The sequence below is a fragment of the Centrocercus urophasianus genome, unplaced genomic scaffold (genome assembly GCF_019232065.1).
Source record: "Centrocercus urophasianus isolate 14NV4802_14NV808 unplaced genomic scaffold, USGS_Curo_1.0 seq_10, whole genome shotgun sequence".
NCBI classification, from domain to species: domain Eukaryota; kingdom Metazoa; phylum Chordata; class Aves; order Galliformes; family Phasianidae; genus Centrocercus; species Centrocercus urophasianus.
In genome coordinates, this window is record NW_024884142.1 from 100,929,146 (window position 1) to 100,985,900 (window position 56,755).

Genomic DNA, 56,755 nt, shown 5'->3' on the forward strand with positions numbered 1-56,755 from the left:
ACACCATTAGAGAAACACAAGGAATATTTAGAAGAATCATTTTTCCCCCACTTGCAACGTTTGCCATGCCGAGAAGTGTAAGACCTAAGATGAGAGAAAAAAAAGTACATTAAAAACAGCTTTGGAATTAATAAGCATCCTCAAATGCCAGTTAAACAGTCAGAAAAAATTTGGCCAATTATAAACAAAAATAATGACAATGGTTTGCAATAAAGAGAAATAAAAAAACGCTTTTCTCCAAAGGATTAGAATGAGAAGAAAAAAAGAAATATCAGAGATACGGTCAGGTAAGAAGGAGGCCAGAAATAGGCAAGATTGTAATTAGAAAAAAGCATGCTGCAATCAATTTTTTGACACTGGAAAACATACAAGAGATGCATCCTTTTGGTAAAAGCACACAAGAAATTCTGAAAACATCATCTATATAAACCTTAGTGAGATGCAGCTGATTTTGAAATCAAGAGAAGCAGCAATTACAGGGTGTGCCTTCATAAGGGAATGGAACCAATTGTTTGAACTAAGTTTAGTTACTGCTTACTGCAATGGTCTGCATTTTCATGATGCAAATCTTAGTTTGCAGTAACGGGCGAGATATGTTGCATGTGTGTTTCTTTTAGAAAGTAGTTGTTTGACAGCACAGCGAGGCGCTGCTAACTTTGGTGCTGATGCCTCACAGGGATATATTACTCCTCAGTCTTCCAGGTGCCTTCCCACACGCCTTGCCTTTTCATAAAACCATCTGGTTTCCTTATGAGATCTACCGTCGTGATTAGAGCCCTGCTATCTTTTGTGCTTGTGGGGCTCCTTAGATTCAGATACCAAGAGCCTGACACCCAAACATCCTGACCTAAGTTGAGACCTTGGCTTGTTAGCATTTATCTTTTTTGACTTGTTACACAACACACATCTTAATGACATATGGGTTAGACATGAGTAAAGGCTTTATATTTTTTTTTCCTCTCCCTAATCAGGCATGCAAAAGTGGTGACTGCAAAGGATTCTGGTTAGAGTCAGTTTTACTCTGCATATCTGGAGTAACGTGCTCCTAACCTATCAAAACATCACCCATCTTGTCACAACGTATTACCTTATCTTTTTGAGCTCCCTGTCCCAACTTCCAAGTGCCAAACCTACTCACTTGTGATGTATACTTCCGCTATATTCAGCACTAGTGAGGCCGCACCTCAAGTACTGTGTCCAGTTTGGGGCCCCTCACTGCAAGAAAGATATTGAGGCACTGGAACGTGTTCAAAGGAGGGCAACAAAGCTGGTGAGGTGTCTGGAACACAGGGCTGATGAGGAGAGGCTGAAGGAGCTGGGAATGTTCAGCCTGGAGAAGAGGAGGCTCAGGGGAGACCTCATTGCTCTCTGTAACTTCCTGAAGGGAGGTTGTAGTGAGCTGGGGGTCGGCCTCTTCTCTCGTGTCATCAGTGATAGGAGCAGGGGGAATGGCTTCAAGCTACGGCAGGGGACATTCAGGCTGGATGTTAGGAAGTATTACTTTTCAGAAAGGGTGGTCAGGCACTGGAATGGATGCCCAGGGAGGTGGTGGAGTCACCGAGCCTGGGGGTGTTCAAGGAAAGACTGGATGCTGTGTTGAGGGACATGGTTTAGTGGGAGCTGTTGGTAAGAGGTGAACGGTTGGAGTGGATGATCTTTTAGGTCTTTTCCAACCTTGGTGATTCTATGATTCTATGATTCTATGTATTCAGTGGTGAATGAATCAAAAGCCTGTCAAAAGTAAATAAATAAATAGATAAATAAGTATACCACTATTACCTTCAGGAGTAAATAGCACCTATTGCTTAGTGACTCAGTCAGCGTCCCATCATTTCACATAGATTCACCTTCACATTCTGCCACTCAAAATACTTCTCTTTCCCATCAAAGATCTCCTTTGGCATCCTGGATTTACAAACGAAAACTCTCCCACCAAAAGGGCTTACTGGGTGTATGGCAAGGAGCTAAACAGTTTGGGAAGTTCAGTCTGAACCACTGTCATGTTACAGATTGGGATACAGCACAGAACACCCCATGAGGCCTTTTGGAGGCCTTTTCCAAGTGAAAAGTATTGCTTTTCATCTGTATGAAAGCTTTCGAGACATATTTTTCTCGTATAAAATTATTCTGGCACAAAAACACATGCAAACAGCAAGAAGCCGATAATATTAATACCAAACATGTTGAACTGTATTTGTTTCACAGAAAACCATGTGCATTTCTGCAGGGAATGTAGAATTGAATTTTAAGTACAGGAAGCGCTCTATTACTTCTCTGGCATTACAAAGCAATGTTGCTTTGTTTGCTCTAAAATAGTAAGCCAAGCCAAAGCGTCAGGAAGGAGTTCTGATCTGTAGCAGCAAACTTTACCTTTCTGTTCCCCTGTCAGCCTTCCTAAACAAGCACTTTTTCCACTTTATCACACTGAACACAAATTGCCAGTATTAAGACTCCCAGCAGAGTCTCAAGTGCTGTTTCCAGCCTCCCCCCAACCCTTCTCCTCCATCCATCTCTCTTCATAGCCTAAAGTCCTGCCAAGATTTCTGCTAGAGTGCAAAAGCAGGGATTAGCTTCACCCCATGAGTCTCAAAGCCCTGCTTGCCAACCCATAATGGTAATATGCAAAACAGCAGCAGACCGTAAAACCTTGCAGAGCGCCAGCTACTACAGCCAAATCATTGTTAATGTCTTAAGAACGGATACTGAGCTCGGAGTAACCTTGCATGTGAGAGTACTCCAGTATTAGGACCCAGCTAAGAAAACAGCTTGAGCACCCCTGGGGGGAATGGAAGGAATGAGTTATAAACGTGGTCTTAATACAGTCAAAGCCTCTTCCTATTGGGAATAACGGTCCCAAAGACTGTCCAGTGAGCTTTTCTTCCTACATGCAATGGAAAACAAAAACTAGCAGCAGACCTCTGATCTCCTCAGCTCAAAAGGAGGGCGACTTTCAGTCTTGTGCTCTTAAGAAAGTGCAACTGTGAGTAGAAACAAGAGAAGGCTACAGCAAAAAGCTTACACATCTAGAACTTCACACTGCCCGATTTGTGCTGTTACACTTGCACAAAACCACAGATTCATGCATTCAACTTACTTTCTTGTCTTTATTTTCTACAAAATCTGAATACCCTGCTTGCCCACTCCTTTGTAAAAGCAATGATTATGTACAGTAGATTTATACACTTGTCATACTACCGAAGTTTTATAAGCCTAAAGAAGCATGAATAAGACAAGCATTGGGTAAAAAAAGCCCTACATAATCACAGTATAGGTCTCAGCTTTCAGTCCTACTATGAAACAACCCATGATAGAATACTGTAACCTACAGCTACAGACAGAACCATTTGACAGAGAACATTCCATAGGAGCACAGTTTCCAAACTGTTTTTTGATGTTTCACTACTGAAGCACGATTAAAAAAATCCCATATCCTGAATATACAGCCCACAAATCTAAACTACTTAATAGACAACTTATGGGACCTTCACAAAACCCAGCTATGAAAATTTACACAAAGCTTAATGAAAACCATGGATGCACTGGAATTCAGCACGCAGTCTATCCTCCAACTCGGAACACGAGCGACTCTGCTTGTGCTACTGTCATTTCGTCTGCTTTGCAAGCTGTGAAAGGCTCCACTACATCTTCCAGCACTGCTTTAATGTCAGTACATTCATTGAAGCATTACTCAGCAGCTCCTAGCCATGTATGGCAGCCTCATATCTCCCCTGTTCTTCTAGTATAAGCCTCATTAGGTGACACCTTAGCAGAAAATGAAAGGGATATTGGGCAACAGTGAAATAGCAACATGACAGCACATTGTTATTATTCACCGTGCTGTTTGTGGTGACATTTTTTTTCCAAGGATGCCAGAATCAAGTAATTTTTTTCTCAATTGCCCTTATTTGTATTGGAGAGAGAGATATGATCTGCTCTCATGAGTAAACTTTGCCAGTGCAGAATAGCAATGCAGCTTCCCAGCTTGCAAATTCAGAGGCCTAACATTAATACTACAATAAGCTGAATGAGGAACACTGGTTTTATCTTATAGAACTTGTTACAAGTCAGATATTGGAAGGACTGTACAAATTAGATTAGTAAATCAGAAGTTCTACACATCTGAAAACAGAGTAAAAAGCGCAGACTGTGTACAAAACACTTCCATCTGTATCTCCACTGAAGTATTTCTGAAGTATCTCTCAATTTTTCTGTTTCAGAAGTATAAAGCAGAGAGTGTTACTGTAAAGATCTCTAACTCATTGTCTTTGTTTGGTTTTTTGGATCAACAGTATGATGTGATTGGCCACAGATCTTGGGGACAACATGCGAATAATAAGAATCAGAAATGCAAACTGTGCTTCAGTTCTTCCCACAGCCCCCAGGACCAGCACTTCTGTCTGTGTGGTGCTAAATGCCTTCTTGAGAGCCAAGCCCTGCAGTAAGGCTAAATGGCTCAAGACAAATCAGCCAATGGTCCTTAACCACTGCCTCTAAGATTCTTCACACTATGCAGACAAGGTAACTTCAAGGCTGGGCAGCATTCAGATTTACTGTGAAATTTCACTCTCCTTCTATTCTTAGGTAACACTTCAGTGCTCCTAATATTGAGTAGCCTTTTCCTTAGGGAGGCTCTGAAAAGAAATTAAAGTGCACCTTTCCTAAGTGTAAGGAACTGAAGAGGAAATGACAATTGATGTAAAGGAAGTCATTCTGCTTAGCTTGTGTGACAGTTGGCTGAAGATGTTACAGAGCTGGGACTTGTACAGAATGTTTCTCAGTCTCAAAAGCAGACACGATATTACCCAAAAATCCACATGACTCCTAAGGCTACACTTTTTCCATTTTTAAAAATTATTTTTATAATTATTATTGTTAAAGACTTGTGGTGATCGCGTTCTCTGAGCTTTTCCTGCTATTATCCTGCAAGAAAAATGCCCTGGCAGCTGGCAATGTATTAACACATTCTTTATAACTGAACTTAGGAGAGAGTGAGAGTTCGATCAACTTGGATCAATATATCTTCTCTTAAGGCATTAATGAGAATAAGGTTCATAGCTAGGAAAAAAGTAAAAAATAGGGTCATATCCCTCAGCTTTGAGGGAGTTTAAATATTACTGTGTTGTCAGTAAGATTCACAGCTCAGACTCTGACCAAAATGAAAGCTGTATTTGTTACATATTCAGTACAATAGAATGAAATCAGTAGATGCTGAGAGTACCATACAATAAGTTCAAGAATTGTAGCTGAGAGTAGCTTTAGGCTGGTCCTCTAAACCAACTCACACACGGTTCAAAGCCACCCCATGGAATTGCCATTGTTTGGGAACTTTTTAGGAAGTGGAGGCTATTTGGCGCTCAGCTGTGACAAACTGCTGGCTACCTAAACCAGGCTGGAAATTAACTTCAAACTACATCAATCCCTTACACAGAAGGAACTTAGACAACACACAAGACGCGCTCATGTGCATCATACAAGTATCAGAGAAGAGCAATACAGAAGTGTGTCCTTTTCCCCACCAGAGTGGAAAAAAAAACCCCACAATACATTTTCACCATTAAAAGAATTCTGGAATATACTAAACAGGAGACAGGGACCTGACCTGACAAGGCACAGTCCTACAGAACTCAAGCACAACAGTTTAGTTTGATACTTCAGGCAAAAACTGTAGTCTGGACAAGATGTTAAAGTGTTCTAAAGTGTTACGTTCAGACCTTAAGGTTATAAGGTGAAGGTTATAAGGCTATCTACAGCTTTGCAGTACGCTAAACTAGGCAGTCAAAATTTCTTAATCATCAGAACGTGACAAATTGCTGTTTTGTGTATCTTTGTGTGTATAAATACATATTATGTATACACACTGTGCTATATCCAGAGACTGTTGAACTCTATGCTGATCTTCAGCAAAAAAAATTCCTTCCAAAACTGAGTCAAATCATCAATCACAGTGGAGAAATGATGCCATGAATAATTTGTATCACTGTTTTTACATAATCTCAGGATTTTCATTTTAATTTTTCATTAAAAGCAGCAAAATAGTTTGAATTTGCTGGAACAGTATCATCTTGCTTCCACTGGATTTGGGACCTGTGACTTTTCAGGTCCTGAATTCTAAGAGGCAATTCTTACTGAATGCCTCTTTCTGCTGGAATTCTGACTACCCATTCTATGGCAGAGAAAAACAGGTTCTCTCCCCCAGACAGACAAGTTCTTGCTGACAGGAACACATCCTACGAGAAGAAAAGCACCCTACTTGAAATTTAAAATGTTGAAGTCACAGATAGCATTCATGCTTAGGATTTATTTTCAGCTCACAAGGAAAATGACAGAACTCCGGTCAGAGCGATCTTCAGAGCCCTTGACCCATTACACAGTAATCAACCTTAATCTAATTATACTGATCATGCGAAATTGCTGCTGAGACTGAAACACAGTATTATCTTACAGAGAAGTTCTACACTATTTTACAGCAGCTCAAAGCATGGAGAGAAATAGTAAATGTCACGAGTTCCTTCAGTACCCCTAGATACACTGCTGCATGTTATGAACCTGTACCGACCACATTAAAGTGGGTGCAGAAGATGCCTCTGCTCGTGTGACACAAAGGTGTGGCTCAGGCCATGCAGCTTTGTTGCTGAGGTAGAAACCTTCATGCAATCAGCAACAACCTGCTGACAGACAATTCTGACCTCCTCTTCTACCTGTGGACTAACTGAGGGTCGTGCCTTTCTCTGTAATTAAAAATGGTGAGTTGTGCTGAAACACTTCCTGGCTTTGTGAATGTCTGACTGAAACGAGTTGTTGGCTGAAAAATTAGACCAAGAATAACCTGTGCACAAAAGAATCACTCATGAGAAGAGTTAAACACTTCAAAACACTCAGAACTATTACCACAATGAGCTTCAACACAGTGTTTTTCTGGAATTTAGATTTAGACTTGGCCAAGATTTCACACATAGTGAAATATTTAGACTGGAATATGGCAACAGTATAAAGCAATGAAAGAACAGCTGGGAATTTTGTCTGATTTATATAACAGCCCTGTGTCACAACTGCAGGGTCAATGATTCACTCTTCGGTTCCATTCTTGGCTCCTGGTTGTAATTGCACATGTGCCAGCTTCCACACCTTTCTCCCTGCACTCTCATCACTGCCTGCTTCCATCGGAAGAAGTCTTTGACAGTTTAGAGAACCATTTCTTAATCTTTCATTGAAACAGATAGAAGATAATTCATTTGAACCCCACACCTTCAGCAAAGTGGATTCTGGTTTGGGATGGGGATTTTTATTAAGATAGGTGAAAGATACTATCTTATTGGTAACAACATAGTCCAGAGCTGCAGGAAAACAGCTTTCCTAATTTAGTGCAGGGGGTTTGAACAGCCATGTCTCAGAACTGTGGGACTGTTGACTGTGTTTGGTTGGGTCCTTCCAATTGGCTTCCCTGACTTGCTTACCTTGTATAAACAAGTATCAGCTGAAGTGAGGACCGAACTTTAGTCTGTCACCTTGAAGGTCCTCGAATTCTTCTGAGCAATTTTAAAACATGAGTCTATAGCAATATAGCGACCTTTTTAAAGAGTTATATTTCTTAGGTCTTCCTTTTCCAGCACTGGTCCATGTCAGAAGTTTGTGCATGTATGCGTGTGCCAGGTTTTGTCACTTGCACAATTTCCCAAGCCAGGTATTTTGCCCTTTTGTCTTACAGTATAGATTTTCTGGGAAGGAAGAAGAAATGGAGAAGGGAGAGGTCATGAGAGAAACGGCTTGTTTTGTTCTATCATTCACATGTCAATAAGTAATTGCAAATAAAAAAGCTCCAATTAGAGTTTTATCTTTTCACCTTCTATTCAAAAGCCAAATTTAACGCTACCTATCAGACTGAAGAATATTACTGGAAAGAAGATGAGAATGCTTATGTGTTAAATTGGGTGCCAAAGGCATCTATTGTACAAACATACTGATATTGGCAAACAGCTTAATTAAACACTTAATGTAGGGACAAAGCACTTTCCTAAGTGCATGTTAAATGATGCACACAAAACCCCCCACATCTGCTAGAACATACTCTTTCTTCCTGGTGCAAAATACGAAAGAATAAAGAATAGAAAACCAGACATTTTTACTATTTTTTGCCTATGTTCCTGGGTAGAAAACAAATAAACAAACAAAACCACACAACAACCTGAGAGTGAAAAAATACGTGCCAGGAACATGAGACCTATATATGTAGCCTCAAGTTGTGCCAGGGGAGATTCAAGTTGGATGTCGGGAAATACTGCTTCCCTGAAAGAGCGGTCAGGCGCTGGAATGGGCTGCTCAGGGAGGTGGCGGAGTCGTCGACCCTGGAGGTGTTCAAGGAATGTTTAGATGTTGTGCTGAGGGACAATGAGAGCTGCTGGTGACAGGTGGACAGTTGGACTGGATGACCTCAAAGGTCTCTTCCAACCTTGGGGATTCTATGAGTCTATGACTCATAGAAAAAAGCTAAAGGAACTTTAGCTCTGACTATAATGTTTGCCCAGTGAACCAAAATACACGTGAGTATACAGTGCTTGGTAGATAGCCTTTTCATTATTTTATACAAGAATGGACTCTTGGAAACAGTCTTGCTGTCTTAAGACAGACTGCCATGCCTCTTCTCTATGCACTGTAAGTATTTTGCAGCTGGTTGGTCAAGAAGCAGGTCTTGATTGAGTTCTCAGACAATAGAAATGCGCTACTCTTAAATCCTCTGGCTACTGACTTCAGGCTGCTTCTCTCTGGAGAAGTCACATAGAAGGTAAAGAACATGCAAGCATGGCATCTGAGTGAGCAAGCTAACAGTCATACAGCATTACAAACTAATGCTTCAGAGCTGCCTCACTGTCACCACAAGCTCTGCTCCATCTTCTCTGGAGTAAAAACAACAGCTTAAATATTTTGAACCGCACAAACATAGAAGCCTCAAGAAGTTGCAGTTTGAGCTTGAGTTTCCATGTAGAAATTTAAAAAGTAACACAGGAGAACATCATAGTATTTTCTGTATTTTAAATGTATTAAATGTAATGCAAAGAGACAGACAGCAGCAGATATGTCAAGATTCAATCAAAACTGCTAACCGAACTGATTTTCTCTTGGACTTACAGGCTTTATTCAAGGCCATTTTTTTTTCCAGAGGAAAATATTTATTAGGTACAAGTAGTGCTACTGCATTTTTTTATTTTTATTTTTTAATGCAAGAGAGGAGTTAGCTGAGCCACTGAATGCAGGCTTCAGTTATACCCACAAGATGCCATCTAATAACATTTCCATGGGTAGACAGACTATGTTCAGATTTGGACTATATTCTGACTTTAACTATTTACTATTTCTGTTCCAAAGACACAAAACAATTGTTGATAAGCTTACAGGGTAAGAAATAACTTCAAGGAGCCATTAATAAAGTAATAGAATTTGCATATTCTTCACCAATATGCATGAGAAAAATAAATAAAAACACGCAAGAATTCTTCCACTAAAGAGACTGAAGAAAAGATGTTTTGGGCATTCTGTGATTCACTGCATTGTGCATAGGAGTGGAACCTATTGAAGGTGAAAAGAATTGGGTGACATAAAGAATTCAGTGGAATGCAGAGACTGGAAAGGCTTGTCACATTTGTTCACCAGTGTATATATAACGCAATGACCCGAGAGTATGTCGAAATGTCTTCCAAAGCAATGCGTGCAGAGGGGACAGATAATTAAGCAGTAACTGCTGTTTTGTGAAGCAGACAGGACAGCATTTCCTCCTCTACCTTTCATGCTATCACCAACAAAAAAACCCCAAAATAGAGTGCTCCTCTGAGATCTGAAAGCAGAACGTCACATTTGGCAGCTTCACGTGAAGTGCGAGAATGGTTTTGATTACAGCGGTCAGAATTCCCTCATCCTCATTACACAGCAATTTCCAGAAGTGCTTTAAATGTTATGCAACAAATTAAAAGTGAAAAATAAGACTACCTGTGCTGAAAGTATAAGCATTTTTTTCCCACTGTCAGAACTGTGTATTGGAAACATTTCAGCTGATACAAGTAGAGGCAAGCATACTGTTAACAGAAGCAAGAAAACACATGTTTTTGGCACGTCATAAAATTCACCCACGTGCACTGATATGTGCACAGCTCTGGGATGCACACAGTGTATTTGTTTGTGCCTTCTGACATCTCTATTACAATTCATGTCAGTATCAGTAGCTTTTTGAGAAATTATGAGACTCGCAAGATTTCGAGTTAATTCTGATAAATGAGATAGACTTTGTGAGCTCTCTGATATGATGGGCAATTCACTAAGTGTCTTGAAATATACGCTGCACTTTTTGCAAAGTCACATCTGAGTGCTAGATAATGTTGAGTTTCCAAGTGTACATTTATGTTATGGGTTCTTATCTACATCATTTGAAGGAAGAGAAATACATAAAATTCCAGGCTATTATGGTCTGAGCCCCACACTATTCAATTTTGCCAGTTTTGTTTCATGTTGGATGTTCACTGCCTCTGCCTTGCAAACATCGTCATCAAGCATCAAGCAAGGACTTGTCAGCACCATGTGGGTGCTGAGAAAGGCTTTCAAGAGCTGAGCTGGGGATGTGGTGTCACATTGTCCGTTACCTGACACTGGAAGGGCCACCTTCATCACGACCTTGGTGGGGATGCTAAGGGAAGAAATCATTGCAGTGAAGGTGCAACACACTCCTCATAAAGCAACTTAATTTCTAGAGACATTAGTTGCTCAGCACTGCAAGACGCGGAAAGGGCTTTAGCAAAACGCACAAAAGACTGTAGAAAAATGACAATGCTCTCTACCGGTGTAAATAGAGCTAACATAAGTTGGTCTAACACAGGTGACTGCTGGCAGCTACTGAGCAAACTTAAAACGATGCTACTCCTATACAGCGGGCTGCGTGTGCAAGAAGTGAACATACTGTACAACCATGTAAGTCTGAATTAGTAATCAAACCATGCCAACCATCAAATCTGAAGTGGGTGTCCTACAGGAGGCAAGCTGTACCTTTATGTTACACATGGCATCAGACCACAGAACCGACTGCAGAGATGGGAGCACTGGTGGGCTATCATAAAGGAGCTTTGTGCACCACATCAGGTAGTGAGGACAGCATAGAATTGTTCTCTCTCTGAGATGATAATAAATTAATTGGCACGCAGCACTGTATCTACGTGCGGGTAAAATCTCATCAATGTCTACAAGAGATATTCTTAATTAAGAACAAGAATAGCGCCTGAGGCAACCAGGATGGTGACAGTACTTGAGCAAAAAGCAAAAGCGACAGATAAATACACTTAAAATAGGCGTTTGGGTTTTAAAAACAAATCTCTCGCGTGTAAGAAAACATCCCAACTTATCAGTTACGCAGAAGCAGCAAAGCATCGGGAGGGGAACACATTTAAACCCTAAGGAGGGCACTCCAGCCTTTCAGCCGCGCTGCGGGGGAGGACAGTGGCTGAAATTAAATTAATGTCGCTTAAAGAAAAAAAAGCGGGCTCAGAGCTGGGGGCTGAGGCGGCGGGGGGCTGAGGCGGCTGGGGAGCGCGCCCGCCTTCCCGCCCTGCCGTCCCTCCCCTCAGCCCCGCTGCACGCGCAGTCTCTTCAGCGATCGCGGCGCCGCTTGGCGGCGACCTCACTGCAGGCCTCGTTTCCACTCTATCTTTTAATGCCGCCGCATTTGCGGCTGCTGACCGCCCCTCCCCTAAAGCCATGATCTGATTACGGCTGTAGGTCCTTAGGGCAGCCCTCTGCCCTCCACCCTCCCCACGCGCCCAGCCCCGCTCCCCTCCGCGCGAGCGCGCGGTGGTGCCGTGACGCCAGTTGCCGTGGTGAGGCGTGCGCGCACCACCCGCCCGACCCCCATCCCCAAACCCGGCGCCGCTCTGGGTGGCCCGGCCATGGCGGCGGAGGAGGAGGAGGCCGACGTGGAGTGGGTGGTAGACAGCATCGCCGGGTTCCTCCGCGGGCCCGCCTGGTCCGTCCCCGTGTTGGAGTTCATGGAGCAGAAATGCGAGGGTGAGCGGCGGGGCGCTGAGGCCCTTCCTGGCGGAGGAGCCGGGTTGGCGGGCGGGCGGGACGGGCGACCCCGCTTCAGTGCGGGTTGGTGAGGTAGGCCGGCACGGGACCCCAGCGCTGAGGGGCTGAAGGCATCGCTCTGTGGTACGAGGAATAAAATGTGGTCCTTCCGGGTCGCACCCGAGGAGCTGCTGTGCTTAAGCTGCGGCTCGCTCCAGTCAGCTGTATCTAAGAACGGGGCGTTTTTAACCAGGAGAACGATATGAAGGAAAACTAACACATATTAAGAGGTTGGGAAAGCTGTTGGAGGTTTGGGTGAATGGGCCGTTCTTTGTCACCCCAAAGCCTCAGCGTCCTGGGTGGGATGGGGAGGGCTGGGTGAAATACCTGCTCAAGCAGGTGTCAGATGAGTGTGGAAAACCCCCAGTGATGGTGAAGGTATGTTATAAAATAAAAACCCGGTTACAGTCACCTATCCTGAGTTACTCAGCGTGCGATAAAAGGAATGCTTTGATTGAGGAGAATCCTTTAAGCCATCATCGATGCATTTTAACACTGAAACACTGATATTATGACACAAAGGCTTCCCGGCGCTGTCACCTTGTGCTGTGCAGCAGCTCGTGTCGAGGGCTGCTATGAATCTGTAAATTGTTTCCACCCTTCATGACCTCTGAAGATCACTGTGGGCGCTCACACCTTTCCCTGATACGCTGGTAAATGAGAAGGTCGGGTAAAGTTACCAGTCTGTCACATGGAAGCAACAGAGAAAGCGTGGCTAGAGCTTTTGCCTCAGTGTCTGCTCAGACTTCTTGCCATTCAGGTGTTTTGATTGCCATGGAAGTGGGATAGGTAGGAGCTGCCTCTCTTGTTTTAGGAATCAGGGTGTGCGTTATCCCTCTCTGTAGCAGTGATCTCTCCTTAGAAGGTTGAGTGGAATTTACTGGCAGTAAGAAGATTTATGGAACCTCTGTAAATTTCCATGAAGCGGGCTTATATAATGGCCCCCTGCCAGTTTGTTGCTGTGTAAGAAATTAGAGGAGCAAAGTAGAGAAATGGGAGCAAGTGGTCTTCCAGGGTTTCTTTGGACAACTCCCAGCAGCTATTGAGAAAAAAGAAAAGGCTGAGGAAGTGTTGCTGCAGTGTTAGGGTTGCTAAGAAGCACAGTTGAAGAAATGCAAACTTCTAATTGCAGTTCAGCGCTTGTTTGCTTTTCCTTTCAATAAATGTGCTAATTCTACCACTGTTACTGAAGTGTTTTGTTGGGGCAGAATTCTTTTTGTTCTCAAAATGTCCAAAGCCTTTGGACTGAAGGAAAAAAAAAAAGGCATCATTTCAATAAAGTGTCAATTTCTGATTAGTCAAAACTAGAGTTCAAGCTTTAGTAATGGGTGTGCAATTATTTTGCATATTTAGTTGCATATTACTAAATTTTGCATGTTTATTTAACATTGCATTTAGTAGGAGTGATCCTAGTGTTGTTATATCTGTTGCTAATTGCTTGTTTTCTCTTTCCCTCTTTCTGGGGACTTGACTAATTTCTCATGGCTTCATTAATTTCCATTTCTGTGGCTTCAGAACTCAACTCAAGCTCAGCCTGTGGGCATGCCTTAAAGGGTGGGGACTTTCCTGTTTTACTCAGATATTCTAAGGTATAAAATGAAATATTGCTTTGTGAATAGATGAGCTTGACAATGATGTTGAAGACTGGAGGGTAAAGACAGGGTACAAAAAGCAGCAGCAGGTGACTGTGACTCCCGATTGGGGGTGGGACTGGGGGTAGGAACAGAAGAGCTCCTGTACTTACTGGGTCTGTGACTGCAGATGAGTCAGCTCAGTCCCAGCAGGGAGGACTCAAACTTCACGTAGCTGTCATCGTGTTTGAGGAATTTGCTAGCAGTGGTTTTCAATTTTAGCAGGAAAATGCTGAGTTTGTCTCCCAAGGACATCTGGGTCTCCCATCTTGTCCTGGTGTATTGGGTTCTTCAGGTCTTTCCTGTTCGGTGACCAAAGACTCAGAGCCAAAACCTAGAGGAAAAAGATCACAACATGATTTAGAAGACATAACTTGAGAAAATCCAGGATCCCCATTCAGACACAGTGTTCCTTAATGCAGTTTAACACAGGAGGATGTTGACCTCACTTGGTTTATTTGACGTTTCACTTCATCCTTTTTGTTCAGACTGAAAGCAGCAGTTTGTGGAAGCTTTCCATTCTGCTTTCCATGTTGTCCTGGAACTGTGCAAGGAGGAGGACCTGGAGTCCCTTTGGTCCTTTTGCCAGCCCTCCCGGGGTATTCAGAGGGGTAAGGAGCAGGAGGGGGTAGAAGAGCAGGGAGACATAAAGACAAAGGTTAGGGCCTGCATAGGCTATCACAGAGATCCCCAGGGGGAAGGAGATGCAGAAGACAATAGAGTTAGTTAAGAATCTTCACCATCTTGGGTTTGTAATGTGGTGGTTAACATAGAAGCTGTTTTGTTTTAAGAGTAGGATTTATAGTACTATTTTTGTGAAACAAGCATTTTCTACCGTTTGTATGTATTGCTGTATACTTCTAAAACTTTTTTTTTTTTTTTTGTAATGAAATGATATGGAAAAAAACATTTTCCTAGGTGGAGAAATGAAACAAAAGCAATTGCTGGCTTTCCAAATTCTATCTATTGAAAAGCAAGCTTCCTTGTGTTATTTAGAGGGCCAGAACTGTTTGATTAGATGTTTATATTTGCTGCAGGTTGTAACGAATTGATGCTAGCTGTTAGGAACGACCATCTTACAGTCTGGGTTCTGACTGATTGCCTCAGTGTTGTTGCAGCTGGAAAATGATCTTTCCAAGAGTTTCTTTGCTGGGAGAGTTGCGCTAGTTCTGTCACACAAATGCCGTCACCACTGCGGATGGCACATGAAAAAAAAATCTCACCCGCTCACCAGTTTGTGAGCAGAATTCCTGTTCTTCAGATGACTTCAAAGCATGCAAATGGGCAGTGACTCGTCCAAGGTGGAGTGGCTAATCTTGAGGGGAACTGACGATGTCTTACTAATAAGCCTCTGCTTTAATTGCTGGGTTTTACATGGCTTCTGTTCGTTGCTGACATGATAAAAATGCAAATTGTAAATGTAAGTGTAAAACCCCCAGTCTTCCATTTCTCTTGCTTTCTGCTGCTTCTATTCTGTGCTACAGAAATCATTAGCTTGGTATTTCCAGTCAAGGGTTGTTAATGTGAGTCTGCATTGATAATAATGGCACCTGCTGCATGGATTCCCGTTTTGTCTGGACCATGGTAGATAAAATGTTAGCAAGTAACAGTAAATGACCAGCACCAGATCTTCTCTTTGGGACTCTCTCTCAATTGTTTTGCAAGCACGATCTCTCTTTCCTGCATCACACTGGCTTCTTGCTAGTGAACATCATTTAAAATAAAAATTCAAGTCATTAGCACAGCCTTCATTTAAATGTATGCAGAGACAAATGACCTGGTTCAGTGTCATCTTCCGTATTAGAACAACCTCATGCAAGTTCACATGGTAGTTCTTACATTAAATCTTACTTCTTAATGCATCTATCTGCCAAATCCTCGGCTTGCTTAGGAATCTCTTCTGTTGTGAAAATGTATTTTTCTAGTATTAAATTAGCAGTGTTACGATAAATTGCCACAAGTACGTGGATAGCCTGAATGTGTGAAAAAATAGGTTGTTATTACTGATCATGTCTTGTCACATGATGAAAAGTATTAACTTGTAAAGGTTGGCCTTACTCTAAATGGAAAATTAATTTGTGGCACTGGCATTGGAAGTACAGGTACGTGAAACACTGACTCAGAGATGTGTGTTTTCCAGTTTTTGATGATGAAGAGGAAAGCAAGTTGTCTTACACAGAAATTTATCAGGAATACCAAGCACTGGTGAGTGTTATTCACTGCTGGGGTGGAATTCTAAGAAATAATGTGCACTGTTGAAGTAGTATGTGGATAAACTTCTAGTTGTGCTGTATTTGTTATTCGGAATTTACTAATGCTGCATGCCATGAGTGTTATTTAGGTATTCTTTGAGTCATGCTCATCTGTGCATTTTCAGGCATAAGCACAGATATACAGAAATGTTATTTTTTCTTACGCAGACTTACCTATTTGTCCTTAATGTGAGTGCTGTGGCTAGCTAGAATGTGTTATGGGCTGGAGAGCCTTCACATGTTGTGGAAAGTTTCTAACATTGTGCTGATTGTCATTAAACTTGTTTCCTTATGAGATCGATAAACCTACTGAATTATTTCAAGTATCAGAATAAAATACAGAATGTTTTTGGAGTGTGCTGAAAATACTTACAATCAATGCACACAGTTTTCTAAAACGTTTCCTTATAACAAGGCTTGGTAGTTCTTGATGTCAAGAACCACGAGTGGAGTGAGTATAGGCCAGCAGTGATTTCTGCTGTGATCCTGAAGATGGATCCTTGGATGCACAGACTGGCCAAAAAATCCTTTTACTTAATAAGTACAAATGGTGAGGAATATCAGCTGGGAGTCTGGAGAGAAGGTAGAGAGGTGAGGTCCCTGGAGGCTGGAGAGGTGCAGTTAAGCAGTGACCAGTTTCAGCAAAAAAAATCGGCACTGATTTAGAACGGCTTATAAAAGCAAATGAGCCAGAAGCATCAGAGAAAGCAGTGATGTTATTGCAGGGATTTCTCTGGGAGTTTTAAAAAAACACAACAGCAGCAAGAAAGAAGATAGAGCTATGGGCAAAAAACACCATGATTCTTAGGGGAAAATCTCCTAGAAAGTAAGGCTTGTATTTCTTACAGGTCGAAAAATTATTAGAAGGCTATCTTACAGAAGTTGGCATTACTGAAGAGAAATTTCAGGAAGCTTTTTCATCTCCTCTTGCAAAGACTCACACTTCGCAGGTATATTTTCCTTTGCTAAGGAATGCATAGATTTAATGTTTTAGCTTTGTCTTTCCACAGATGCACGTTTGAACATGCAAACATACATGTTGGAAAAGCTTTCTTTTTAAAACTTTAACGTTCTAAAACCTAATGTGCCTGTTTATATTGTGAACTTTGAGCAGCAAAACGTGCATCTTTAAAACAGCAGCGGGCATTTGTGTGCTGTCACTCTTTTGAGATTTCTCTTCCATGCTTTATACTTTCTAAACCAAACCTCTAAGCTTAAAGGCATGTCTGCCACCTACCTTTATGTGCAGATTTGTCAGCTTTATGGTGGCATTCAGTCCATTTGTAGTAGCAGAAAAACTTGAAAATTAAGAAGAACAGACACAAAAGCAAAAGGTGTTTTCCCCCAATTTTGTAATAAAACAGTAAAATCTGTAAGACAGAGATTGCCCTGGGGAGACAAGGCTTGATTCTGTACTGCTTCATCTGCTGGAAGTTATCTTTAGGAATTGTCTCAGGTATGTGGGGCAGAGAAGTGGGAGCTCCTCCTGCCAGTAAAGTGCTTTGTTGAAATGTCTCCTCCAGCAAGGTTTGTCAGGGCGCACATTCCTTTCTCAAATCCAACAAATTGTGATTGTAAACTTACACTGGGAAACCATCCAGGCTTTATGATAATATGTAGCCATGATGATCCAAGGGCAATAAACCATCAAATTCTTTTCTTGCCCACCAGCTCAACTTATATAGCTAGAAAAAGCAGACAGATAAAAGGATGAAATAGAGTTATTAACAACAAGCTCCACAGAATGTAAATTTTAATATAATTTCAAGCAAACTGAAAAGGTTTTGATTTCTGTATTTTAATTAGTTTGCATATACCTTCCTCCCACAGGCCATTTTGCAGACAGTGCTGGCAGCAGAAGATTTTAGACTATTTAAAAAAATGATGGTACAGAAAAATATGGAAATGCAATTGCAAGCCATAAGAGTCATGAAAGAAAGAAATGGTAAGAAGTAGAAAAGAAAACAAAAAATTTACTTTTTTTTTAAGACTGTGTAATCCAGTTATAAATGAAAACAGAGTGCTGGAGTTGAAGTTAAGGGAAAACACTGAGCTAGTTTTACTGAGACCAGGATTTTAGTTCTTGGATTATATTCTCAGACATAGCAGTTTATTTTCCTTTTCAAGTAACAGATGGTGAATTCTATAAGATTTTGGGTGAAACTTGATCTGTTTTTTTGCTAGAGAATTTTGCTGAGTGTTAATTGCATCAGTTCATCAGTAGTGATAGTGCTCTGTTGCAGAGCTCGGTGCAGTCTGTCATGCCTGCCCTACAGTTCACACTGCATTTGCACATGAAAAAATCTATGGACAGAGCAGAAGTTTGCCCTTCATCATTGTAATAGATAAGTGCTGTTAAAGAAGAGCTTTACACCCAACTCTACTGCTCTGCTGATGTTCCTAGAAGTTTTTTTTATCTTCTCCCTCTTTTCATCCATGTCTCCTGTGTTATTCCTTTGTTTTGTCTCACTGGGTGCGTGTTTTTTTCCAGAGAATACTTCTTAAGTTTAACGCAACACCTAGATTAGAAAATGGTTTAATTAACCATGGTTGGTTTGTAGTCTGCAGGAAATAGCATATAACCATCAGTGCAGACTGTGCTGTATGTTCTGCCCTCAGATAGCAAAGCCTTTTTTATGTCAGAGACTTTTGCCTTTTTGCTACTTGCAACAAGGATCTAGAATCATTTTGTAAACAATTTACAGTAAGGAAGGATTAGGTATATTTTTTCTTTCTCTCCTTTATCTCAACAAGATTTATTTCTCATCTTTGAACACTGATGCCAGTGGAGTTCGAAATAACTTTCTTTAGAGTAAAGCATGCTTTTTGCATACTTTTATTTTTTGGTAGGTGTGTTGCCTGACTGTTTGACAGAGGGTTCCGATGTATTCAGTGAAATTGAACAAGAAGAAATGAAAATACTCAGGGAGGTTCTAAGGTAAAATAAGAAATCAGTCCTACTTTCCACCTTCCTTTAAAATGAAAGGATATAGGACCTATATAGCCTTTATAATGAAGGATATAGAGCTTCTAGCCTTTTCTGGGAAACTGCTTTCAGATGGCACGAGAAAAATGAATTGTGCTAGACAGTGGATGTGATCAAGGCTATCTAAAGACATAAGAATTACCACTCTGCCATGGTGGAACCATCTTGGTGATTCATGAAATGATGTGCAGCTTTAAAAGCCCCACGGGTTCCATTGTCCTCTGAATCTCAAGACAGAGCTGTGTCCAGTGACTTTGGACAAAGGAATCTGTAAGCTGTTCTGTGAGCACTCTTAACCCAGGAGTGGAGATATACGATCAACACTGCTTAAAGCAGCTTTGTTACTCCTTAACGAGGATACCATACTTTGTTCTGTGTCCTTCAAAGCCTTGGAAAGGCAAATTCTGCTTCTGCAGTAGTCCTTACTCATTTCCACAGCCTCCTCCTTAGTTGTGTTCAGCGTGTCCTGCTGTCATCTAAGATGCATGTGACTGATACAACTTCCATAGATTCTCCTCCACTCCCAGTTCACCCATATAGAAAGAATCATAAACAAATAATAACATATTAATCCATTTGGGTTATATTATTACATTTACCCTCTGTGTTTCTACCTTTAGCAAATCAGTCAGTGGATAGATAGATAAGCCCTGGAAATTCATATACAATTATTTTAGCTCAGGGAATGACAGAGGACTGAGTTCTGCGTGTCTATCATGATTTTCTCTTTCAAGAATGCATTTTCATTTAAGTCATGAAATATGTAGGGTGCTCTGGAAGAAATGCCTGCTGTGTTATGATGCTGGCCTACAACTTCACAGGCAGATGGTGGTAGTACAGCAGTAGAGGTTGAACCTTCCCAGCAATATCCAGTTATATTTTGTTGCTGAGTGACAGATGGCAGCAGAGGGGCACTCTGGCAAGATGGCATTTGATACAGAAGCACATATGAAGCCAAGGTGCATCCTTGGATTCCTTTATGCAGGAAAAAAAAATTGCTTCCACTGAAATTTGTAGATGCTGGCTGAATGTGTATGGAGACCAGGCACTAGATATTAGCACAGTGAGCTGCTTGATGATCAGCAGTGGTGACAGCAGGGTGGAAGGCAAGCCATGTTCTGGACAGTCATGAAGACTTCGAGGAGCACTGAACACAAGCTCTTTTTCATTGCTGCTGAAAATGCTTGCTTAGTGGTGATTGCATTGAAAAATAACGTTTTGTAGCTGAGAATTTACCAAATTGTGCTGTTGTGCTGCGTTGTATCTGCTGTCATTTCTGTGGAAATAAATAGGAGACACTGCCTTTGTATTTTGGACATTTGCTCACATATCCAACAATTGATTTGATAGTCCCCAGCTATTTAAGCAATGCTGAATTTACGTAGAAATCATTGGTAGCAAAAAAGTCTCGACTTATGTCTTGTGTTACAGGAAATCTAAGGAAGAATATGAAATAGAGCAAGAAAGGAGACGGATGGAAGAAGTGAGTATCTTATCTTTCTAGATGGTTTATGCTGAGGTTTGAGAAATGCTTTGAATATTCTTGTCCCAGGCACCAACTGTATCACTCCAAGGCAGCACATGCCACCCTAAGCAAATAAAAACTCTGTCAATAAGGTCTTCATTTTGAAGGGGCTGTTCTGTTGTCTACATTTTTCTTGATGGTATCGTTGACATTAATGCCATGTATAATACCAGTGTTCACCAGTCATCTGGTGCAGCTCATAAGCATATTCCTTTAGTACCTGAATTGTAAGATTCTGGCAATGGGTGTCAGCCTTTCAGATTTAGAGAACATCTGAATTACCAATTCTGTCAAGATCAAAGAAACTTCAAAGCATAAGCTTCTTAGTGACTGCAGCATTCCTAATCTCTCAGGAATGTTAAGGATTGCTTCGTAGACACTGTAGTTACTCATTAAGTCAGCCCAGCGCTGCCAGAACCTAATCACCAGGAACTAGAAATCCCTTCTAAGCGAAACCATCGCTCAGGTAACTGAATGTAAGTGGGGACTGGCTGAACTGCCAGTCATTAAGCAACTGAGAAGCAGATTGAAGTCTGAGGAAGGCTTCTCTGAGGAGGCAGCAGCAGCTACAATGACTGTAGTTTCTACAGTGAAAATGTGTCAGTAAATCTCTTCAACAGGAAAATACATTTCAAGTATACAAAAAAGCTCAAATTGTAGGCTGTTTAAAAAGGGAGCAAAATGGCTTCTCTGTTCTTTTCCATCATAGGAAATTGAGCCTAGTAAATTTGAAAAGAGAAAGCATTGTGTGTTTCTTCAGCCTGATCGACAGAGGAAACTACCTGGAGGCCAAATATAACTACTGCAGAGGTCTCCACTTTATTTCCAAGCTTGTTCCTTAGATCAGACCATGACACATGCAGATGATAGTCATGTTACTGAAATTCTACCAAAGTAACCTCTGCTGTCCTCTGACACTGCAGAAAAAGGGTGAAAAAACATTGTTTCCTATGTTACAATGATGCATTCCAGGAAATGAGTCACCTGTTCTACGGAACCTAGAAGCTCTCTGTCTCATTTTAACAAATGATATTCTAAGGTACAGGCTTATCCAAATCCTTACAGACCAGCCAAGAATATCAGTATTCTTGATAAACGTGCCAGATTACAGCAGTGTCTCATTTTTCAGCCTAGCCACTGAACTGTTTCTTCTTGGAATAGAAATGCATGCATGGAGCTGTACCTCATGAACTGCACTTGAGAGTTTACAATATCTAATTCCATTTAGTGTTTTTTTTTTTTGAAGACATGTAATTCTGTCAGCCAAACTACTTACTTATTGGAAGACTCTTCTGCATATTTCATAAAGATAAAACTTGGTACTTCAGCTCTATTTGCTCTAAGATGGAATTCTTAAACCTTCTTATCCATAGGAAACTGTAGGAAAGAGCACGTGGAAAATACTATTTCAGCTTACCTTAGCATGACTGATCCCATTGGGATGCCTTCTGCCAATTCCTTTCAGTCACAGGACCAGACCATAAGAGTTTAATTATACAGAACTTATTTGGAAGGCATTGGCAGGAAGTCTGGCTACAGAATTAATAGAAATTCACTCAATTTAACTCAACAGAAAAGCATGAATCAGAGGGCTGATGAATAGTAGAAACATTTTCTGGGCAATTTCCAGCTTTTTCAGGGATGGATTGCATTGTCAAGATTTCTCAGATAAGCATAGAGGTAAAGCAGCATCAGAAATCATCCAACCTGTTACTTCCATTCAGGTGATTATTTGTTTATTTCTAACTTCAGCACATGCTCCTAAGTCCTCTTACTATACAACATGTTTTTATGGTGGGTGGAGGTCTGTTGGAAAGTCACAAGCAAAGCACAGTATAAAAAACCTCTAAGTCACCCATTTGTAGCTGGGAAACAAAAATGTCAATTTATCTAATGTTTTCAATTTGACTGTTGGTAAGAGAGTAAGTTTTGAACTAAAATAAACAGAGAAGCTCATAACTATAAGCCAGTACAAACATTCCTACCAGTAAAACAAAATAAGCAGTTTGCTTTGTTCACTTTGACAATGCAATATAGATAGTGTAAACAACACCATTTTAATTAGGAGTTTTCAAGAGTTTCCTTTGTATTGGAAGTTTAATGCCTGGGGTACAGTGGTGGGAATTGTAATGCTTGGTTTTGTTTGCTGTTTTAATTTAAGGCACGTGCTAAATGCAAATCACCAGCTGTGACCAATTCTCCAGGAGATTCAAGAGAAACTGTAAAAGTTAAGGAGTCTACTGAGGGAGCTGATGGTTCTGGAGATACTCCAAAGTTATCATTAGGTAATTTTATGAGAAAGCTCAATACTAGATGTGCAAAACACACACACACACACACACACACACACACACACACACACAGGTGATCCTCAAGAACAAGCATTGTATCTCAGTGGAATTTATTCTTAAGGAGAGTTTGTGAAAAATTTGTAGCTTGATATTCTGAGATCACTTTTAATAATACAGTTCCAACTTCAGCACGTCTGCACTGTTCTTAGTTATTTTTCCATGGGTCCATTATTCATCTTTGTATGCATTCACACTAAGCTCTCATATCACAAACACTTGAGCTGGATACTCTTAGCCTTTTTAGTACCTGTGGGGCATCCTTGGGCACTTCCTGTTTTGTGGCCATTAATACATGAAGCGGTTGTAGGACCCTCAGTTCTTTAGAACTGACTTAGTGTCCTTCATGTTAGGAAATACAAAAGAAAAGTGTGTCACCTTATAAAATATCTTTTTCCCTCATCTTTTCTGCCTTCTTGGAAAGTTTTGTTACGGTTGTTTAAACTCTGATTCTCTGCTTTCCACTCTTGGAAGAATGCAGGAGGCTTGCAGGTGTACTTGTATTCTTCTCTTAGCCTGATTTGATTCCTCTTATTTTTGCATAGTTATGCCACCTTTCAACAGCACCATTAGATTACTCATCTGCAGAACTTAATCTGTATGAGAGGCAGGGGATCTTGGAGCCTGGGATCAGAACTTGTTTGCTGTTCTTGTGCCTGTTCAGCTGAAGCTGAGCATTTCTATGCTCCTTAAACACCAGAGAAGTCGACAGACTGCTCTTTGAGAATCTTCTTGCTTTGTAGGGCTGGCATCATGCAACACATACCTGTTCCAAAAGGCTACTAAAAAGCTTGTCTCAGCTTATCCTCCAGTATAACCTTAGAAAAGTGGTTTCAGTTGGTAGTGAGGGCTAAAATAAAATCAAGGAGTGCACATACTGTGAATCTTCTTCCAGACTACTCTCATACAGAGACTGCTTTTTAGTCTCTTAATACCTCACTCCAGAGCATGGGCTCCCATCTAAAGCTCCATCTTGGATAATGGGGTCATAACCGCAGCTTGAGTCTCTTCTGCATAGTACCACATGCAACGCTGGGAAGGAGCACAGCACTCTGTGCCTCTGTCTTTCTTCTCTGTGTGGTTTGGTCCCAGACCCTTGCTGCCCACCACACCTGTTCTCAGATCCTGGCTGTATTCTCACTTGAAGAGTCACCTTAGCACAGCACAGAGTAGCTTGCCTTTCTTACCTGAGAAGAGGAAGTATCCCATACCAAGGGAGTATCAACTTGGCAATGTGACCCCTTACACAAAACAGTCCTCAGTCAGGGAAATACAGCACCCCCACCTTTTGTCAGGCACGTGTTTCTTTTCTTTCAGCCACATGCCTTTTCATCATCTTTTGCAGTTTCACTTTAAGATCCCAAACTTCATTTGGTGGACCTCTAAAAGTTTTCTACTATATAATGAATTTGAAGCTAATGGCAATTGCTTCAGTTTTCTTAGTTTCACTTTGGTGAACCCTGTTAGTGGTTCACAAATGAGATTGCAAAACCATTCATCCTGTGCACTGACCACCCAACTTCTTGCACCGCTAGGAGATAGGAAGGAGAGTTTCATAGTAACAGTCACACACAGCACCTTGGAGTGCAGGTGACCTTTCTAGCATTCCTCAGAAACACCCCCCTTCCTCGATACCTGCCAGTTGTGTTTGCACCCAGCACAGATAAGGATGCAGCACCTGCTAGAGTGGCCCTGGGTTGCTTTTGAGAAGACTGAAGTATTTGCCCACATCAAAAAGCGTTGCTTAGCTTAGTCACCCACAGTATGAGTGTACATACAGACAAATTCTCAGAGGAAAAAACAGGTTATATGCCAGTGCCATTACAGTGCTTTGAGACATTGTCTCCTTGTACATCTGCCATCGATCCTCCTTCCCTTGTCTCCTTAGTGTCTTTTCAGGTTCGTGGGTTAAGTGAAACTGAGGGTCCTATGATCACATCCTACAGGTACTGCTAGGCCACAAACATCTCCAGCTCGAGTGTTTGCAATATGGACAGCAACAGTGTAAATGCACACACACAGCACATTTCAAAGGACTACTTCCTGGTAAGTGGTTTCCCTTGTTCATAGTGTTGGTTCTGGTGTTCGGCATGCACTGTGTGTTCTTTAGGTCTTTTTTTCCTCTGCTTTTTAAAGAAGGCAGCCCTGGTGTGAAGATTTTTTCCTAGCACTTTTAGCTCTCGTAGTACCTCTAAGCAATTTATCAAAAGAGATGGACATATTTCACTGAAACACAAATTCTTCATCTTTATTCTACATTTCTTTGTTTTCTGCGCTTTGAGCATTCTCTCTCCTTTGCTTTTCCCATTGCTTTTTTCAGTTGTCATTTTCTGTACTGAAGAAAGCAGCAGCATTGAACTGAACTATTCCATGCTTTAACTTAAAACAACAGCAGCCTCCTGCAACAAAAAACCCACGAACAACTGAATGAACAACAGCTTGCTCTGCACTCAGTGTCAGTGAAGCTAGGCTATGCCATCTCTTACTGTGCTTTGCTAGGGGCCAAGGAAACTGCTCATACTTTAATACTAACACCACTTGTTTCTAAATATTACTGAGAAAAACCCACAGTGCATCACTGCAGAATTATAATTCGCTACATTCAGTTGCACATCTTAACTCAGGGATCACAGATACACTCAAAAAGACTGCATGCACTAAAATTCTTATTGTACTCAGTGTTTTTGCATTGATACCAGTATTTTCAGGTTTATTTAAACAGTTCTAAGACTCTCCATTTTTAATAAAAATATAGCAGGGGCAGCAGCTTACTGTACTCAGAAATAGTTGTAGGTCACTTTGGGAGAAGTCTTGGTGAAGTTCTAGAGACATAGGCTGCTCTGCAGCTTGGTGACTGGAAAACTTTGACTCTAGCCTCAGCAACACACAGTGGAGTTCTGTGGGATTGCAAGGCAAAATTATCCTTTGTATCTGCAGATATGAAAAGCACAGCTGGAATCAGCTGAGGGTTTGTTTGTCAACACAGGCAGCACTCGTCCAAGAAAAAGCAGCCAGAGTTAAGCAGGGTGGCAGAGTAGCTGCTTTGGGCAAGGTGAGGGAGCTGATTGAGGAAGGAAGGCACTGAGGTCACCTGAACCTTGTTTGAACTTCCCTGCCCAGAGCTCCCCTGGTAGCCCCCAGCCAGCCCACCTGAGCCTCTGAGCTCTGCTGATGTCAGGCACAAAGCCAACTTCTGGTGCATCCTCTCCTAGAGAGGAGACCAGTTCTGAAAATGAGCTCTTGAGCTGTGGGTCTGAATAGGTGACCTTCCAGTTCTGGGGCCTGCATAACGCTTTGCACCTTGAGTTTCTGCTTCCTTCCCTCTTCCCTACAAGTTCACTTAAATACTGTTGTCTGATTCTGTTCTTCGAAGCTGAAAGCTGAAGCAGCACCCTTGTATTTGGAGTTGGCTGAAGCATGCTGTGTGGGCTGCTGATTACTAACTCCTAATTAACACAGAGAATGAGGGCATAATCTTAATGTAAACCACCCACTGGAATATTGCATATGAAATTACATTCCAAGCTGTAGCAATAGGGCAGAACAATAGGATGGGAGAATTGGCATGATAGAAAGGTGCTGTAAGAGAAGGGAAAAAAAATTGCTTACCCATATCTGAAGGCTCCAGGTCCACAGGGGAAAGCTTCACCAGAAAGGGACTTAGAGAGAGAAATCCTTCTCCCGGGGGAGGGGTCAGCCCTTCAGTGGGGTCTAAGAGAGGTGCAGCCAGGCTCCACCCTTCTGGTCACACAGCTGAATTGCCTTCACCTGTGCTCCCAGGGCTGACCGTCCTTTCCCCAGGTGGAAAGTGGGTCAGGCTGGGACTCAGCAGTTCCCATACACAAGCATTGCACAGTAATTCATCATAGCAGCAGCGGTGCTTTAATGTAAAGCGTTACTTAGTCGTGTAAATATGGTACTTACCAGTGGATTTTGATGGTAAGTTTTATGAAAAGAATATAAAATCTCATTTCTCCCCTTTTTATTAAATCTTCCACTTCTTCAGAGGAGAGATCTGGATGTTAGAGGAAACCCTCCATTTATTTTTTATATGATGTGTTACTGTTTTGCTTTTTTTTACGTGACGTTGCTGTTTAGAGGAAGCTCGGCAATCTGCAAGGGCAGACTTAAAGCCAGTCCGCCCATCACAGAAAGGCCCAGAGTGCTCACCTCAGCCCACCAAAGGGAAGGAGGACACGAAGAAGAGAGCGTCTGCAAAACGTGCAGAAAGTGCAGCACAGAAAGCTGCGCCAGAAGGACACGTAAGTTTAAAACAACCAGCAATGCCTTCTGCCCCCGAAACAGAAACTGGAATGACAGAAAATAGTGTTACGTTTATAATCACGGTTTTTATTATCGTGATGCATTTCTTTTAACCAGCATGCTGCTTGTGGTATTTAGCACTTTGATTTGCATGGAGTTCAGATCACCACTCCGTTTTTAAGAGTAGAATTCTAGAACTTAGCATTCAGCCTTTAACCCTGTGATAAGTTCTTAGTAAGACAGCTGTGGCTTGAAGTTCTCGCTTGGCTTCTGAAAACAAGCAATTAAGTTGAGAGGCAAAGTTGATGTAAAGGCTTTTATTTCATGAATACATAACTTAATTTTGTTATGTGTATTATTTCCAAATGTACTTCAAAAACATCCAGAATGCACCAGAACTTGACGAGCAGCAGCTGAGACAACGGGAGGAGTATCTTAAGAAAAAACGAGATATGCTGGTAGCTGCAAAGAAAGAGTCAAGAAATAATATAATACCACCCACAAACACGGACCAGAAGGAGGAGGAACCATCTCCTAAAGAGGTAGAGGGTTTGAAATCATCCTGAAGGGTTTAAAATCATCCTGATGGCTTTATAACAGGCAGGCAGTTTCAGTGAAGGTATGGCTGAGTGTGGTAGCAGTATTAAAGGACAAGTGGTGGGAGTAGTGGAACTATTGTCAGGTCACTGGTTTTGCAGAAGAGTACAGGCTAAAAGTGTTAATGATTAAGTTAGCATTTCACCTCTGTATTGACAAATCCTCTTGATTAAGTTTACGAACTGGCTTTCTTTTAATCCTTTGACCAACTCTTGGGCTTCCTTAAATCCCTGTTTTTGTTTTTTTTTTTTTTCCAGCTAAGACAGGGAAAAAATATTTTGCAAAGTCCAATTTTACATAGAAAAGCTTGCTTAGTTCTCTTGATCTCAGAGGGTTTTGCTCCTTTTTCAAATAAATAAATCCCTGGTTAACAAATCAGCCACTGGAGTAGAAGTGATGAGATAAAGCAATTTAGAAAGACAAGGCACTCTGAGGAATAGATGCTGCTATCATCTATCTGGTTGCCTCCAATACAAGAAAATACTTGCAGAAGAATTAGAATTATAAGAAAGGGAATGGTAAATTTGTAGAGATACAAGAGATATTCCATTCTTCATGGTGTCTTTGTCCCACATACAGTCGTGAACGGTCTCCTACCCATGTTGGTCAGTAGCTACAAACGTGTTCTCTGTTCAGCCATGTATCAAGGGCAGGGAGAGCTCTGTGGGATAGTTCTGCACCTCAGAAAGAAGATTGAATTGTGACTGTAGTAACAAGAGATCCTCATCCCATTATTCTAGTTGGTAGACACTGCAATGCAGCAGCAGTGGTTGGCTTGCGGCGTGTTGCTGCTGTTTCAGCTGGTCATCCTGTCACCATCTTGGTTCCATCTGCAATAATGACTGAAGCATTTGTCACAGTCTGACTTTACAACTTGGACAGTCAGCAGATCTCTCTTACAGAGGGCTTTGTCCTTGCATGTGTAGTGCAAGGAGGTGAAGCCTGTGATGGTAACAGCAAGTGCTCAGTGCAAGGAAAGTCTGTGAAACAGAACCACTCTTGTATCAAATCCTGCTTCCTTAAGGCACAGTAGGAAAAAAAAAAAAAAAGAAAAAAAAGGCTTCTGCTACTTTTCAATCTGTTAGGCAAATGCCATGTATAAAACACACAGTATTCTGGGCAGGGCAGGGAGATGAACTCAAGGACTGACATGTCAGTCAGTGAGTTAACCGATACGCTCCTTAGCATGCAGGAGGTGCTGCAGTCACAGAAATCCTTGTGATGGAAAATCACATCTGGGAACAACAGTCAGCTGCACCAAGGAAAGCAGGCACAGCCATAAAGACTGGCATCCTATGGCAGGACAAAACTGTGAGTGTAGGTCAGACTTCAGGAGAAAAGAGCCGTCTGCTAATCATTATTATGGTAATATGATGTGTTTGTTACAAATAACAGGTCTAATAAACATCTATGTGAAAAGAAATGCTTAAACTCTCAATGTGGATAAGGGGGATAGTAGAAAACCTTAGAAAAGAACGCTATTAAAAAGCAAATCGCTGCTCCTTAGCAAAGAGAACCCACTTAAGATAAGAAGCTTTGTTGTCACACGAGTGCTTTGTAATTGCTGAGCATTTTAATGTGCTCAGGATGTGCCCTTGGGTGGATGGGTGAACTCCTGAGCAGCACGGTAAAGTGAAGACACTGCTTGACCCACTTCCCAAGAAATGAAGAAACTTTTTGCATCATTTGGGGTTGCAAGCGAGTTTGAAGGGGTGGCCGTGCAGCATCAGGTTTGAAAGTGATGCTCTTTGGCTGCTCCTTGTTAGGAAGAAAAGTCTCTGCCAGCACTGCCTGCCATGGCTCACCTGCCTGGGTAGCAGTTAGCATTAGAAGCTGCAGTACGCATTAGGAAGTCATGCAGTTTATTTATTGCAGTGTTTTTTTTTTCCCCCCCATTTTGTTTGTAGGAAGTTTCAGAAGAGAAGCAAAAACTACTGCAGAAGAGGAAAGTGCTCGCAGAAAAACTAAAAGAAGAAGTTATTAATAAGCGGTAATTGTGAGAAGCTCATTGCAGACCTCAAGAACATAGGCATCTTTTAGAATAAATTATAACCAATAATGGAACGGGTTTGTTTTCAAGTATCTCACACTTGTTTTTATAGAGCTTTCGGACAACTCATTCTGTACTTTGTATAAAATGTTTGAAGTTGTGCTGAAATACATTGGAAACGGATTTTCCAGAATGCTGGAAGCTCACGGATTTTCACTGGAATGTGCTCAGCACTGGGGCAGTTTCACAGCCTCACCCACTCAAATGTACAACAAATATTCATCTGTTAAAATAATAGCTAAAAAATGTGAACAAACAGATTTGATTAACCTTACCTTTTTCTAAAGATTATAGAACTTGGTTCATTAGAATATCAGAAATAAACTACTATTTCGGGCTGTAATGAGTCTGAGTTCACATGGAAGTGCTAATGTGACCATCTTGTAGTTGAAGGAGCAGCTCATGCAGCATGAAGTGAGGAGAGCTGGAGGTGACGCTGCTGTACACACCTTCCAGGCAGCTCACCCATACCTTAGATCCAAGTTTGCTATGAGTAATTTAAAGAACAAAGCAAAAGTAAGAACTAGGAACATCACCAGAGCAATTTGGTTCCAAAGTCAAGTCTTTAAACAAATCATTTACTGGTTTGCCTTTGGCAGACTTAAAATGAAGCAGGGGAGAGGGTGTCCTTAGCACACTGTTGACTGTAACTCTAACTGGCGTTAAAAGAAACAGCCCAACCACTTCCAAGTTCCGTGTAGCTTTTTATTAAAATAGCATTTATAACTGATACATGTTGGCAGATGTTCTTTACTTTTCCAAAAGGAGTGGTAGTGGAAGGGCCCCGGCAGGATCCGTGCAGGGGAAGCAGCTGTGGGCGACCCCTGGGGGCCGAGATGCGGGGTGACAGCCCCAGCCGTGAGCTGCTCCGTGTGCTGCCTGCCGCTTTCTGCAGGAACCTGGAGAGGAATGCGAGCAGCACAGCTTAATGCCCCTTTGTACATTTTTTTAGTAGCTGTAAAAGTTGGTGATGTTCTTGTTTTTGCTGTTGGAGAAAGACTCGTGTTGGTCTGAAGCATTTTTTAAGCTCCTGACAGCACTTGAGGAGAGAGCTGATGGACGTGGTGAGGAGCACTGAGCGAGCACTGAAACGCTTCAGTCAGAGCCTGAGGAGCTGCCTTGGGTAGCTGTTCAAAGAGCATCAGGACAGCCTGGGTCCACGGGCCAGCTAACAGTTTTTCAGCCTTAGGTTAGTAAAGGCACACGGTGCAACTGCTGCTTGAGTAGCACTGGAGGTGGTTTATCATCTTTACTGATGGAGAAAAGACTCGAGAAGAAAAAGACGGCGGTCAGCGGGAGAGCAAGCACGCAGCAGCAGTACTGCAGGCAGCTCTGCTTGGAGCAGTGAGGGAAATTCAGATCCTCCACGTCCAGAGCTGAGGGCTCAGCACCGCCATCCCCAGGTCCACACGAGTGCCATCCAGCTGCACCTGGCTCAGAGGTGGGAAGAGCTCGTGTCCCCATGTAGCAGTCACTAACACAACGGCACAACAGCTGTTCTGAACGAGTGTTGGAAGATGACCGCGCTTAAAATCCTGAGTGAACTTACCGTGTACAACAAACCAAACAAAAGCAGTAATTATGGAATTACAGGGTCACATTTTAATTCCTGAATTGTACAGTTCAGCATTAATATCACCACGTGTATACAAATGGTGTAAAACAAGTACAGTGGTATTTTTAATACAAAATAAACTTCTGTTTTATGGAAAAACTATACTTCATATCTACACAGACAGCCCATCTTTTTCCAAACGATAGCTAAAATTAAAATTAACTACAAAATCTCCAAAACAGAGAAACTGCTTCAGTTCAGACTATTCCAGGAGAAATGGACCCATAACACATTACAAGAGTGATCTACGTGGTGGACTGCAGCTGGTTTCGTAGCTCATTCTTTTTTTTAACACTTCTGACATCACGTGCTGGAAAGTTTCCTCTCCCTTCTTCGCGATCTCAGAACACATATGGGCAAACTAACATTAAAATATTTACAGTTCGCTTCCTGTTCTTGAAATAAAACCCTGGACCTGGCCTCTCTCAGCTCACCTAGCTTGGCTGCGCTTCATTTACCTACGTGGAATGTACTTTTATTTTCTATCTTTGAAAAGCAGCTTTCGTCTCGCACCCAGACCGAGGTGCTGCCTGCTGATTCCGCCCCAAAGAACTTCTGCTCCTAGAATTCCACCTTGGTCCACACAGACTTTGCTGTTAAACGCCACTAAACCCGTCGCTAAGAAAAACCCGTTAGTGTTTCTTAATACCACCTCAGCTACGCAATTTCAAGTTGCAAACAGGGAGATCTGCTCTGAGGAGCTGCAGCTCGTTTCTACCAAGCACAAAATGATTCCGATTCCGCGTCTTCCACAGCGTGAAGCCCGCAGCTGTGCGCGTGCTGTGAGCACAGCAGTCCCTGCAGATGTTTGGGAAGCAGTCAGTCCTTGGCTTAGTTATTACGGGATATCTAATGGGGGGCTGGGGGGAACAAAAAGAAAAACAACAACCAACCAAGCAGAACCATCTATTCTGCATCCAGCTTCCGTTTTATCCTCTTGGAAAATAGAAATTAAAACTGATTTTCAATCGTTTAAAAAAACCAAAACCAAACCAACTCAGCATGCACTAAAAATGCAGTGTCCCTCCCTCCGACCGCGAGAAGTTTCATTTGTAATAAATGGTCCCAGAAATCTAGATTGTTCTTATGCAAATACAGTTAGTTTTCCCTTATTATTTTTTTTTTTAATTTTTTCAGTTTTTTTCTTAAAGAGGCATTGCTAAAAGAACACAATGTGACAGCACCATTACAAAATTAAGATTACCGGGTTCAAAATTTAAGCTTGATTTGTTTTTCCGAGTTCTGTTAAACACTGGGGAAACCCTGCAATAGTTTTTTTTTTTTAGAAATCGTTCCCTTCCCCCCCACGCCCTCCCAACACCTGAGACTTTCCTTGCTGAGAAGCCATCATCCAGGTTCTGTGAATACCAACCCACTTTTTCTTTTTTTTTCTTTTCTTTTTTTTTCTTGACAGCCTGAATGGCAGACTGACTCCTTACTTACTAGAAAGACATTCAGTTCCTTGGAAGCCTTGTGTTTACAGAACTAACCCTTTCTAGCTCACAGACCGAGTTTCTTTTGCTACTCCTTGCGTTATCTCATGTACTCGTGGGAGAAAGCTTTCTCAATCAGATTCTTTTTAGCTCTTAAAACAGTTGCAGCATTTGAAACCCCGTAATAAAAAGTTTTTATTCCAAAGTTTTGGTTTCCTTTATGAACCCAGACGAGATCTTTTCCTTGGAGATGTCTCTTCCTCTTCGTCGTCGTCTTCATCGTCAGGATAATCCACCAGGCCAACTAGACTTCCCTGCCAAGCCAAAGAAAAAGAACAAATCTCACATTGAAAAAGCACCCAGCGGAGTGACATTTTTAGAGCATGCCTCCCCCAAAGCTCATCCAGGACACACGAGCCTGCAGAACGCCAGGCTTTTCTTAGGATGGCGCTCAGATCTACCAGTGCTTTACAACTGTCTGTGAAGTTCAGTAATTCTCCTCTAAGGAGTTACAAACACCGAGTGCTATTTGCAAGCTGGGGATTGCCTATCTCCTTGGTGATGCCTTTTCCATTCACAGACCCATTTGTCTTCAGAGCATCTTTCAATCTCAAGGGCAAAAGAAAATACTGAAGCATCCCTGCTCCTCTGCATCCAGCCTCGGAATTATTTCAGATCTCTGTAAGCTCAAACTGCTGCTGCAAAACCTAATGTGTACACGCACATCTTCCTGGTAAGGCTCAGGAGTGTGCAATAAACATTTTAGCACACTCATCTCCAACCTCTCCTGAGCTTTCAGGCTGACAATGCAAACAAAGCACGGACAAGACATACCAGGTGCATCTGCTAACTTCCGAATTTCATCTGCTTAAAAGCACTGAGGCTCTTGACAGTGCAGTCCACTGACGTAATAGAGGGGGAAAAAGTAAGTCACCCACACAAAGCAGGAATGGACTCGGAAAAGCTGAGGGCTGGGAGCAGCGGAGTTATGCAAAAGATGAGATGACAGCCCGGTGCATGAGCAGCAGGTTCCCATCCCCACTCACTACTTCCAACCTTCCCCAAAGCAGCAGGCAGCAGACAAATGCACACTGCAGTAAGGCACCAACCCAGAGACCAGCGCCGACCTGCAGCTCCGCTGCCCTGCGTGAGGGCAGCTGCTCTCACACACATCTCCCACCTTTGTGGCTGTCACTGCTGTGGTCAGGGTGGCGTTCTTGGAAGAGGAGCCATTGGAGCTTGCTGGTGATGTCTGAGCTGCCACAGATTTGCTGTTTGCACCGTTTGCACCATTGGCTGCGCTGGCTGAGTGGGAAAAAGTGAACTTGAATCCCCCAGCTGAAGTCCTTTTGGGAAGATTCTCTTTATCTTCACTTTCCTTAGCTGAGGGACAGAATTTTCACGCGTAAGTATCAGCCATGCCCCACGCAGCACAATCCACATCACTGCATCATGGGGCAGAAGCAGCCTCTTCCTAAAATTCTGGTTTAAACAAGCAGCTTGCTCGCTGACCTCATGCAAACAAAGCGTGCCAGCACTACAAGTGAGAACGGCACCGCTTTGGCACAGGGGTGCTCACCCAGCACACACACAGACATTTGGTTTTGGATGCCAGTTAAAGCAGGTGCACGTGAGGAGCAATCGTGCTTGTTTTAATCCTCACCTGCCTCGCAAAGACACACTGGCGGTTCATCCCTCACTGTGGAACACCTTTCCTCCTGCTTGTGACTCAAACCCCAGGTGTGAGCACACAACACTCCGCATGTCTTGCACAGAGTAAATATGGTGGCAATGAGATGAAATACCTTTTTTAGTTTCCATAAACTTTTCGTAGCTGTCTGGAAAATCATCCTCTGGTTTAGACTTCTCAACTGGAGGTACAACAGCTTCACCTTCCTCCTCTTCATCTTCATTGAACCACATTTCTTCATCCTCCTCTAAGGCTCTTGCATCTCTGCGAAATCTATTGCTACGCAATATAGATGGAACACTGTAAGAGACACACAACGTGTGGTTCAAGTGTCAGGATCCCACAGGACAAGAAATGGCTTCTGATGCCTTAAGGTAAACCGTTCTGCCACCAACAGTTTGACCAACACCACAAGTGGCAAGAAGGCAGACTGAGGCCCAACTTGGAATGAAACCGATTCTGCTTTTAAGCGGAATGTCTTCTGGCTAACATTTAGCGCGCTGACAAACTGCACTGTACAACAACAGGCCAATGATGAAAGCCAGACGTAGGTTTACTCTTAATGCATATAAAAATACAAAGAAGCTCACACCTCAACCACAGCTTCCTGCTTTTTCTGACATTTATGAAAGAATTAAAAAAAAAACAACAGCAGTAAGCTGATACTACGTGACACTAACAGTAGCATTGCAAACTATAGTTATTACCTGTTCAGTTTCTGGTTTTGCCGGTCTTTCTCTTGCTCATATTTTGTCTTCAACCCCTTGAATGTCTGAACGTATTCGATAGATTCAAGTGCATTATAAAAGTTTTCAACTATATGTGCAATAAGCGACTTAATATCTTCCTGCATAAGAACAAAGCAATATTTAAGTCTGCAGAAGTTCAGAAAGCTTTACAATTAATTTTAGAAGTAACTGATGAGTTGTCCTAAGTGAATTACAAATTATGTGGCCAGCAGGGTCAGGGGAGGGTGGAGCGTCCACCTCTGCTCTGCCCTTGTAAACTTCATCTGCAGCACTGCATCCAGGCCAGCACAGGAGGGATGTGGAGCTGCTGGAGAGGGTCCAGAGGAAGGCCACAAAGATGCCCAGAGAATGGAGCACCTCTCCTATGAAGAAAGGCTGAGGGTGCTGGGGAGACCTCAGAACAGCCTTCCAGTACCTAAAGGGGGCCTACAGGAAAGCTGGAGAGGGACTTTTTGCAATTGCATGTAGCGGTAGGACAAGAGGGAATGGCTTTAAACTAAAGGAGTGGAGATTTACGTTAGGAGTTACAAAGGAATTCTTCACTCAAAGAGCAGTGAGGCACTGGCACTGCTGCCTGGAGAGCTGTGGAGGCCCAAGGCCAGGTTGGATGGACCCTGGGCAGCCTGAGCTGGTGGGAGGCAGGAGGGTGGGTAACTGTGGGTGGGGGGCAGAGGGGGGAAGGGACACTTTAAGGTTCCTTCCAACCCAAGCCATTCTGTGACCACGATTCTTGTAAAAAGCATAAAAATCAATTGCTGTTTTTCACAGTATTTCTCAGATTAATAGACAACGCTCTGTATTTTACCAACCCTATTTGTTATATTTTGATTAAACCATGATACTCACTATCCCAGACTCGGCTTAACTGAGGAAAAAAAAAGTTTCATTAGGCCCTGCTCTCCCCCTAAGTTTTACTTCTCTTTAGTTCTAAATAGCTGCATCTGCACATGTGGAACATGGCACCTTTTGTTCAGCCGCCCAACCATAAGCCTAATTGTGTTGGGTAAGCCTTAACACTCAGACCAAAGGGCAAAAGACATCTGAAAATACAACACACTTCCCCTTTTTCTGGGGATGACAGCAACTACAACACCCTACATCTAAAAAGTGCCTTCATTTTCACAGGCCACAAAGACTTCTGAGAAGACTCCCACGCCACCATGCTCACAGCACACAGCTCAGCACCTGCTCTAAACCCTCGTTTCCTACCCCACAGTACAACAAGTGGTGCTCCTGCTCGTACTGCCTGTCCTGTCCGTGTGCTGCCGGTGGAAGAGCCATTGTTTCAGAGCTGACACCATCTCAGAAAGGACAATGATCTTTCCAATTTACACTCAAATCGGTCTCGTTTTCCTCACTTCCAAGTCTGCTTTCGAACAACTCAGCCACTTACAAGAATTTTGTCTCCAGGATGCCATCTTCTACACAGACACGGGTATAAATAAGGCTTCTACATTTATCTGCACAGAATGATGGAGTAAAACGAGCACGCAGCAGCGTACTGGCTCCTTTCCATTTTTAATCTCTCTCTGGGATTTTAATTTGTGACTTTAATTACTATTAAATATTTAATTCCTGTGAAGTACGTGCATTTTGTTCTGCCTGGGGTGACTGGTGTGCATATATATACACACACACAAGAGCTGCAGAAGCTGCTTAACCACGTACCACTCTGATGAATTCAAACAGTTCGATCACAGCAGAGTTGAGCAGATTGTATCTGGTTCCATTATCCAGCAGAGCATTTATAACCGGCTCAAAGAGATTCCCCTTGGTGATGTAACGGTTGTAAAATTCATCTTTCAGGCCAATTATCCTCCTCATGAAGCGAAGAGCACCTAAAAAGAAAGAAATGAAAGAGTAACCACACATCCAGCCTCCAATCCGCCCCTCCTGGCAAGAACTGAAAAGACAAATTCAAAACAAACATCTGCAGACAGTTAACTTGCTCTCCTCCTCCATTCTCTGACTTTCCTCTGTATCTGAATGCCATCAGGATCCATCAGGTTCTTTTTGAAGTAGTGCAATAACAAACCTCAGTGAATGAAGAATTAAATTAGTTCATTCCCATGCTTCTGCGTGCACCTTCCAGAACCACGTATCATCCAGTCCGTTTGCTCCCCAGGTGCAGCACCAGATTTAGGAAGTTACTTAGAAAAGACAGGACTTCCACTTAACACACAAGATCATAACAGATCCCTGCTACCACATCACCAGCTGCAGTCATTCTCCCTCCACCACTCCAGTTAACTCCACTAACAGATATCTGCCACTTCTTTTTTTCAGACTCACTAAACAGCAAGCCTGTAAAAACAGAGATTTACCCCAATTCTGTACTTAGGCTTATCCTTTTATTTACAACCTATCCCATGCAGTACAAAAAACATCCTGAGGAAGGAAACTGTGGCAGCTCCATACTCACACAAGGCCAGAAAAGTGTGTTTTGAGTTCATCAAAACCAGCACCCTTCTTAGCAAATCCTTGTTCATAATGTAGTTCTTGATGTGATACGTGTGGTGCTCCACACAGAAAGTGAGCAGCTCCAGGATTAAGGCGAGCAGCTGTGCTGTCTGGTAATTATCTGCAAGAAAAATGTAGACATGAACAGACACTGAGGAGGAGGATCTTTCAGAAGCAAGAGAGACCGGAAAGGGGAGAATTAAAAACACAGCTCCTCAGAAAGAGATGAAAATGTTCTTCCAGCTTCTTGCTAGCTCAAATGAAACCCAGCACCCACAGCTCTTTAACAGTAAGTATTGAAGCAACAAGATGAACTTTCTTCTTTAAATGAAGATGTGCATGATACAGAACAAGGTTCAGAACTCAAGGTCAGTTAAAACTTACCAGGACAAATTGTGTTACTCTTAGTGGACCCAACTACTGCATCTGATAAATAGAAAACAAAGCAAATGTAAGAAAAAGTCTTCAAAGCACTGCAAATACACAAAAGATAGGGATAAGTAGTTCTAGCAGCTGTTTGAGCTTTTAATTTAACCAAAACTGAGCTGCAGGGAAGCAATCACAGGCAGAATGCATGTCAGCTGACATCTCAGTGCATCTATGTTACAAAATTTCAAACGCAAGTAGGTGGAAGTATGTAATCTAACACTGAGGAGTATTATTCCTACACAGCTAATTCTATTTTCTTCAAATATCTCCAAAGGAATGCTCCAGATATTCTATTTCTGTTCCCAGTTAACACACATTTGTTTTTTTTTCCACTCAACCATGAGAAAATGGGTACCACCAAATCAAACACATTTGCAAGAAAAAGTGCTTTAAAAAAAGCCTGACTCAGAGGCTGCCATGACATTAAGTGTCTGTGTAAAGCATTTAACTGATGTGAGTGCTAATTACGTAATTAAGTGCCAATTCGTTCACCACCAAGTCAGAGAAAAGAAGAAGGAGCTCCACAGAGCTTTCCTTCAGCATTTCTCCACTGTTGCCTAATCCAGGCTTCAGTCAATCACCTGAGCTGACAGGGACTTCCCACACCATCACAGCATCTCTGCACCTGCTCTTCCAAAAGCCTCCCGTGAGCTACAGATGCAGCTTCATGGCAAACATCCTCTTTTACTGCCTGGCTAACACTGGCACACGTGAGCAGGTGCCTGAGAGCACAGACCCGCATGTCACCACGCAGCGCTGCAAGGCGGGCTGTGAATGCTCTGTGCTCACAGAGGCCCAACAGTTTCCAGGACACACATTCCCATCTTGCATCACAGGCTTATTGCTGGTATTTCCTAAAGCTCAAAAAAACAAGATTTTAAAACCAGAAGTAACATCACCTTTTTCACATTTATCCTCTGATGTGTTCGCCAGAAGTGGAGCAGTAAGAACGTGCATACAATGGTTGTAGAAGAAGTTGAGGAATTCACTTTTTTCTGTTTTCTAAAACAAACAAAACTTTATTAAACATTGGCAACTGCACGTGTACTCTTAACTAAAAAGTAGCAGCAATGGAGGTATCCTGCAGAAAACTGCACCCAACCCCCTCTGGTCTGCCTGCATCTTCTTGTTTGCACCTGCAATGTTAATCTCTCTCAAGGTGTATTTCTATAAGTGATCTGAGACACCAAATCAACTTAAATACCAATAGAAAAAAACACGGTGGATGCAAACACACTGAAAAGACTGACTGTGCCCTCACTGCTTCACAGAGCTTGCTTAAACCACTCCTGAGGGCATTAATTTTACCCATAATCACCTGCAACTCATCACAACAAGCATCACCGTGTCTATTTCCTTACATCCTATACAGCGCATGCCAGCCAACACACAGTGTGCCTTCTTAAGAACAACACACATTAAATATGCTTTGCATTTAGGAGGAGGTTTTTCACCCAGAGGGTGGTGAGGCACTGGAACAGGCTGCCCAAGGAGGCTGTGGATGCCCCATCCCTGCAGGCATTCAAGGCCAGGCTGGATGTGGCTCTGGGCAGCCTGGGCTGCTGGTTGGTGACCTGCACACAGCAGGGGTTGGAACTGGATGAGCACTGTGGTTCTTTGCAACCCAGGCCATTCTATGAAATACCCTGGCATGCTGCTAGCTGCAGCTGCATTGTGCCACTGGTATTAAAACAGCAACTCGGTATAACTGGACTCTCTCATCCATGTATCCATAGCTGAGCTACCAGGAGCTGTGATCAAACTGGTGCTATTTCACTGCAGCCTTCAGCAGTCTGTGTTACCAAACCCTTGGGCAACGCCATATCCACACGTTACCAAAGGAAGCTTCAGTTTCTCTTACAGCTTGTTAAAATTGACGCTGTAACAAATATTCTTTTTTTAATCCTCTGATGAGAACAACAAGACGAAAACCAGTTTCTTATTTTTGCTGAGCTGGTGAAGTGTCTTCAGCCCTCTGCATTCCCTTACATTAGCTGTGGCCAGCATGTTCTCTGGGTCTATCAAAGTGCGCAGGAGCCCCATCAGCTGAACAGCCCCGCCGAGCTCAGGATCAGTGTCACAGATCATCTGCTCAATGACCACATTGATGAGGAGGATGTCCTGAAAAAACAAAGCTAAAAATGAGGCACGGTTTCAGGAGCCCAATGACTTCCACAGCTCACACATCATCTCTTTTTTCCCCTCCGATAATGAAGCAAACTGTGAACATGCACAGAGCTGCACTCAAACACCGGAGTTTTTGTCATGCAAAACCCACCTCAACTAAAAATCACTGCTAGAAAGAGTTATGAACTTATTGCTGTGCACATGCAGGAATCCACCATACTCAGAAATGTTTGCATCTGACATCTATTTTTCCCTGTGTTTCTGCCATCTACATTTCTGCACTAAATGCGTCTCAAGTGCCAGGGAGGCTTTTGGTCTGTGGGTTTTTTTGTTCTGTTCCCAAACGAATACATTTAATGAACTCAACAAACTTTACAACATGTTTACTTACATCATCGCTCTGCTGGGCCTCTTGCATTACAAATTCTCGGACCATGGATGGACTAAATTCTACCAGATAAGAAAATATATCTGTAGCAGCAGATCTAACTTGCAAATCGTCCATTCCCTGGGAAAATGAGATCAATTTAGCAGGGAGTTACAAGCTTTGAGAGCACGTTATTATTAAGATTTACGCGGCAGCAGAACAGTGACAGGAGAAAGAAGGGATTTTTTTCCCCATCATCTCCATCCTTTAGAAGATCACAGGGATGTCTGTCGATTTGACACCTCTAATTTAGGCAAGAAATGTTTTATGGTGTTATTCCCTATGGCACTGAAGGCTAGTATGCAGAGTTCTGTAGAAAAGAACCAACTGCATGTTTTAGTATAAATTCATTTGTACCTCACTCAGACAACAAGAAAATGTGCAGTTTCTAAGCTTAGAAGATTAACAGGATGGGAAACACTCGAAGCAGTCTACACGTGGAAAAGAAGCACAAGATCAGAATTTGTCCCTTAATCACTTAACATTCATATTGCTTTTACATTTGTACACAGTTATCAAAGAACGTTGACATCACAGGCTGTTTCCCAAATATTAAAACAAACAGCACAACAGCTTCCAGCAACAGCAATGGCACACAACTTGTAACATCAAGCAGCAACAGATGCTTCAACCAAAGGAGTGAAAGAGCATGTTTTCACATTGCTGATTAAGATGGATTAATCTGCTTTATACCACTGAAAAGGCAGGATTAGGATAGGATAGGAACAGATAAGAGGTCAAGATTATCTAAAAATACTTCTTTGGTCCTATTCCAACTACAACAACAACAACACTGAGCTGAACCACGAAAGAATCCTTTCTGAATTTTACACTTGTTGTCAAGAGCACTGCGCCATCACACCAAGCCAGAGCAGTCACTGCAAGCAAGTGGGGCCACTGCTACTTTCAGAAGAACAAAGCCATCCAATGAAATTACAGAAAGGCATCGGGCAGATCTGCTGAAAGGTCACACATTTTCCCCCCTTTTATTACAAACTGTTCTGAATTTTCACTTACCATCACAATTTCAAGAGCTGGAAGGATTCCCAACTTCGCCAAAGTTTTGAAAAACGCATCTCTGTTCTGAGGTTGTAATGTCTGAGAAAATGCACAGAACTCCTTGAAAAAGTTAACCTGTAACACAGGGGAAAAATGAGCATTTGATTCAGGAAAGTATGAAATGGTTGTGATTTGTATCAGTTTGTGTACTGGCTGGGCTATGCCTGCCTGCGAAAGGGACCGCTCTGCTCCTCTCCTCCAATGTTCAGCATCAGTGAGGCAACATTAAGGATGAAAGGAAAGCCAAAGCAGTTAACAACAAGATTTGTTAAGAGGCTGAATTTACCTCAAAGAAGGACAGTCATCTTGCAGCTATTTTATCACATTTAGCATGGGAAGGATTTCTACTTCTGCAGTTTGCCTTCTGTTAAAAGAACAAACACGTTCTCCCTCGCTGAAAACAGCCACTCTAGATTTTAGTAAGGCAATTTAAGCTGATAAAGAGTCAGAGAGAAACAGGCTGCCCTAGGAGGCTGTGGATGCCCCATCCCTGCAGGCATCCAAGGCCAGGCTGGATGTGGCTCTGGGCAGCCTGGGCTGCTGGCTGGTGACCTGCACACAGCAGGGGGTTGGAACTGGATGAGCATTGTGCTCCTCTGCAAGCCAGGCCGTTCTGTGATTCTATGTTTGTAATATACATACTAAGAGACCATCGTTAACCCTCAGCCCCAGGGCTGAAACAATGAGACTGAGCAAAATACAGTGAGAAAAAGCAGTAACTGTATGGTAAGCCTAAGGGAGAGAGCATGCTGAAGGGCACTCAGGATCATTCACATGCCAAGATGGAAGGGACACACAGGGATCTCTGAGTCCCATCCTGGATCCAGACAGCACCACATGCAGCTTGTCAACGACCAGTGAAGGAGGTGCATTTTCAAGCTTAAGACTTATCTTAGCACCTGCACTTTCTCAGTTATTGAGAACAAATAAATCAGATTTTTACCTCACACGCAATATTCTTCCAGCGAGTACAAAATCAGAGACGATGCTACATTAGAAATGGTTCCTCTAGGGTTACAAAAACACCTGACTGGAGGCAGAACTAGAAAAGCTCCAGTGTTCCTGCTTTGTGTCTGAAGATTAAAGCACTCCAACAAGTCCCCAGCACAAGGACTTACCAATTCACATCGTTTGTCATCATCTGTAGCTTCATCTGTTAGTTGTGCAAAAACTTCGGACAGAAATTTTTCATCTTCCTGCATAACACAAAAGGAAAACAACTTACACAGGCCAGCTTACACAGCCAACTGGCCTTTAGAGGCTGACACTACAGAGTCAAACTTAACTACTTGCTCACTTCTTAGAAAGGAAAAAAAACCATGCGCTTGTAGATCTGGTCAATAAATACATTTTATCATTAAAAAGGGAAAAGCAAGAATGCAAGCTCACAAACATCACTTCCAGTGCACTCTTTCAGTCCTCACGCTGTGCAGCAGCGCCGCACATGAAGCTGAGGACGGGTGAAGTGATCAGACCTGGCTCCCAGCAGCAGGACTCAGCAGACCTCTCCTCTCCCTGCAGCACTCCGCTCCGCACCTCACAGCACCACAGGCTCACAGTGTGACGTCCTGCTGCCAGCAGGCAGCACAGTGTCACAAGTTCCACTTCTGTATAGGCCGCTTTATACTCCAGGCTCCCTCTCTGTGCTGCATGGGTCCTTCCTGTTGGGCTACAACTGCACAGCCCTGCAGCAAAGCTCTTCTCAGCAAGCCAAGCTCCCCTACTTGTACCAAGTTCAGTTTTTGCCCATCTGGAAAACTTTTCTTCCCCACAGTCCTTTACATGGAACAGTGCTGGTGTTCTTTCAAACCAAACTGCCTGTTACTCTCCAAACACAATACAGATCTTCAAGCCAACGCTAACGTTAAACTTTACTACAAGTGATACCTGAATCAGCATCAGATGGAAGATGACCCACACAGACTTACTGGTTTATTTTAAGCACTGCTGGCCTTAACAGCTAAATTCAGCCTGTTAAAAAAATCGTATCACAACAAGCAGATTGTGTGCAAAGCTGCTGCAGCTGTAGTCCTCACGTCCCGGAGCGCAGCACAGCTCCAGGCTCACTTTCTATTCTCACTCTGCTTCCCACCCATCAGAGCCCTGCTGCTGCACAACCTGTTACTCCTATCGGCCGCGTTCCCCACTGGTGCGCCTAAGGCAGCAAGATTTCTAATTTCTACACCAAACCCAGAGGAGGATTCTTATGCCACACAAAGAAGCTGATTTACACCAGGAAAGTGGGAAAAGTCCTGAACCTCCTCTTAGCACCACCGCACAGCTCCCCAGAGCTACGACAGCCAGAAACTTCGGCCTGTGCTTTCTGTGTCACCCTTGAGGCAGGCGAACTGATGGAGGTAGCAATGCCACTTGTAGATCAACGTGCATGCCTCAATTACAGTGCTAACACCAGATAAACTGTGTGCCATCCACTCATCCCAACCACAGCCCAGAGGGCAGTGACAGAGAGCACAGAACTGCCACAGTCCAGAGCTTCACTGAAGAGTACCAGAGAGACGAGCCACGAAGTGGGAGCTTTCTGCTAAGGTACAATTAAACGTTCAGTGCAGTAAAACTTCAATGGAACATGAAAACCTTTTCTTTTTTCAGTCTCTCTCTAAATGGAAGTAGGACTGCGGCCCTGGGAAAATGACACTGAGTGTATTTTTACATTTTAAGAAGTGACTAATGCAAAATAATAAAATGGGAAAGATTTCCTGAACCAAGCCATTCTTTTTGCAAGAGAGACCTACTTTGCTTCTTTCTGCTGTTCAACCCAAGTAAAAAGCAGCTCCGAAGCTCATCCACGTAGCTGCCTTTTGTTGTTCCTTTGTGTTTGAGTAGTTCTAGGTTTTTGGGTTTTCTCTCTCCGCTCCTCTACTGCAGTCCTTAGAAACACCCCTCATGGCACTGTTATTCCTCCACTGCCTGCTTCCTTCCACAACTTTCATATTCTTTCCTTCAAATGAAAACTGACACGTCTGTGAAGTTCTGCTCCTCCTAAATGCACCATATTCCAAAGCAAATGGACCACAAACAGAACCAAACCACTCTGGCAGCCCTCAGTCTGCACAGAACATGAACTGAAAACACCCAAATCATCACCGCATGCATGCAGAGCACTTCACATCTAAGGCTCTTTCCACAGTCCACTTTGTCTGCGACCATCAGCTGCTTTTAAGTCTATTTTTGACTGTGAAGTCTCCAGAATATTTTTCAGGACCTTGGAATTGCAATATTTTATGTGTTATTACTGTGGGATATCAGCAGGAAGAGAAAACCAGTGAATCAACTGCTTCGTATCACAACATGAGCATCAGACATCAGTACAATGCATTATTTACAACATACCGAAAGCCTGTAAATCTGAAGTCTAATGTTTTTAAAAATCAAAAATAAAATTAAGGTATCAGAAATCAGGGGAAAACATGCAACTACTTCACACAGTGAAGAGCCATAATCAGTTTTTGCAACTAGATCAATTGCAAATTGCAACTAGATGCATCTACACACCAGGAATCCATAGCATATTAAAAATCACTTACCTGTAACATACTGACAATCTCAACTTTGTTGAAGAAAATAAAGGAAGTAAGGGTAGAAAGAAAATTCTCTTCAAAAACCGATGGCGTCGGCAAGATGATGTCCTGAATGTACTGTACCCTGTAAGTCTGATGGATTTTTTGCCTGAGTTCAGAGTCTGTGATAGGAATAACCTCCTTAAATTTTGCTGTTTTGGTCAAGAACTCCCTGTGCCGTTTTGGCTGAGCCAAAGAAGGGTCATACTCAAGGCATCCAACAACATCCATAATACACTCATCAGAAAACATCACCTCAAACAGAGTTGCTTTATTGAGGAACAAAATTCCTCTAATAATTTCATACAAATGATGCAAGCCTTCTGTGTTCTCTAAATTCTCGCAGACTTGGAAAAGCTGCAATAGTTTTTTAATATAGCCTTCGTTCTCCAGGGCCAGAGCTAGCTTTTCTCTACGGATGGGTGAGGAGAGAACAGAGGTAACAAGGTCAGCAATCTCTTCAAGTTTGTTGAGTTCACAAGAAGGAAGGTCGATCAAAGGACTGGTTTCGGGCATTTCTTCTATGTGCTCCTCTTCAGACTCGATAAGGTCCTGTGTGACTTCCACTGAAGGATCCTTACCCTGAACCTAAAAGCAGTGCACACAGTTAACTGTCACATCCCAATACGTACGTAAGAGCAATCAAGCAGAGAACGTACATAAATCCTTTCGTGCCTTCAGCTGCCTGGGATGTTTCTGGCCATGAGGAAAAATAGTCAGGTCTGCTGCCTGTGAATTCTACAGAAGATGCTGCCATTACCTCCAGTAGGTATTTGTCAAAAATCAAACAAACCAACCCACCAACACCTAACCACATCTGTGCAACAAAGAAATCTGAAGCACCCTGAAGATAAAATAGAGAAAGTAGAGAAGGGCATAACAAAGCCTTCTTTCAGTATCTCAAACAGAAGGGAAGACTAGGGTATAAAGTCATGGCAGGAGCCCACAGCTATGCTAACGTGATGTGAACCCTAACAAAAAGACCAAGAACAAAGGCATACAGGTATAATGGATGCCCAAACTGAATAGGGAAAGAGGGATGCAGCTGACCCCCACTCCACACTCTTGCTCTGTTGAGCATGCTCCCCTCTTTCCCCCAGCCTACTCATACACCCTGCACTTTTCCTTTCCTGTACTCATCCTAAGATTCATAAACTCCTATCAGACCTCTCCCACAAAGGATCACCTCCCAGAGGGGAGTCTCCAAGTGCTACGAGCTCTGAAATCCAATGAAAGAACTAAGGCTAATGGCTGGCACCATCTGACCACAGGAAGACCTTCCTTTCACACTGATTATCAGATCAGCCCACACAGGACTAACTGAAAACCTGGACTATGTACGAGACATATCTGCAGCCACTAGCATCAGTTCCTTTCAGTATTTCACAACTGACTGAGAAGATTCAAACTCAGTATGCTTTGGAGTATGAGAAAGCATCTTAATCAGCTATTTTGGTTCTCAGTTTCTTTAGTTACAGCTTTATGTTCTCCAGAATCTGAGACAATTAGGATCAATTCTGACACAAAAGTCTGGGCTTCTTCTGTGAAGTACACGTAGGTGTAGTAACTCCCCTCACCTGTTATTAGCAGAATCGAAAGTGTGAGACCTGAACTCTGTTACCTACTAACACAGGGCAGGCTGAAATACCCCCAAGACACGGTGAGTAAGACTCAGGCCTTGATGGAAACATGGCTGACATCCTGAGCTCAGACAGCAGTGCCAGCAGTGCCTCTCACTGAGGGAGAGCTGGGCCCACACGTATTGCAGCTGATTACAACCAGCAGCTCCCCACTGGACGGTTCAAATCCAGCACTCGAGGTTTTCTAGTTTTTAACCTAAAAGAAAGTCAAAACCTGGGTTTCTCTTGCTGATTTCAAGAGCAGGAAGGCCAACTGTGAAAAACACAAATTTTGTTCTAAGGAGTGGCAACTTAAGATTTGACACAGAAAAGCCACAGAAAGCAATGACAAAGACATGCTTGTTTTACAAATAGGTTTTAAAAGTACAACACAAATACATGAGAAGACAGAGGACACTAAAACATCTGCAAGAAACAACAGGAAATTTTCATGTACCTGGCAGATTTTTTCCCAGATTTCATCACAGCCAGCTTTTTCTTGAAAACTCAGTGCTAAGTCATAGTTCTCTGCTTCTGACCACACAATCAAGGTGTCCTGTTTAAGACAAGAAAAACCAACAACAAATGCATTCATTGCTCAGACAGTTCAGATCTTCACCAGGGATTCAACTGTATTCTGCAGAACCACATCTAAGGAATAAGTAATAATTTATGTTACCTTTGTCAAAGCTTTAGTCTGAACTTTAGTCACTGAAATCTTAACTTCTCTGTTCTGCTCTAAAGGACATCACTTTTTTTTTTTTAAATGAATGTTCTCTTGTATATTCAGCTTTCCATATTGAAAACACTCATAATGGCATTTCTCTGCAACATACAGTAGTTCTGACTGTGCACATGAATGCACACAAAAAGTAAAGTAAATCTGTAATGTAAATATGAAAAACCTGAAATTCTTCTCAAGCTGTGGATGAAAGTAAAAGATCATCATTTCCTTCTCAGAAGGAGTTTAACACAGCTGTAACGACGTGAGAAATAAAGCCTTGAGTATCACAAACCTCAACACATGCAATATGCTTTCCTAAACCACAAGACATGCCAGTTTTATGTAACCCAAGCAGTAAGTTACTATCAAGCCCACAAACACCTTGGCAACAGATATTTTCAACTGAGCCAGTTTTCTTTTCCTCTGTAATTAATTGAATAATAACTGAATAATTAATTTCCACCTCTACTAATTGAATATGTACATTTGAACAATAGATTTCACATCTGAATTTTGGCATAGACTATAGGAGATCTTTTTTGGTGAGGTTTTGTTAGGTGACGTGCTGCTCTAAGTCACGCATTCCTCTTAGCAGGCACCTAAAACATCTTCTGACTTATCTCACTATATGACACTACCAGTACAGTCCTTTGTTTTGAAACAAGCCTGACTTCCTCATTTAGGGTAGAATATTTCCAAAACAAGGCCATTCAAACACATACTGAGCAAACTTGCAGAGCAAAGCTGCATGAACGTAACTTAATTCAGAGTGGCTGAGAATTTCAGTGCATCAGGCTCAAAACATGCGAGTTACCAGGTCTGCAGCAGAGCTGCCAGGTCAGGAATGAAGCCTGTGCTCCGACACCCAAACATGCAGCTCTGCATCCCACAATAAACCCCTCTGCACATCAAGTGCTTCACGCCATCTGCTCTCTGCTGGCTTTGACAGCTCCAGCAGAACAGTTCAATGCTGTTACATCTGTTAACTTCCTGAACTGCTACCACAACTTGTTTTAAGCTCCAGTAAACCCTCGCTTCATGTCAGTAAGGCAATTCACTTCCTATTTTTGCTGAGGACAATAATAAGCACACAACTTAGGGAGGCCCGTAAGTCTTGACCCTTCACCTTGTACTTTTGTCACAAACAAAATACCTGAGTGATGTTTTCAAGTTCAGCAATCAGACCCAAGCAAACAAGTGGGGGGCTTACAGACACCCAGTGTATTAGAGGAAAGCAACGGGCAACAAGGAGCAGAGGTCCCAGTGCCCTCTCCCTCACATCCCTACCCCAAAGGGCTCTCAACCCTGGTCCATCCCACGTCCAAGGGAAGAAGCCTTCTCCCAAAGGTCTCAGAAAGGATTACTGCCTTCCCAGGTGATCCCCACTGCTCCCACCCCCACGTCTCACAGTCAGCGTTCCTTCATCCTCCCTGACCCAAGCTGGGTTAGCTCAGATCTGCAAGCAGAGCCGGCAGCAACTGGGGGGCAGCTCAGGGAGCAGAGAGCTGACCTGCAGCTGCACGGCTCACAGGGGGCCTCTCCTCCCACACCGCGTGCCAAACAACTGCTGCAGCTCCACAGCCAGCAGCTCTCCAGGGAGCTTCTGCAGCGTTCTCACAACAGCCAAACGCGCTGCTGCGCTTCCATCTTTGCTTCTCAGGCACACTACTGCTTCTCTTATGGCAACCTTGATGATGAAGGCCTACTACTAAATCAGCTTCTGTATTCCCCAGGAAAACCACAAGCCACGCTAAACAACAGCAATTGTACAAGCTCAGTATTTCTCCCCGTATCTGTCTACTTTTCCTTAAAGAGAAAGGTCTTCCCTAGCAAAGCACTGAGCTCACTGCAGTGCTCACAAGAGCTCTTTGTTACCACAGTGCCCTCATAGGACACCTGCACTTTCCTGCTACGTTTTCCCCGCTTTGGGGTTGACCCACGTGTGCAAACAGCACAGCTTCCTAGGCTGGCACCACCCTGCTCACAGCTGTTGAGTCTCGTCTGTGGCTCCCAGACAGCTCAGTCCATGCTTACAGTGAGCATGACATTGGAGAGAGAGCAGGGAACTGGCCTTCAAGGAACAGGAACAGCTGGAAACTGCAGAAACTGAAAATCCAGTCGGCTCCCAACTCGATTCCAACAGAGCTGCACAGAACCCAAAGAAGAACACAGCAGAAAGAGGTCTCCCAAGGGGTCACTCGGCCTTGCCAAAGGAGCTTATTTGCAGGAAGTGAAAACAATATGTAGGTTTTTGTACCAAATGCATTAGCAATGATTTTGATCAATAAATTTGATATAGGCTCCCTGAAAAGAGCTTGGAATCACTTTCATTCAAGTACACGTGTGCTGTGGGATGCCTGTTACCACCTGAAGACATTTTACAACATAAAATCAGTCAACAGTGTAAAACAGAATGATTTAACTGATGCTGCAAATTAATAGCATCAACTTGTCTTTCCTGTAACATCCTCCTTTAAAAACACTTGTCTTTTACAGACCAATTCAATTAAAGAGAATTCTTAAGTACAATTTCTTGGGAATTGCAAAAATCAAAATGGGAAACGTATACCTGAAAGTGTTCTGTGAAACCACTGATGCCCTAATGCTCACAAATCAATGCTGCTGCACGTAAGCTGAATCCCAGAGGAAGCTTAATGAACGCAGGGTGAAGTCCTGCTCACAGCCCAGGATCACACAAGTACCAGACACTCATCAGCAACTGCATGCACCCACAGACTGTGCTTAAACGTTTGGTGAGAATTCTGAGTTACTGAATGGTGCCTGCTGCACTCTGCAATGCTTGCACAAGTTCTGTAAGTTTCTCCAAAAATATTTCCAAAGGACTTTAAGACATAAACTGTCTTAAGTGCTTCCAACAAATAAGCACAGAGAAGAACCACAAGGCGCAACCAGGATTATTCCTGCTCTCTTTAAACACTCCCACTCAGCTCACAGGCAAGATGCTGCCTGTTGTCTTCTTCAGTTTCATCAGAAAATAACTGTCCCACACTGAATTTACCTGTCAGCCCTACGCTTACTGCACGACCTAAGAGCACCCAGCATCACAGACTGACTGACACATCCCAGGCCCAGCTCCTTCACACCAACACTGCTCTGGCACGCTCAGATCAGCAGCAGCGATCTTCCTGAATCCACTCAAACGATACAACACAACACAAAGCAAGAAAAAGAGTAATTCAGATCAACAACCTGAGCTCTAAAAGAGCAGCTCACTTCCTCCTCACTGTCAGGGCAAGATCACAAAATGCCTGCTGCTCCCTCTCAGTGTCTCCAGGCCAGCCCCTCGCCCTCCTCCAATGCTAGCAGTGGGGGAAAGAGGGAGGTAGCTCAGCCAGCGGGAAGAGATGTTTGGTGGGATCAGCTCCTACAGCTGATCTGCCAAGCAGCTGCATGGATGCTCATGCTAACTGCTCAGCTGCCTTGTTGTGGTTTAACCCAGCAGCAGCTCAGCACCATGTGGCCGTTCGCTCCCTCCCTTCACTCCCAGTGGAATGGGGGAGAGAACTGAGAGGAAAAAAGCCCTAAGAAACAGAACTCAGACGTTGAGATAAAACCTATTTACTAAGAGAAAAGAAAGAAATAGCAGTAATGATAATTATGTTTACAGAAGAACTGATAAACAACACGATTTGCTCACCACCCACACTCCGATGCCCAGCCATGCTCACTGGCTGCAAAGCCCCCCAGCCAATTCCCCATCTTTATAGCTTTCTATGTAATGCCACAAGGTGTGGACTATCCATCAGCAGTGCTGGTCGTGTCCCTCTCGGCTCCTTGTGCCATCCCAGCCCCTCGCTGGCAGGACAGTACAAGAAGCCGAAATGCCCTCAGCTGGCCCTGTGCAGCACTACTCATCAACAACTCAAATGTTGGCATGTTATCAACAGTATTTTTCTCCCAGAGACACAACACAGCATCACAGCAGACACCATGAAGAAAACCAACCCTGGCCTACTTGAAACAAGCACAGCGTTGCACCACTGGAAGCATACTGAATCCCAGCCTCAAGCAACTCTGCTGACTTTGCCTGAAGCAAATCGCTCCGATGTCACCCGAATGACAGCAACTGTGCTTCAAGAGCATTCCTCATCTCACATCTGAAAACAGGCAACGCTCCTTTCGGGGAGCTCTACCATCAGAAGGTGCTGCGCACAGTGAGAATTTCTGTAGCAGCTTCAAGGCTTAAAGCCACACAGCTGCAAACGACCGCCCTCAGAGCCGCTCGGCAGGAACAAAGCAGCACAGCCATCTGATCTCACTGCAGCACTCATCCACCCTTCTGCCAGCCCTGCCAGGGAACAGTAACCTCAAGCAGAGGGTGGAACAACAGATGGGTGCGGCAACAACTTCTGAAACTGCTCCTGCCAGAGCCTCCGGAGCACATCTGACCCTGCCCTTTGGCAACCACCCATGCTCAGCACAGGCGTTTTGCTCTCAGAGCCCAAGCCCCAAAAGCAAGGTGACCTAAAGCTCTTAGGGTGCCCCTTGCTGTTTGCAGACGCGGAATCAGAGGCTCTTTCAGGCTGTGTGCTGAGCAGCCTGCCACTTATGTCATGTTTCTCGTGAGGAGAGGTCATGACTATTGCTTGCTAAGGCTGTGACAGAACAGAACCCTGCACAAAGCCAGGCACCACAAGCGGGATTCAAGAAGGCAGTTTTGTTTACAATTAGCCAATAGTTCTAGTACTACTCAGCACAAATTGGGAATTGTATACTCATGCACAGTGATTAAATATCAGTTTTTTTTTTTTCCCCACCCACAGAACGATGTTATGCAAATCATAGCTGAAGCAACAGCTACTCTGTAAGTGGATTCAAGTCCTTCTCAATGCGTAGGCAGGGCAGGTTTCCTCTCTGTCAAGGTGCACCATCTTGTGGCTTCCCCCAGACCCAAGGTGAAAGGCACCTCAATGAAATCTGCAGCTGAACTGTGACACCACCTGAAGTGCCTGGCCTGGACAGACAGGCACAAGTCCTCAGGCTGCCTGTACAGCAGACCTCAGCCAGGGTGCTAAAGAAAGACAATCCATGTTCTTATCTGGTCAGCCAAAATATTTTGCCTGATTCTTCCCACCGTTTTAATAACATCTGCTGAGAAATGGACTTGTGAGAACTACAATGTGAGCTGAGACTGAAGCACAGGACAGCCTAAAGTTTGGCTCTTTGCAATAGGCACATAAAAATTGAAGACAAAGCGCTAGTCAAATAAAAGCAGCATGAGTTCAGAACTGAGACAAATCTCCAACCTGTCCCTGGAAAACTCCCATCGTAAGTACTTAAAAATAAAAACAAAAAAATGAAGACTTCCCCAAAAGAGTGAGAAGCAAAGTAAACACTCAGCCACAAGGGCAAAGAAGCATGAGAACTGACAGTAAGAGCCAACCCAAACAAACTTCAGCCTAAGATAAGGTTTTTAGAACTACAGCCTAGATAGACAACAACAAAAAGCCAACCACCTAATTAAGTCAAATGAGACTTCTCTCAGTTAAGAAAGTTTTCAAACAAGCAGCTGTCTGAGGATTTCAGAGGACAGGCAGCAAAAGGAAGCACTTCCAGCTTTGCAGCAAGGCAGCCTGCACTGGTGTTTTTGTCAGGCGTCAGCTTCCTGCACCAAACAGGAAGCAGCTCAAGGCCTTTGACTCGCAGAAGCCTGCAGAACTCCACCAATATCTCCTGCCACCCACCCAAGAAAAGCCAGCAAGCATCACCTGACTGAATACAGCAACATCTCACCAGAGAAAAATGGAAACCACAGAAAGAAGCTTTCTGAGAAATGAGCCTAAGTCTGCCTGCAGCCAATCTGCATGAAGGCCCCCCTCCTCAAATCCTCAGAACGTAACTTGTCATCTGCCTTCTGAAAAAATTCAAAGTGAAACACTTCAACAGGCTCTTAATGATTTAGGAAGAAAATCAAATTGTTTTCTAGAGCTGAAACGCTTCTGGACAGCATAATGATGAAGAGCAGTATAAAACACTGAACAAAAGAAACAGAATCCACTGCAGAACAAAGAAATAGACAGAAAAAAAGAAAACCAACACAGAACAAAACCATGAGAACAATGGAGGCAGAGACATCAAGATGGAACACAGAAAAAGGAAAAAACGCAGTAAAAGCAAGAGATGTGGTAGACTGTTTCAGTGTGTTAAACAAAGATGACCTAATAACGTAGCTCCCAACTGTTCTGCTCCTTTGTGTTGCAGAAGCCTTACCCCCAGGAAAGGCAACTGTGCAGCCAAGTCCCCCAACTGCAGGCATCTCACTGAGGAGAGCAGGGGGTTTCAAAGCTTAAAGCACGAGGTCAACAGCAACAATAACAAAGCCCACAAACTCCTTTGTACTACTGTCAAAGAAAGAATGGTGGAAATAAACACAGCAGAAATCACAAGGCAGCTGAACTGTTGCCTTCCTCATATGTCAGTTATTTCACATGTGCAACCCCTGTCTCCCACTACAGGCTGTATGCATTTCTAACTAATTTTCCTGTAACAAGGGCCAAATATTACGCACAGATCCTCTTCAAAGCCTTCATTCCAAAAGGCTTTTTAGGAGAACAATATTCACGTTTCTAGAACACAAAGCCAGACAGCACCTATAGGCTCCTAACTTAAGTGCTTCAGCTCCACGAAAAAGCACCACCACCAACTGCATATCACACGTCTCTCTTCCTGCAGGACAGTCAGTCTGAGCATCAGTGATCAGAGAAGGTGCAGCCTGGTAATGATACTTACCTGCTGTTTTTGATATGCAGTGTTTGGATTTATCTTCGATTCTAGCAGTAGTGAACCTGAAAAAGTTACGAAGACATTGAGTTTAACAAAGCAAACATTTCCATGGATCTTACATCTTGAGCCTAACCCACATCTTCCAGGAAGTCCTACAGAACAATATTCTTTTGACATAATTCTAAGTAAGCCAGATAAAACAAGATTTAACACCTACAGTAAAACTCTAAATTCTCCACACCACGTTCTCCCCAGGGACCCAGTGTGACAATTCACTGCTTTAAGGGCCCTGTATCAAACACATACAAACTCACAGCGGGGAACATGCTGCACAGAATGAAAACGTGTTTGCCCACACAAGCCACGTGGGGCCATTTGCTTTTATTTCCTTCAACTGCCCTTCACAAGTGAATCATCCAGATAAACCCAACGCTCCACACTGTGTATGTGAGCAGTGTATGTATCCTGGCAACAGCTCCAGCGAAATCCGTAGGCTCTGAGGTGCTTTATTCAGCACGCTGGCACCTGTTGGCTGCTGAGCGGCCGGAGCGTGCCCTCTGCCAGGCACACAGCCGTACAGCGACTCCAGAACGTAAGGCAACAACACACAACACGACCTGAGCCCTTCGGGATAGCATCACTGAATTCCCAGGGCGGAAAAAGCCCTCCTAGAGCACCGAGCAGGGAAAGCAAAGGGCGCTCCAGAACCGAAAAGCAGCCTTTGCTGGAGCCGAACAAGATGTCGTCACGTGCATCAGCTCCATCTGCCCTCGGCCGGGGGCAGGAAGGAGCAGCGGGCGGGCAGAGCAGCGCAAGGCACGCGGGGAGAGGCCCGGCGGCCTCCGGACCGCCGACAGGGAAAGGGAAGGGAAAAGGGGAGCCCGGAGGAGGCGGCCCGGAGGAGGCCCAGGCCTCCACGCAGCCCCGGCCACGCTCTCACCGTCCGACTCGGCGCGCACCAGCAGCGACATCCCCTTGAGGCGCTCCACGTAGGTGGAGGAGACGTGCCCGGTGCCCCTGTCGTCCCATTGCCGATCCTCGTTCAGGGTGTAGACCTTCACCCGCCGGCGGGTGTCCGACATGGTGCGGCCCCGGCCTCGGGCCCGCGCTCCGGCCCCGGGCCCGCTCCGCCTCCGGGGGGCGATGGAGCCGAGAGCGGGCGTGGAAGCGGGGCGGCGGCCGCTCAGGGGCAGCGCGGGGCCTTTAACGCGCCGCTTTTCATGGCTCCCCGCCGGCGAGAGGGCGACGCCGCACCCCGGCTCGGGCCTCCCTGGCGCCGCTCCGCCGCCTCGGCAGCTACCGCGGCGCCGCCGCCATCTTGTAACCCGACTCTCGCCGCCTTTCTCTTCCTCCCAGCCCGGCCACGGGCTCCCCTCGCAGGGGCTACGGCGGCCGGCAGTTGCCTCGGCGCCGCAGCCGGGACGGCGGCAGCGGGCGGGGCGGGGCTGTGGCGGGGCCCGCCCGAATCCTCGCGCTTCTCGGGCCCCGAGCCGGGCAGTTCTGAGCCCGTCGAACCGAGCTTTCACGTCTTTGTAGCACACCTAATGCCCACCGTAAGTTACACACAGCACGTCCCTAAAGCCCGGCCCCAGGGCCGGTACCCGCACGAGGTCCATCACCGAGTCCTGAAAGCAAAGACTGACGTTTCGCTCACAAAAAACACCAGGATCGGTCTGCAGCATCTCCTTCTCCACCCACCCTGTCACAGCAGCACCACCAGCAGACACTGCGATGTGCGTTTTGTTGCACTCCCACTGAAAACAAAATCCTTACCAGCTTTTGCAACAGAGATACACCTCTGTGTGCTTATGCTGAACATCCTTTCTGTGCCCATCTTCTAAGTACAGATGAGCAGGTTGGTAATTCTGTATAAAGGACTGCTGTAGTCTGACTAGCCATGTTAGGAAGAACACAAGGCAGCTGGCTTCCCAGCTTCTACGTGGTGGATATTTCTACATTATAGGGCCTGGTGCCCTTAAAGTTTTGCAGATCAGGATTATTTCTGCTCAAGTGAGAGCCCCATAGAAAGAAACATGCTAAAATGAGCTCAAAACTCAAAGGTCACAGCATGCTGCTGCCTCAGGATCCCTGCCACTCCCTTCCTCCCTCTGCAAGACCTCTACATGCACTCACCCTTCAGCCAACATGTAAAGTGAAGGACGGCCTCTCCTTCTAAACTGGGGGTTGGATGGAGTGTTAGCAACCATAACATAATCTTATCTAAACCACTAAAAATCAAATCCATCTTTAAAGTTTAAAAGTTTTCACCAGTTACGCAGTACGGCCAAGTACCGTACTTCCACTGTATAGTTTTCGACCACTTTCACTTTCCATAGCAATTCTTCTCAGTGGC

General features: G+C 43.6%; 2 protein-coding genes across 4 annotated transcripts; one reads left to right on the forward strand and one right to left on the reverse strand.

The window, feature by feature from the left end:
* Window positions 1–11,885: 11,885 nt before the first annotated feature.
* On the forward strand, window positions 11,886–30,091 carry CFAP36 (cilia and flagella associated protein 36). Its single transcript, XM_042812130.1, has 10 exons — window positions 11,886–12,036; window positions 15,868–15,932; window positions 16,828–16,929; window positions 17,810–17,924; window positions 18,830–18,917; window positions 20,397–20,448; window positions 22,652–22,775; window positions 26,937–27,100; window positions 27,488–27,643; window positions 29,606–30,091. The coding sequence occupies exons 1-10, from the start codon at window positions 11,919–11,921 to the stop codon at window positions 29,690–29,692; spliced, it is 1,071 nt and encodes a 356-aa protein (XP_042668064.1). The 5' UTR covers window positions 11,886–11,918; the 3' UTR covers window positions 29,693–30,091.
* A 1,236-nt stretch (window positions 30,092–31,327) lies between these two features.
* PPP4R3B (protein phosphatase 4 regulatory subunit 3B) lies at window positions 31,328–55,514 on the reverse strand. Of its 3 annotated transcripts, none has more exons than XM_042812109.1 (16): window positions 55,343–55,514; window positions 54,409–54,464; window positions 47,392–47,490; window positions 45,283–45,903; window positions 42,856–42,933; window positions 41,696–41,812; window positions 40,643–40,759; window positions 40,114–40,245; window positions 39,024–39,126; window positions 38,080–38,121; window positions 37,658–37,816; window positions 36,904–37,073; window positions 35,194–35,333; window positions 34,602–34,765; window positions 33,977–34,179; window positions 31,328–33,110 (listed from the first exon to the last, which is right to left on the reverse strand). In XM_042812109.1, exons 1-16 carry the CDS (start codon window positions 55,482–55,484, stop codon window positions 33,015–33,017), a joined length of 2,439 nt encoding a protein of 812 aa, XP_042668043.1. In that variant the 5' UTR covers window positions 55,485–55,514; the 3' UTR covers window positions 31,328–33,014. The 3 variants fall into 3 exon arrangements, with proteins under 3 accessions (XP_042668043.1, XP_042668052.1, XP_042668034.1); XM_042812118.1 differs by having other exon boundaries at window positions 33,977–34,101; window positions 34,602–34,786; XM_042812100.1 differs by having other exon boundaries at window positions 34,602–34,786; window positions 55,343–55,513.
* Between the last annotated feature and the right edge of the window lie 1,241 nt (window positions 55,515–56,755).

What these genes read in the sequence shown, in the direction of transcription:
- CFAP36 (XM_042812130.1), top strand. Translation starts at nt 11,919, where the DNA reads ATGGCGGCGGAGGAGGAGGAGGCCGACGTGGAGTGGGTGGTAGACAGC. An exon ending in AGTCATGAAAGAAAGAAATG is followed by an intron (nt 17,925 to 18,829) that starts GTAAGAAGTAGA and finishes ATTTTTTGGTAG; the next exon opens with GTGTGTTGCCTGACTGTTTG. An exon ending in ATACTCAGGGAGGTTCTAAG is followed by an intron (nt 18,918 to 20,396) that starts GTAAAATAAGAA and finishes CTTGTGTTACAG; the next exon opens with GAAATCTAAGGAAGAATATG.
- PPP4R3B (XM_042812100.1), bottom strand. Translation starts at nt 55,484, where the DNA reads ATGTCGGACACCCGCCGGCGGGTGAAGGTCTACACCCTGAACGAGGAT. An exon ending in AGATTGTCAGTATGTTACAG is followed by an intron (nt 42,934 to 45,282) that starts GTAAGTGATTTT and finishes TGTGTTATGCAG; the next exon opens with GAAGATGAAAAATTTCTGTC. An exon ending in ACACACTTTTCTGGCCTTGT is followed by an intron (nt 37,074 to 37,657) that starts GTGAGTATGGAG and finishes CTTTCTTTTTAG; the next exon opens with GTGCTCTTCGCTTCATGAGG.